At 38.1% G+C, this 72,089-nt stretch overlaps 1 protein-coding gene across 5 annotated transcripts; it reads left to right on the top strand.

The window, feature by feature from the left end:
* The first annotated feature begins 37,669 nt into the window (after positions 1 to 37,669).
* Positions 37,670 to 47,668, top strand: LOC107812328 (WAT1-related protein At1g43650). 5 transcript variants are annotated; one of them, XM_075226437.1, is made up of 10 exons: positions 37,670 to 37,854; positions 38,151 to 38,685; positions 44,460 to 44,495; positions 45,526 to 45,643; positions 45,764 to 45,826; positions 45,913 to 46,026; positions 46,152 to 46,401; positions 46,496 to 46,654; positions 47,133 to 47,296; positions 47,408 to 47,668. In XM_075226437.1, exons 2-10 carry the CDS (start codon positions 38,211 to 38,213, stop codon positions 47,562 to 47,564), a joined length of 1,536 nt encoding a protein of 511 aa, XP_075082538.1. In that variant the 5' UTR covers positions 37,670 to 37,854; positions 38,151 to 38,210; the 3' UTR covers positions 47,565 to 47,668. The 5 variants fall into 5 exon arrangements, with proteins under 5 accessions (XP_075082538.1, XP_075082540.1, XP_075082537.1 ...); XM_075226436.1 differs by lacking the exon at positions 37,670 to 37,854 and having other exon boundaries at positions 37,884 to 38,685; XM_016637384.2 differs by lacking the exon at positions 37,670 to 37,854 and having other exon boundaries at positions 37,886 to 38,685; positions 47,145 to 47,296.
* Positions 47,669 to 72,089: the final 24,421 nt, after the last annotated feature.

Here is a 72,089-nt window from a genome sequence, read left to right as displayed (position 1 = left end):
ATAAGTCAAATTACCATCCAACTGCACTGTATTGAAATCCAAAACATGAGACGGATCTACGACATATTTCCGGAGCATAGATACATGAAACACTAGATGAATACCAGATAGACTAGGCGGTAAAGCAAGTTCATAAACCACCTCTCCAATCTTCTTACGTATTTCAAAAGGCCCAATATACCTAGGACTCAACTTACCCTTCTTCCCAAATCTCATAACACCCTTCACAGGTGAAACTCAGAGCAGTACCTTCTCTCTTACTATGTAAGCAACATTGCGAACCTTCCGGTCGACATAACTCTTCTGTCTAGATTGTGCCGTGCGAAGTCGTTCCTAAATCAATTTAACCTTTTCCAAAGCATCCTAAACTAAATCAGTACCCAATAGCCTAGCCTCACCCGGCTCAAACCAACCCACTAGAGACCGACATCGTCTCCCATATAAAGCCTCATACGGAGCCATCTGAATGCTCGATTGGTAGCTGTTATTATATGCAAACTCTGCAAGCGGCAGAAACTGATCCCGAGAACCCCCAAAATCTATAACACAAGCGCGTAGCATATTTTCCAAAATTTGAATAGTGCGTTCGGACTGTCCATTTGTCTGTGGGTAAAATGTTGTACTCCACTGAACATGCGTGCCCAACTCTCACTGCACTGCTCTCCAAAACTATTATGTAAATTGCGCGCCCCGATCTTAAATGATGGACACTGGCACACGGTGAAGGCGAAAAATCTCACAGATATAAATCTCAGCCAACCGCTCCGAAGAATAAGTAGTACCACCTGGAATAAAATGTGCGGACTTGGTTAATCGATCCACAATCACCCAAACAGCATCAAACTTCCTCAAAGTCTGTGGGAGCCTAACTACGAAGTCCATGGTAATACGCTCCTATTTCCACTCTAGAATTTCAAGTCTCTAAAGCAATCTGCCCGGTCTCTGATGCTCGTACTTCACCTGTTGAAAATTTAAACACCGAGCTACAAACCCAACTATGTTTTTCTTCATTTTTCTCCACCAATAGTGCTGTCTCAAGTCCTAATACATCTTAGCGGCACCGGATGAATGGAATACCGTGAACTGTGGGGTTCTTCAAGAATCAATTCACGCAGTCCATCTACATTTGATACATAAATCCGACCCTGCATCATCAACATCCCATCATCTCCAATAGTAACATCTTTGGCATCATCGTGCTGAACTGTGTCCTTCAGGACAAGAAAATGGGGATCATCATACTGGAGCTCTCTGTTGCGGTCAAATAAGGAAGACCGAGAAACCACACAAGCTAGAACCCGACTGTGCTCCGAAATATCTAATCTCACGAACGGATTGTCCAAGGTCTGAACATCAACTGCAAGATGCCTTTCACCAACAGGAATGAATGCAAGGCTACCCATACTCACCGCCTTTCTACTCAATGCATCGACCACCACATTGGCCTTCCAGGGATGATACAGAATAGTAATATTATAGTCCTTTAGCAGCTTCAACCATCTCCGCTGCCTCAAATTTAGATCCTTTTGTTTTAATAAGTGTTGAAGACTCCGATGATTTTTAAATACCTCATAAGACACACCATAGAGATAGAGCCTCCAAATCTTTAATGCATGAACAATGGCTGCCAACTCTAAATTGTGAACATGGTAGTTCTTTTCATGTGGCTTCAAATGGCGCAAAGCATAAGCAATAACTCTACCCTCCTGCATTAAGACACACCCAATAGCAGCTCCAACCATCCTGGGATGATACAGAATAGTAATATCATAGTCCTTTAGCAGCTCCAACCATCTCCACTGCCTCAAATTTAGATCCTTTTGTTTGAATAAATATTGAAGACTCCGATGATTTGTAAATACCTCACAAACACACCGCAGAGATAGAGCCTCCAAATATTCAATGCATGAACAATGGTTGCCAACTCTAAATCGTGAACATGGTAAATCTTTTCATGTAGCTTCAACTGGCGCGAAGCATAAGCAATAACTCTATCCTTCTGCATTAAGACACACCCAATACTGATCCGAGAAGCATCACAATACACTATATACGAGCCTGAAGCTGAAGGCAAAACTATAACTGGAGTTGTGGTCAAGGCAGTCTTGAGCTTCTGAAAGCTCTCTTCACACTCATCTGACCACCTGAATGGAGAACCTTTCTGGGTTAATTTAGTCAAGGGAAATGCAATTGACGAGAAACACTCCACAAAACGACGATAATAACCGGCCAAGCTAAGAAAACTCCAAATCTCTGTAGCTGAAGATGGCCTGGGCCAACTCTGAACTGTCTCTATCTTCTTCGGATCTACCTTAATTCCTTCACTGGACACTATGTGTCCCAAGAATGCCACCGAACTACCATAACTCACACTTAGAGAATTTGGCATAAAGTTTCTCCTCCCTCAGCCTTTGTAATACAATACTCAAGTGTTGTGCATGCTCCTTCTGGATACTTGAGTACACTGGGATATCATCAATAAATACTACGACAAATGAATCAAGATATGGCTGGAATATATTGTTCATCAAGTGCATAAACGCTGCTGGGCTGTTGGTCAGCCCAAAAGACATCACGAGAAATTCATAGTGACCATAGCAGGTCCTGCATGTCGTCTTTAGAATATCCAAATCCCGAATTTTCAACTGGTAATACCCAAATCTCAAATCAATCTTAAAGAATACACTCGCTCCTTGAAATTGGTATAAATCATCAATACGCGGCAAAGGATACTTGTTCTTGATTGTAACTTTGTTCAACTGCTTGTAGTCGATACACATCTGCATAGTGCCATCTTTTTTTTGCATAAATAAAACTGGCGCACCCCAAGGAGTCACACTAGGCCTAATAAACCCCTTATCAAGAAGTTCCTATAGTTGCTCTTTCAATTCCTTCAACTCAGCTGGTGCAATATGATACAAAGGAATAGAAATGGGCTGAGTGCGCGGCACCAAGTCAATACCGAAATCAATATCCCTGTTGGGTGGCATACCCGACAGGTCTGCAGGAAATACATCCAGAAGGTCTCGCACTACCGGTACAAAATCAATGATAGGAGTGTCTGCATCAACATCTCTCACAAAGTCTAAATATGACAAACACCCCTTCCCAACCATCCATTGGGCCTTCAAATAAGAAATTACCCTGCTGGGAACATAATCTAGAGAACCTATCCACTCGACCCTTGGCAACCCCGGTATCGCCAACGTCACAGCTTTTGCATGACAGTCGAAATAACATGACATGGAGATATCTAATCCATACCCAAGATTACATCGAAATCAACCATACTAAGCAATGAGAGATCAGCTCTAGTCTCCAGCTCCCTAATAGTTACCACACATGACCGATACACACGGTCCACAATAATGGTATCGCCCACCGACGTAGACACACGAACAGTTAAAACTAAGGACTCACGGGGTATATCCAGGTAACAGAAAAAATATGATGAAACATACGAATATGTTGAACCAGGGTCAAATAATATAGAAGCTTCCATGTGGCACACTGGAAAATACCTGTGATCATTGCATCTGAAGCGACAACATCTGGCCTTGCAGGAATAGCATAGAATCGGGCCTGACTGCCACCTGATCGGCCTCCCCCTCTTGGGTGACTCCTAGTTGACTGAGCCCCTCCCCGAGCTGGTTGGGTGGGTGGTGGAACTGATGGTGCCGGTACTATCGACTGAGAACTCTACTGTGGAGTCCTATTCAACAATCTAGGGCAATCTCTCTTAATATGACCCAAGTCCCCGCACTCAAAACAACCTATACTATGAAGGAGCTGCTGGTCCTGATAACCCAAGGCACTGCCTGTAGAAACCAGAGCAGACGAGGCATAGCGAGAACTCTGCGCTGGTAGTGCACTGAATGAGGACTGGCCTGTGTGAGCACTGTAAAAATCGTGGTTGTCTGATGCACCACGCTAGGCTGAACCAGCCATCTGAGCGGGCCTTAAGGATAACCCCTGTTGTTGTAGGGCTATCCCCCAAAATGAACACTACTGGGATTACCCGGACCATGAGACCTCTTGGCCTCCCTCTCCTTACGCTCCTGAATACAGACCATCTCTAGCCGCCGAGCACTATCAACCACCTTATCGAATTTAGCACCTGCTACATTCCCAGAGTCATAACAAAATGGAACTGCTGGTTGAGGCCATTAATGAACCTCCTGATCTTCTCCCTCTTAATGGGACCCAACCAAACTGCATAACGATCCAATTCTGAAAACTGCATCTCATACTGAGTCACGGACAGGTCCTCCTAACGTAAGTACTCAAACTGTCTGCGCAGTTCCTCTCTGCGGGTCTGTGGCACGAACTTCTCCAAAAATAATACGGAGAACTCATGCCATGAAAGTGGTGTTGCACCAACTGGTCTGCTCATCTCATAAGTCTCCCACCATCGGAAAGCTACTCCGGTCAGCTGAAAAGTAGTAAATGAGACCCCACTAGTCTGCAGAATACCCGCTGTACGAAGCATCCGCTGGCACCTGTCCAAGAATTCAGGAGCATCCTCTGACTCAGTTCCACTAAAAGTTGGAGGATGGAGTCTCCCAAACCTCTCTAATCTCTTCTGCTCCTCGTCATTCATAATAGGACCCACCTGGGTCTGAGGAGCTACAACTGACTAGACTGGTAGTGACCCCGGTATCTTAAGTCCCTGCACTACCTGCTCTGGAGTACGGGCGATAGGGGTATGAGTACTTCCCCCGGCCTGAGCAAAAACACCTGAGCAAGGCCAGTGCAAACAGTCAATATCTGTGCTAGAGCCTCCTGAAGGCCTGGAATCACAATAGGCACAGCTGGTGCCTGAGCTGGCCCCGCCGGCTCAACTATATCTGGAACCTGCTCTTGAGCTAGAGCAACTGGTGGTTCTACATGTTCTGCTCCAACTGCTGTACGAGCTACACCTCAACCTCTACTACGACCCTAGCCTCTCGCGGTCCTAACTGGTGGCACCGGTGGCTGACCGTTCGATCCGGTAGTACGCGTCCTCACCATTTGTGAGAGAATAGAATAACAGAAATTTAGTTTCCAGAATCAACAAATTCGCACGATAGAATACAAGAAAGTAAAATTTTCCTAAGGGTTCGACAGCCTCTCGAAGATAAGTACAGATATCTCCGTACCGATCCGCAAGACTCTACTAAACCTGCTCATGACTCGTGAGACCTATGTAACCTAGGATGTGATACCAATTGTCACGATCCAAAATTCGCATGTCGTGATGGTGCCTATCTCAATAGTAGGCAAGCCGACAACTTCAATAAACCACAATTTATTTTAAGTTTGAAAATATAATATTTAAATTTAATAGAAAATCCCACAACCTTATTGATTCAAATACACTCCCAAAATCCGGTGTCACTGAGTACATGAGCATCTAAATAATAACACAGTCTGACTAATAGAAATACTGTCTGAAATTATAGAACATCACAATAACTAAAGAGGGAGAGAGTCAAGGTCTGCGGATGCCAAGCAGCTACCTCGATAGTCTCCAACAGATAAATCCCTGAATCTAGCAACTATCGTATCCGGAAGAACCTGGATCTGTACACGAGTTGCAGGGTATAGTGTGAGTACAACTAACTCAATAAGTATCGCAAATAAATATGGCAAGGTAAGAGAAGCTTAATTTGTTGAATTCACCAGTTAATTCAGTACAACTATATCCTGCTCAACAATATTATGGCATGTAGGGGAAATAAAACCAGTAAATCAGATAATGATCGAGAAAATACAAGTTTCACACATTGCACAGATAACTCACATGCTAACAATAGAATCTACATAGACAACTCACGTGCTGCACGGACAACTCACGTGGTAAAGAATTAATATATGGATTCACACGGACAACTCACGTATTATACGGACAGCTCACGTGTTTCACGGACAACTCACGTGCTAAAGTATCAATATATGGATCCGCACGGATAACTCACGTGCTAAAGTATCAATATGTGAATCTGCACAGACAACTCACGTGCTTCACGGATAACTCACGTGCCAAAGTATCATGCAATAACAATAAAGCAAGGGTACAAGTATATAATGACTGAAATAAGATTCCCCTGTCCCTGGATTGGTATAAATGACATGTTAAAGTGTAGGCATTTGCAAAGTGTGCTATCGTAATAAATGCGAAAATTTTATCAGTGAAAAACATTTATCAAGTTTGTTCCAAGATTTTTACCTCTGAGTAACCACATCATATCAGATCACATAAATTGTTACCACATATTAGATATCGAAGCTCGAAGCTTAACAGTCATTCCTGGGCTTAGAGGAGTCCGAGCACAACCCAAACATAAATACACAACCCCGATGCTTGCACATGGGACTATCCCCCCATATGTGAGCACCCAAAAGCACGTGGCTATTACAACAATTTAGGCAACTAGTGCCTAAACCGAGTTTAAATACGATACTTACTTCAAACCGTGCAATTCTTTATTCCAATATGCCTTTGCCTTGTGAAACGGCCTCCGAACGCCTCGAATCTAGTCACAATTTATTTGATACAGTCAGCACAAATTATAGGAATTAATTCCATCTGAAAATACTAATTTTCTAACAAAATTCGAAATTACACTCAAAAATCGCCAATGGGGCCTACGACTCGGAATCTAAAAAAACTAACAAAATCCGATAACTCATTCGGTTACGAACCAACCATACTAGTTTCACTCAAATCCGACTTCGAATCGACATTCAAATCCCAAAAATTTATTTTATGAGATTTCTACAATTTTACCCAAATTTTTATCTCAAAATACTTATTAAATGATGAAAATAATGATATATTCATGTATATTAACCAAATCCGAGTTAGAATTACTTACCCCGAGGAATTTCTTGAAAATTCCACGAAAAATCGCCACAAACCGGGCTCCCAAAGTTCAAATATGAAATAATACTCTACCCCTCATTCGTATAGTACAAAATCTAATCTCCCATTGATTTTTCCGCAAAAGTTTTGTGCGGTCCGCACATTTAAGGTCTCTGCGGCCTCAACCCAAATTGTGCGGTCGCAGTTCAGCAGCATCTGTACTATCAGATTTTAGTAAATTGACCATAATTTTCTGTACAAATATCCAAATTATGAATGGTTTACCTTTCTGAAAACTAGACTTAAAGAGATACAACTTTCATTTTTAGATCATCTCTAAATTATTTATAGATGAAACGATATAAGCTTCCGAAGTTAGACCATCGAACCTGCAGATTCTCCGGCCGCAAGAGCATTTTTGCGGTCCGCAATTTTCCTCTGCGGTTCGCAATTTTGCTCTAAGGTCTGCACATGAGGCTTTGCCTCCGCACTCCAAAATGTGCCCCCATACTCCAACTGTTCCCAGAACACCATGAGAGTACCGAAATGCCCAAACTCGTTCAAAACTCGTCCCGAAACACACCCGAGGCTTTCGGGACCTCAACCAAATACACCAACAAGTCCTAAAATATCATACGAATTTAGTCGAAGTCTCAAATCACATTAAGCAATGCTAAAACACGAATCATACCCCAATTCAAGCCTAATAAAAATTAATAATTTTTAACTTCTACATTCAACGTTGAAACCTGTCAAATCAAGTCCGATTGACCTCAAATTTTATACACAAGTCATAAATGACGGTACAGACCTATTCCAATTTCCAGAATCGAATTTCAATCCCGATATCAAAGAGTCAACTCCCCGGTCAAACTTTCAAACTTAAATTTTTTATTTTCGTCATTTCAAGCCTAATTTAATTACGGACTTTCAAATAATTTTTCGTACTCTCTCTTAAATCCAAATACACCATACAGAGCTATTGGAATCATCAAAATTCTATTCCGAGGGTTTTACACATAAGTCAACATCCAGTCAATATTTTCAACTTAAGTTTTCACCTTTGAGACTAAGTGTCTTAATTCATTCCGAAACCTCACCGAACCCGAACCAATTACCCTGGCAAGTCACATAACAATTGTAAGGCATAAAATAAACAGTAAATGGGGGGATGGAGCGGTAATACACAAAATGACTGGACGGATCGTTACAGATAAGCTTTCCCAAAAATATCTATGGGAACGCTTTTGTAAGGGTGACCTTTAGTAATTGCTTTTGGCCACAGTTTTTAGGCAACACTAGTAAATATTGTCTTTAACTATAAAGAGCACACTTTTTAAGTGATGGCACATCATATATATTTGTCTATATCTTGAGAAAACTTAATATATATCTAACTCTTATATGGAATTTGAAATTGTTGTAGGGGGCGTAGTTGATAGTAAATATATAATCCACCAGGGCATTCAAAGTTTGGTGTGCCATCTTTAGAAAAGGTAATGTTCTGCACTATATCTATAGAAGCCATGTCGTTATTGTTATGGTCATAGTTTTCATAGTGATCTTATTAGAAGTTTATAAACTTCTAATAAAACAAACTACACTTTTTTGTTTATAAACTTCCTTTCTAATCATTATTGAAAGTTCATTGTGAAAAAAAGAATATTTTTTTTGTTTCACTAAAACAAGGGCCTGAGCTCGGAGACTCACTTCAAGTAGTGATATCAGGTACGCTTTTCCTGCTACTTTTATTTTGATATATGATGATTGTGGTTGATTAATTATCCTCCTTTAGCCTTAAAATTACGTAGGACTCTTACTGCAACATAGATTTTCTTGAAATGTTTGCCTTTGTAAACAGTGCCATGACTTCCTTCTCCTAAGTTTTCACTAAAATCCTTTATTTTCTTAATATTAGCCTAAGAATATCTAGTTGCTCTTATAACCTTGTAGTCTTCCAAAAACTTTCAAGTCTAACTTGACCCTCTCCTCTTTATTTTTACTTTTGTCAAATTGAACTGATAAACTGAGAGAATAATAGTGAAAACAAGAAAGTTACCTAAAGTTGCACCTACAAAATTGAATTAGAAAACGTCTTAAGTATGAAGGAAAATCAAATAGGAAATGAATAGAGTAAGAACTTCGAAGAAGTTGAGATATTGAGAAAACTGACCTGCAATCAAGGGCTGCTTAGTAATATCTTTTGTGCACAAATTTATAGTTTCTGTGAAGTGTTTTGTTATCCATTGCAATGATGGAAAAAGAAAAAAAATGTAAGATATATATAATAAGACAATTGCTTGATTCTATCCTTGAAACTACAATCCAATCTTTTGAACTCACATAGAAAGTCTGTCAAAGTGATCTCTATTTATATGCGGATTAAGATTAACTATATTGTATTTTAGTCTTTACCTTGGTAACACTTTTCTCCTTATACATCTAGATAGATATTATGTACTGCATTTTTTTGTCTTTGCTTTCTATGAAACATCTTCACAACAGGATATAACAGGGTGCGTCTAATCTAACCTACCTTATTCGATCAATGCGAGTAGTGTACGGGGTTATGTGAGGCCAAATTCTTCCACATTCCTCTGGTTCGACTTATATCTGATTCTTGAAAAGGTATTTTTCTATTATTTCAAGTTATTTTTTGGAGTTACAATGACATATTACATTCCTTTTAGGTCAATTTTAGATAGTACAATGCCAAACTTGATCCTTTTTCTTGTTTGCTTAAAGGGTTAGACACCAGTTGTTTAGAATTCTATAGAGAAAGTATCTATAGTATATCCTTATAAAAAAGGAGAGTCTATAATATACTTTAAAATGCTGAAAAAATGAGTAGCTAAGGAAAAATATGTTAAAAGAGCATAAAGTAGTATAACTATCAACTAACGTTGAGATGGTAAAGTGGTCAAGTTGAATTGGAAAAAATGAAGAGGTAACCCATCATGTAATGTATCAACCCCTAGGAGGATGCCACTCATAAACACTAATGTAATACTTATAAATTTAAACATTCTTTTAATAATATAAACTAGCAAAAAAACAAATATGCCCATGAATGCATATCTAAGTGTATCATATGGATCATGTACAAGTCCCCCAAAATATACAAAAAAAAATACATATGCCTAAGCAAGTGTGATATTTATCTAATCTTCCAAAGAGTCTACTTCAAATGATGTCCTCAAGCATCTCCCGGCACATCACCTACGATAGTAACAAACTATCGCTAAGCATAAAGCTTAGTGGCACATAAACTTAACTAACCTTTCATAATTAAAGAAAGATAAACTATAAAATGAATACAAGGAATAAGTTCTAGATATGAGCTTATTAAAATCAACATCAAGTACTTAATGAAGGTACAATCATCTCAAGAGGGCTAAATATTAAATTATAAAATAGTTCAAGATACCATTATTCAAAATCTCAAATGTCAAGAAGAGTTTCAACTATAATCCGAGAAAGTCCACCGATTAGTTGATTTGCCCAATACATGCATCATGCAATTATATCAAAGCATAATCAAGTAACAAGGAGGACCAGAGTCCTAGATCAAGTAGGGTCGTTATCCAATTATCAAGAGAATCAAGAGCCATATTGAAAGTGGCTTTCCCATCCATACTCAAAATGAACAAAGTTCATGATTAAGATGGAATGTGAATCCAAAGTCAAGATGGGTCAAGATCCAAACAAAAGTCATGCCAATATAAGTGACAAAGACACTATCACAAGAGGGACAAAATCTGAACAAGAATGCAATGATGCTCAAGCAATCCGTATATGTGGGCGAGTTAAATTATCTTTCAAAAATATTTTACATGACGCCCATATGATTTTTAACATATTCATTACTCAATTATAAAATTATACCCTCAATGATCATTGATATATCAAAATGTCTCAAGATATTCTTTCTCAAGCAACAAAGCAAGTAAACTAGTAAAGTAGCAACAAAGTCAATATGATAACAAATTTAAAGTAAGGTAAAATTTCACCAAACCTTAACCACTTACAATATCTCAACAAATTAAATTGAAAGAAACACTCAAGTTTATGTGCAAACCTTGGAGCTTTAGTGTTTCTAAAGCTCAAATGACATCAAGGGATTTAAGATCCTCTAAGCCAAGAAAAGAGCGACTTTCCTAAAGTGTGCTCCTTAGCTCGAATGAATGTCTCTTGTACCTTAAATACGTAATCAACACTCACTTAAGGTCTGAAATTTAAAGATGTTTAAACCAAATCATGATGAATATCAAAAGGGGGATTAAATGGGTCACAACAATTTGTCTTGTTGTTGGCAAATTGATAACAATCTGATTTATGTTACAATTGAGAGCATGTGACTGTTGCCAGGCGGATTATAAAATAAAACGTGGGCACGAGGTGCCGTGAGTAAATGATAATGATATTTGGCACGTGAATTGTCTGTGCAGTTGTGATATGAAATGAGGGCACGAGGTGCCGGAAAAATATGCTGATTAAATTATGGGCATGAAGTGCCGTGAAAATATGAAAAGGGCTGAGACCCATATTTTTATGATTATGAAATGAGGTGTCACATGGTGACTTTTAATTGAAAGAATTATATTGAAAATATTTATTTGAAAGTATTTTTATTCTAAAAGTAGTATTTGAAGGAATTGTATGTGAAAGATATTTATTGAGTAAATTATATTTGAAAAAGATTTATTGAAAGAATTATATTTGAAGGATATTTAATTGAAAGAATGATATTCAAAATATTTATTTGAAAGAATTATATGTGAAAAATATTTATTTGAAGAACTTGGTTTAATTGGGTGTACTTCTATTTATTACTTGTTGAGTAATATTAATAGTGTTCTTGTTACCATGCCGAGCATATCACTAGTTAATTTGTGTTGCACTTATTGTTATTTGTTTCCTATTATTTTGTATATTATATTGCACAGGTTATTAGACTAGTGAGTGTATTGACTGTACCTCATCTCTACTCCACTGAGGTTAGTCTTGATACTTACTGGGTACCGATCGTGGTGTACTCATACTACACTTTTACATATTTTTATGCAGAGTCAGGTATTGGAGTTATTGGACTCAGACAAAGTTAAAGTGTGATTGCAAGAGTTCAAGGTAGAGTTGTTTGGTCGTCGCAGTCACTTGAAGTCTTTTCATTTTATTGGACTGTTAATTATTAATCAAACAGTATTGAGTATTATATCCTCGAGATCATTTCATGTATTCAGTTAGAGTTCGTGACTCAGTATTACCAGTCTTGGGAGAGGCTACAGAACTGTTAGGAAATTTCCACTTCTTTCATTCTTGTCGTGCAGAATTTGTTAAATTTGGAATTTGAGCCTTTGCATCTCTATTCTCTCACAGATGGTGAGGACACGTGCTACCGGGTCAGCTGACCAGGTACCCGTGCATACTGCTTGGGCCGCAAGAGGCCGGGACCGGGGTAGAAGCCGAGGAAGGACACGTGTCACAGCTAGAACATCGGTTAGAGGAGTAGTTAAGGAGCCGCTATTAGCTCCAGCTGGGGGACAGGTACGCGAAGCACCTGTTGTTACCCTCGGGCTTCAGGAGACTTTAGCACAGTTCCTGAGTATGTTTGGTACATTAACTTAGGCGGGATTGATCTCTGTTGCACCAAATATTTCGCAGATTGGGGTAGTAGCTCAGACTCTTACCACAACTCCTGAGCAGTAGGTTCACGTTGGTCAGGTTCCGGGTGTGGTGCCGGTACAACCTGTTATTCCGGTTCGGCCTGAGGTCAGGCCAGAGGCATCAGAAGAAGAACAAAAGAGACTTGAGAGGTTTAAGAGGTATAGTCCACCTACTTTCAGTGGTACAGCTACATAGGATGCCCAAGAATTTATAGAAAATTATCACCGTATTCTCCGCACCATGGGTATTGTGGAAGTAAGCGGAGTTTTCTTTACTACATTTCAACTGTTAGGCGCAGCGTATCAGTGGTGGCAAATCTATGAGGAAAGTAGACCAGCCGATGAAACACCACCAACTTGGGCTCAATTTTCGGAAATGTTCTTGAAAGAGTTTATTCCCCAGACTTTCCGTGATGCGTGGCGCACAGAGTTTGAACGGTTGCGTCAAGGCACTATGACAGTGTCAGAATATGCTATCAGGTTCAGTAAGTTAGCCCGTCATACACCTATATTGGTTCCTACAGTTAGAAAGCAGGTCCGCAGATTCATTGAGGGGCTCGATTATGATATTAAAATATGCATGGCTCGAGAGTTGCAAATTGATACTCCATTTCAACAAGTAGTGGAGATTACGAGGAAGATTGAAGGTGTTCTAGGCGAGGAAAGGGAGTCTAAGGAGGCCAAAAGGTCTCGAAGCTCTGGAGGGTTTAGTGGATTTTACTCTTCAGCTAGGACCTATTATAGCGGAGGCTCGAGCATTCGGCCAGCTCAGTCCACATATCAGATTACTCGGAGTGCTCCAGTAAGTTCTTACAATGCACCACCGGCACGGGATTCCTATAATAGTTATTCCAGTTATCCGATACAGACTCAGTATGAGCAATCGCGACCTCAGAGGGGCTGTTATGAGTGTGGTGACACTAGGCACATTATGAGAGATTGTCCCAGACTTGGGAGGGGTGAATTTTATCAGAACACTCAGACTATGGACCCAGTACAGCTACTACCCCACGTGCACACCCAGTTAGGGGTGGAGGACAGACGGGTAAAGGGCTCCTAAGAGGTGGTAGCCTGACCCGTTGATATAATCGCTATGATTTGGCTGAGGCCGATACACCAGATGATGTCGTTACAGGTACGATCCCGATTTGTTATAAAAGAATATTTTTCCTTAATTTGATTCGGATCTGAATATTGAGGTGAGTCCTCCTATTATGCTCCGCTTATGGGTGAGCTTCGTAATTTTGTGACCCACTTATATGTTTATCCCTGTTGGGAGATTTGAAGATGTGAGCCTGTGTCTGTCATTTTTATTTTTGGGAACCATTGAGGGCTATAAGTCCAAAAGTAATTTTTATTATTCATTAGAGTGGGTTTGATGTGTTTCGGAATAATTGATTCCAATTTTATGAATTATATGCCCTACCGATATGAGGGTTCAATATATGTTATGAAAAATATTTACGAAATTTATTGAAAAGAAGAAAGAAAGGAAATTGAAATTTCAGTTGGCACAATGTGCAAAATACCTGTGATTCGGAGTTGAGAACGAGATCCTCGCATTTTTATATGATGTGAAATATTCAATCCAGGCTACAAGCCACAGTGGAAGTTATATAAGGACGAGGTCTTTGTGGTGAAATATTTATGAGTTTAAATTCTCCCTTTTGTAAAGTTTAATTTGTAATATAGTACTAATAGGTGACACATGCCTGATAGGCTTATGTGATAATTCTTTTATGTGTTTCTGTGCCATAATTGTGCTGTAATTATTGAGTTTTAGCCTATGAGGTGAGTGACCAGGTGGCGTTAAATGTGACTCGTTAAGTCGGGTAAATAGTTATGAGGTCTCCATGCCTCACATTTTGCTGTCAGTGTTGTAAAAATTCAAAACGAGGTTTTGGTTAATATGAAGTTAATTGGCGATATTGTAATCGATTATGAATAACTATTAAGACCAAAGATGTGATAATGGGCATATATATGATGTACTTTATGTCCTAATTTCATTATGATAATGTAGTTCTTGTAATGTTGAGATTAGTGTTATTGATGTAGACATTGTGGTGCTTTGTGGGGTTGTGGATGTATTGTTAGGAGTTGTTTTGGTATTGCTCTGGCAGGTGGATAGGCCCAATTACAGGGTAGACTCTACCGAAATTTCTGAAAAATTTGGGAGTTAGTAAAATTTGGGGGATTGAGACGTGCGAAAGAAGAGATAAGTTATGTTATGTGTTTGAGGGAGAACTCCACTTCTCATTCAAGGGCGAATGATCCTAAATGGGGGAGAATGTAACACCCCGGAAAAAATTTCGAAGTACTTCAACACTATCAAAAAAATTGATGTGTGTGTAGGCACGAGTTGTTATAGCCAATTGAGACTAATACTGTGCGTTGATGTGAAAATCAGGCATCTTGAAAATGTTTGGAGTGTAAGAAATTAGTTTTAAAGTTTATAAGTATGGATAAAAGAAATAATCTCAACTGAGATGGTGTTGTCGGACCCATGTTAAATTGCGGAACGTAGAATCACCCACGAGTATGTGTGTATGAAAACACTCAGTAATTTAATGTCCTCAGAAAGATTCTTGGCACGTTCGAGGACGAACGTATGTTTAAGAGGTGGAGAATGTAATGACCCGACTTATTTTTTTAAGAATTAACGCCCGGTTCTGTGACTTAAGGTCTCGAGCAGCTTCGTAATATGTATTATGACCCGTGGGTGTGGTCGGGTCTCGAGCAGCTTCGTAATATGTTCAGAAATAAATTAAAAGAACAATTCTTATTTAGAAACTTAAATGGAAAGAGTTGACCGGAGAGTTGACCTTTGAACAAACGACCCCGGAATGGAATTTTGATGATGTCAATAGTTTCATATGGTGATTTCAGACTTAGGCGTATGCCCAAATTTGGATTTGGAAGTCCGTAGGATAATTCGACGCAATTTGGCGAAAGTTGGAAAATAGACGATTTTCGGAAAGTACGATCGAAGGTTGAATTTTTGATAACAAGGCCGGAATCTGATTCTGGAAATTGAAATTATATCATTTATGACTTGTGTGCAAAATTTGAGGTCAATCGGACTTGATTCGATAGGTTTCGGCATCGAATGTAGAAGTTGAAAATTTCATAATAGATTAAAGTTTCAAGTGAGTTCGCATAACACCTAACTTCAAATGAGCATAACTCTCATGATACGAAGTGATATATAGTGTATTACCTATCAAATGAAATATCTTTGAGTCTAGTTTCTAACGTTTTAAACCGTTCATCATTTGGACATTTCTACAAGAAGTGATAACCAAATTACCAAAGGCTGAAAAAAAAAATATAATTTTGCGACCAATTTTGCGATCGCAGAATAGTTATGCGATCGCGAAACTGCTTCTACGACCGCAAACTGGTCGCAGAATGAACCAAAACAGCCCAGTTCTGGGCACCGAATTTTGCGATCATTGTGTGGCCCGCATACCCATTCTGGGATCCATTATGCGACCGCAGACCTGTTTTCGAAGGGTTAATCTTTCTATTTTCATAACCCGACCTCATTTTAATAAATAGCCTTTGGGACTTATTTTGGGGTATTTTTCTGAGGGTTTTAGAGAGAGGTAAGATCATTTTAGATAGAGAAGGAGGGAACCTAGCATTCTAATCATCCAATCTTCAAGAATCAAGGAAGCTAATCATAAGATCTTCATCTAAGAGGTAAGATTCAACCCCTAGTCTTCAAATTTCGAGTTTGGGGTAAAAGATTGATGATTGGGAGTATGATTCTTGGGTGTAAGAGTATTATATATATATTCTTGTACCAATAAGGTTTGTGGGAAGATTGTTGAGATCAAATAAGTAAAGATTGGATTGTGGAATAAAGAAAATCTTGTAGAAGAACCTTGTAACCAAATTTCTACAACTAGTGTTTGATAAAATACTCAAATGAGCTAAAACCATAAAAATCTTCCTGATTATCGTTCACTTTTGTTATGTTTCTAAATTGATTGAAGTTGCTAGGATTTTCGGAACCTCGTAGTAATGTAAGGAAGGCTCAAGAAAGATTGGAACCGTCCGGAGGTCAATTCACATGAGAAAGTTATTTTGGAATATCGGTCTAAATTCAAAAAGGTAAGTATCCTGCCTAACCTTGAGTGGGGGAATTACCCCTTAGGCATCGAGTCTTATGTACCATTTGTAAAATATAAAAATCCGTGTACGCGAGGTGACGAGTACGTACTTGGGCTTATATGTGAAAAATTTACTGAGTTAAAGTCTTGAGTATATTGTGTAGTAAATTGGATAATTATTGGCATTTATTTAATCATCTATTTGCCATACCTCAATTCACATTTATTGAATTTATTTTTATATGACGATTTGATGTGAATATTACTTGTATATTTATGTGAATGCCGTGAGTTTTATGGTTTGATATTTCTTGGAATTTAATTTTATTATGGATTTTTCCTCTGCAAATAATAAATTAAATGAGTTTAAGAAGAGGTGTTTATATAATTATTGAGAATTTGGATTAATGAAGGCGTTGCCTTATGATGAGTAATTTCTATCTCTGTTGATTGTTTTTGAGGTCTTATACATATTGTGTGGAATCTTCGGCTATTTGTTGTGAAATTAATTGATTTGTTATATCTTTGGAATTGATTGTGGCCATAGGGCAAATTGTGTTATGAATTGATTTTGTTATGTTGCCGTGATAATATTCTGTGTAAATTGTTGAGTTATTATTTTGAGGATATAAGAGTGGCATTTCACTGTTGATATTATGTGGGTATAAGGGTGGCATTTCACTGTTGTTATGTGTGTTAGGATATTGTCTGGGCGGAGCGATAAGGGTGGCTATAGGAGAGATAAGGGTGGCTATAGGAGCGATAATGGTGGCTATCGATATTGTCAGGGCGGAGGGATAAGGGAGGCTATTATAGGAGTAATAAGGGTGGCTATAGGAGAGATAAGGGTGGCTATAGATAGGGTATGGAGAATTTCCAAACAAAAAGCCGAAACAGAGAAGTATTAGCACTTAGGTTGTTTCTTAACTAACCTAACATGAATGTATAAAAATTCTAACTCTTTAAACTATTGTTCAACTCTAAAAGATAAGTATTAGCACTTAAATTATTATTTATATAAACAAGAATTAAATAATTGAAGAAAATACCCAAATTATTATAAATTTTTCTTGATTTACTATTGTATACATACAAGTATACTAGCTAGTTTCACAAGAACATCTAACTAAAATTATCCATACTATATCTAATTTATATATACTAAATCGCTAAAAGTATAAGAAAATATTTTTAGTGTATCTAATTTATACATACTAAAAACAACTAGAAATTGCTAAAATATTAAAAAGCAATTAAGAACAAGAAAGTTTTCACACTAAATTTGAAATCCTTGAACCGTATGAAACCCAAGAAAGAAGATGCCAATTACAAGCAAAAAAAAATAACCTTGTACCAAAGCCCGCCGGATTTACTTCACCGGAGAAATTGCTGGACCACCATCGGAGAATAGAAGAGCCGTCGGATTTACTGCACAAAAAAAGAGTTAAACAAATTGGGACAAAAACAAATTATGGGGAAGGGGAGGGCGATGGACGGGGGAGAGGGGGCTGGGAGAGGGAGAAGAGAGTGAGAGAGAGGGAATTACTTACCTTGTATTGAGAGAAGAAGGAAAATAGATCGGGTGGGAGAAGAAGAGGAGAGGGGAGAAGAGGAATAAAAAATAGAGAAGAAAGAATGAAGAAGGAAAAACGGTTTTTTTTTGGGGGGAGGGGGGGGGGTTGTATAAAAGGATTGCGACTGATTCGGTCGTAATTAGAAATTTTAAAATTTAAAATTGCAACCGAATCGGTCGCAAACTCCTTGACCAGTCAAACCCAATTTGTTTTAGCATTTCCGACCAAATCGGTCAGAACATTTATTTTAATTTTTTAATTTTTGCGATTAACTTAGTCGGAATTTCAAAATTATATTTTCGCGGTATTTTTCGCGTAATTGATCGACGGTCGCAAATTTTCAGTCAAAAATTTGCTTTTTTTTTAGTAGTGATATGAATACATACTATATATTATTTTTAATTTTAATTGTATTTTGACTGTGTAGAAAAATGCGGGTGATGTAATTTGATATGGTGGCCATGAGTCAATTTGATCTGTGACTATTGAATATTTTTGAACACTTGTGATCTTTGAATATATTCCACTTTGTACAGTTTATTGCCGGTGCACATTTTGGAATATTGCTTTATTAGTAGGTGTAATGCAAGAAATATGTTGGTTTTTCAAAGTTTATTGCAAATAAATTCATATGAATTATTATTTTTAGTGTTTTATTAGCTAATTTAGTGCTTGAGATAATCAAAATGAGATAATATTGTCTATGCTTGAAATAAATATGATCGTAGTATGTAAAAAATGTAACTAATAAATCACAAATTGTACCTTTTATAAATATTAAAAAAAATTATTACAGCCAAACAAAATTGCCACACTTAAAAAGCATAGCCTATAACATAACAAAGGCTACACTTCAAACACGTAGCTTTAGAAAAAGAAAATCGTTGCCAATAAGGTAACAAACGCGTGGCCTTGATATCATATAGGCCACACTTTTGAAGCGTAGTTTTTAAAATAATACTTGAAAAACGTGCCCTTAAGAAAAATGTTACGCTAGTTTAGGCCACTCCAGAAAAGCGTTGCCTAAAATCGAAAAGTGTGGCCTTTGATCAAATGCCATACTTTTTGATAGTTTAACCTATATTTTTCGAAAGTAGGTAAAGGCCTAAAATGTTGTAGTGCTAACGTGAGGAATGACGTTTTATAATCTTACAGAAAAAATATAAACTTTCGTTCTGGTCATATTTTATTTTTGACCGCTACAACAGATAAAGTTTGATGATCATATGTAAAATTTGCTGGATTAAGCTAGTCTTAAAATACTTTTAACATGGTGTGTGTTGTCGGATTTGAGCCAAAACTTACAGATTTTGAAAAAAGGCCTCACATTATATGTAGCTTTAATTTCTTATCAACTTTTGGACGTGAGACTTTGTTTTCGCAACTAACAAAATTCCCGTAATCTATATATATGTGTCTTTCAGAGAGAATCGGCCTTCACTTTTCTCCCCACTGAATTCGGTAGTGGGAAGCAATAATATTACAGTTCAGTTAGTGGATGTGTCCTGAATCTGATCATCATTCCCTAGTGGGAGTGTAACAGTGAGTTTTCACTACTTTCCATTTCGGGCACAGGAAGAAATCAAAAAACTTGGCTCACTAATACAAAGCCAATTTTCCCGAAAGAACAGTACAGGCCTGAGTACATGGCAGAAAGCAGTGACAAGAAGTTGATATGACAGAGTTGTCTAAAGCTTAAAAATAGGAAAGAATGATAGGTATTATAATGAATTCATGAGTCATGAAATCCTAGCTAGCATTGACAGCAGTTATCATTTTTCAACCTTCAATGGGACACAAAATAATGGCATTGTGGGGATGCTAATGGCCATAAAACAGTGCCTAGCAATATACCTAAAAAGACCTATACTAGGATGCACAATAAACACATGCTAAAATTTCTGAAATGGGTGCATGCCAGGACCTGAAAATAACTGAAACTTTGCAAGGAGAGTGATAGCTACCATTCCCCATAGGCCATCTCTTGAGAGTTGAGTGGAGAAGGCGGTTATCATTGTCGTCATTACTGAAAATATGCTCTGGGTCGATATTGGATTAATTATTAGTCATTGTAATTTGTAGCAATTAGTTATCTGTTGCTTAAATAAACTTGATTCATCGCAAGTACATCAAGTTTCCTAGTTCATGTGGTATTCGAAAATTGTTGTAAGGACGCATTAGTTCGTGTACTATGGAAATCGGACAAACATGCATGCTCAAGAAAATATTTGCAAACAATAGAATATTATCGGATTCATTACTTAATTGGGAGACTGAGATAAGTAATTTAATTAATTACCTAATATGCGGGTCTATTAGGTTTGTGGAACGAGATAGAATTTAGAAGGAGGAAGCAATCGCATCTAAGAACAGAGAAAAGAAAGCTAATAAGGAAGAAAATGAATCTTCATTTCTGTTATTGACAGTTGTACAGTAACGTGTCCTCTTTATACAAGTCGAACTACTATAACAAACTAGTAACTATGGTTAGCTAACTATAGTCTTCCAAACTATGGTTAAGTTATGTTACACTACTAACCACATCATTTATACTACTACACTCAACACCCACCCTCAAGCACCCTCCCCCAACCTAGAGAAGGTGAAGATATTCTCCATCCCTAGCTTGGATAATAAGCAGCCATGTTGAAACTTGCTCAAGCCTTTAGTGAGAAGATCAGTTTGCTGATCAGCAGTGTTAACATAGACAGTGTGAATCAACCCCGACTGAATCTTTTCACGCACAAAATGGCAATCGATGTATGTGTGTTTGGTCCGTTTGTGAAAGACAGGATTGACAACAATCTGAATTGCTGACTTGCTATCATTGTATATAGGAACTGGAGCTTGTTGATCAACGCCTAACTCTTTAAACAGACTAAGAAGCCAAATAATCTCAGCTACCGTCAAAGCAAGACTCCTGTGCTCTACCTCAGCAGAACTTCTGGAAATTGTTGATTGTTTCTTGGATTTTCATGAAATGAGGGAGTCAGCAAACTTCACTAAGTATCCTGTTATATATCTTCTACTGTTGGGACATGCTGCCCAATCAGCATCACAGAAGGATGATAGAGATCCAGAACATTCAGCCTTCATTAACACCCCCAGATCAGGATAGTGTTTAACATACCTCACAACTCTCAGGACAACTTCCATGTGAGATGATTTGAGACTGTGCATAAACTGACTTAAGATTTGTACTGCAAATGAGATGTCAGGTCTAGTGATTGTCAAATACAACAATCTACCAAGTAACCTTTGATATGGACCAGGATCCTCTAGTAGAGTATCATCAGTTGTAGAACCTGTGTGTGTATCAAACTCCAATGTGGTCAACTTGGCATTCAACTCCAAGGGTGAAGTAACAGGTTTGCAGCCTGCTAGACCCAAATCAGCTATTAACTCCAAGCTATACTTCCTCTTATGCATCAAAATACTATCTCTACTTCTGAAAAATTCAATTCTTAGATAATATTTTAGCTCTCCCAAATCTATGATCTTGAAGCTATCTTGCAATTGTGATTTGGTTTCTTGTATTAGCTGTAGATTGTCTCCAGTAATAATGAGGTCATCTATATATACTAGGACCACTACCAACTTCCCTGAAGTTCTTTAAGTGAACAAAGAGTAATCTTGGTGGCTCTATTGGAATCATGAGGCAAGGAGTGATGTAGTGACTTTGATATTCCATTGTCGAGATGCTTGCTTAAGCCCATAGAGGGACTTATGCAATTTACATACCAATGACTTGTTGTTAGAGCCTACAAATCCAGGTGGAATGCACATAAACACTTCTTCAGTTAAATCACCTTGTAGAAAAGCATTGTAAACATTCATTTGGTGGATTGTCCAATGCTTGGCAGCAGCTGAAGCAATTACACTTCTAGTAGTTATGATCTTCACTATTGGTGAGAATGTTTCTTGGTAATCCAATCCTTCCTTCTGGTTGTACCCTTTTGCCACAAATCGTGCCTTGAACATATCAACCTCTCCTGTTGCATTGTACTCAATCTTATACTCCCATTTGCATCCTATGGCTCTCTTCCCTGGGGCAAGGACACTATCTCCCAAGTTTAGTTATCCTCCAATGCTTTTATTTCTGCTTGCATAGCCTTAATCCATCTTTTATCCTTTGCAGACTCATAGTAACTATTGGGTTCTTGTTCATATGAAATATGAGATAAGTAGCTTTGGTATTTGGGAGACAGGTGATCATAGCCTATGACAGCAGCTATGAGATATCTACAATTATTGGTTTGTTCAACTTTGTCAACTCTAACATAATCCTTAAGCTAGATGGGAGGTCTAGAAATCCTACTTGATCTTCTAACATCATCAACAAGTCGTTCATTTGGCTCAGGAGCTGCAACTGATGCAGGAGTTCCAAGAAGGGACTCTGGATACCCCTGGTCTGAGTTAAGCATAGATGCATTCTCTGAAGAAGAGGCACCGAATAAGTCTGAGAATGAGTCTGCAACAGGAGCTAATGCAGGAGGAAGAGAAGCCTCATGATCTATACCATTATGATTAGGAAATGATCTCATATCTAGATCATCTAGAAAAGACTAATCAGTCCCCGCTTCAGGATTCTGAAAAGGGAACGCTTTTTCAAAGAATGTTACATCTCTGCTGATAAAAAATACATTGTGCTCAAGATCAAGTAGCTTGTATCCTTTCTGAAGTGTTGCATATCCCAACAACACACACTTCACAGCTAGAGGCCCAAACTTATCAATTGTAGGCAGTAAAGAAGCAAAACACAAGCATCATATGATCTTTATATGAGATAAGGAAGGTTGTTTGTGATACAATAGCTCAAATAGTGATTTATTGCCAAGAATAGTAGAGGGCACTCTATTGATAAGATATACAGATGTCTCAATACAATCTCCCCAAAATCTAGATGGTACATGGCTTTGGAATCTGATAGCCCTTGTAATTTCTAAAATATATGTGTCTTCTCTCTACTACCACATTCTGTTGGGGTGTGTAAGGACATAAACTTTGATGTAGGATCTCATGCAACTGAAACAGTTCTCTACAATGAGTATTGAAAAATTCACTTATATTATCTGATCTGAACATCTTGACAGACTTGCCAAATTGAGTTTTAATCATTGCAAGGAAGTTTTTAAGTATGAAAACTACATCATATTTCAATCTCAATAGAAATTTTCAAGTCCATCTAGTGTAATCATCCATTAATGTAAGAAAGAGATTTTTTCCAATATAGGTAGCAACCTTATAGGGTTCCCAAACATCCATGTGAATTAGAAAAGGTTCAACACTTCTAGTAGTGGTTAGTGAAAATGGCATTCTAGTTTGCCTTGCCAAATGGCAGATCTCACACCTATGAGCATTATTAAAGTCTATACTATTTCTGAAACATTGTAATTTTCTAAGAACTGGCAGAGATACATGTCCCATTCTCTTGTGCCATATATCTGGATCTCCTTGTTTGACAACTGCAAAAGCTCTGCAAGAATGCAGTTTATTTTGTAACTCCACTGAGGTCATGGTGTACGGCCCATCTACCTCCCTACCAATCTCCTTCACTCTTCCAGACAAGAGGTCCTGAAATACAAAAAATATAGAGAAGAAAGAAGCAAAACAGTTCAGATCTTTTATAACCTTGGAGACATATAACATCCTTAATAGTGTCACCTCCATACAATTGACAATCCCCTATGTGAGTAATTTTAGCAGAATCCCTTGTTGGTAGGTAAACTTGTCATGCATTTTCTGTTTGTGTTCCATGGTGCAACAATTCTTTATTTCCTATCATATGGTTTGTAGCTCCTGTGACTACAATCTACTTAGGAATGCTAATATTATTATAAAGAAATGTAACTTCCATTGCTGCCACAGTGCCACTTGATTCACCAATCGAGCTTTTGTTCAATATCTATAGGGTCTAAGAATATTATTCATTTGTGACCATGTGTGTTGGAACTCTTTTATTTGCTTCCTGTGGGACATTGCTTTCTATCTGTGCTGCATTACCTCTTCTCTTAGGCTTAAAGACAGATGGATAGCCCACTATTTTATAGCAATTATCCTTTGAATGACCTGGTTTGTTACAGAATTCACAGTTCACCAACTTGTAACAGCCTGCCTTTGTATGCCCCTTCTGGTGACAGTACTCACATTTTATGCTGAAGTTCTTCCTTGGCTTGTTCCCTGACTGTGTGGTGAATATAGCAGTAGGCTCAACCTGTCATGTATGTGTGTTGAAATGGTTGCCTGAGATTATCCTCCTGCTTTCATCTTGAACTATCATAGCATAAGCTTGGTAAATGGAAGGAACATTAGGCATCATCAAAATTTGACTTCTAGCTTGCTCAAAACTATCGTTCAACCCCATTAGGAATTGCAATAACCTCTGAAATTCCAGTTGTTCAACATAATCCTTAACAGGAAATGGGGGTGATATAGCATCATATTCAGCCCAAATGTCAGTTAATTTTGTAAAATAAACAGAAACAGACGATATCCCATATGTAGAAGTAAAAATTTCCTTGTGTAAGTAATAGAGCCTCAAAGCATTTACTTAGTCAAATCGTTCCTTAAATTGTGCCCAAACAGTTTGAGCATTCTCTGAGAATAGAACATCAGTAAGGAGGTGTGAATTAACATTACTCATCAACCACGAAGTAACAATGGCATTACAACGATCCCACCGATGAGCTAATTCTGGTCCAAAATCACTTTTCGAGGTAGTACCGCGTACCAAACAAAGTTTATTCTTTCCTGAAAGAGCTACTTTAGTAACTCGACTCCACAATGTATAATTCTCCATCCAGTTAATAACAAACCAATCGACAATGAACCTAGTATATCAGATGGATGTAAGTAGAGTGGGTGATTATGATCTAGAATGAAATTCCCGCTATTCACATGTCCGGTCGATGCTACTGTTGCGGTGGTGCTATTGCCGTAATCGTCAGCAATCGCCATGGAAAATTACAGAAATCTACTCGCAATTACACAACTGAAGTAAAATTAGGGTTCCGACCACAGATCGTCGTTCCCGATTTGAAATAAATTGAAGAAATTGAGGAAAAATTGAAGTTGATTCTCTCGATTTACTTTGACTTTGCAAAAAAATCCCTAGAATCGCTTAGTAATTTGCTCTGATTCCATGTTAAGTTTGTGGAACGAGATAGAATTTAGAAGGAGGAAGCAATTGCATCTAAGAACAGAGAAGAGAAAGCTGAGGAAGAAAATTAATCTGCATTTCTGTTATTGACAGCGGTACAGTAACATGTCCTCTTTATACAAGTCTAACTACTATAACTAACTACTAACTATGGCTAGCTAACTATAGTCTTCTAAACTATGGTTAAGTTATGTTACACCACTAACTACATCACTTATACTACTACACTCAACATGGTCACATTGTCAGTCTCTTAAAGAGACAGTAGATTTTTAGTCTTGTTCCATCATGGACTAAGGAAGAGGCCGCGGGGGAGATAAATTAGATTAGATATATCATATGAGTACCAATTAACTAGGTAATTAAATGTTAGCAAAGTCCAGTAATTATATCATGAATTAATTGAAAGCGGCACCAGAATCTATATATGAAAATTAAGGGATTCAACATCAAATACTTAATAGTGTCTTGCATGGCAGATCCAAGCCACTATTAAGGAAGCTTAAATTTTGATGCCAGATTAAACATTGCTACAGAGAAGCGATTCAAGTTGCAGATGCTTTAGCAAAATGGAGTGTCGGAAGACCAAATCAGATTATTTTTTTTCCTAATTCACTACCTGACCAAGCTAAATTAGGACCATACAGGTTGGATCTCATTCAGATGGGAGAGGAAGAATCTATTTTTGTGAATTCTGATAGATATAGATGCTTCTTCTCTTCTGTATTGTTGGTTCTATTTTGTATTGGGGAGATGCATCTGTCTAGTAAATTTTCTTGTATAGAAAGGCATGTTTTGGAGTTAAGGATGTTTAATATCCTCCTCCTTACTGGCTGTAACTTTTGTGCACTTGTGGAAGGGACACGCCGCCGTACTGCTAAAGTGCAGTTAATTAAGAAAATTATAAGCGGCATTGTATAGTTGAGAAATGGATTGCTAATTTGACTAATTCTTGGAATAGTACTATACTTGTAATGGGAATGAGTGGGATAATGCGTACGTCTTTCTGGATCAGCTGCAGCAAAATCTCATAGTAAGCCTAGATGTATAGTTACTTTACTAACTGGTGATTTTTGGGAGCTTTCTTTCGTGCATTATGGCTTACTGTTCTATATCGGACATAAATCTTATATATGTTCACTTTATGAAAGGCAAGTTAAAGAAGACAAATGATGCTAGAGAAAAAAAAGAAAGAAAGAAGAAGATAAAAGCTTGCATTTTAGATGTTCTGCGCCTAAAGATTGTAAAGTCACGTGGAAAATACATTCTCAAAGTTTCTTCTTATCCTAAAGTTATGAACATATGTTCTTACTTCAGACGAGTGAAATGATTTCATCTTGGAAAGTGCCAATATAATGCAAAGGTTCCACTGCTGTTTCATTGGATATATATTGATAATGCTTCCTTAAAACTGTCCTTTATTTAGTACGTTTTATTTAATGGTTGTCCTTGTCACATTCGCTTTTTATGTACTTGATGGACTAGTTACATGATGTTTGGCATATTTCGATATGTGTTAATGTTACTTTACCCATGTTTTAACCACTTCTTGATGTTATTTAATCTTTAAAACACCCAACATGGTGTAATTATTGGTTTGATGACTAATTAAGTTATGTGTGACGATTTAAGGTGTTCGGAGTGCAAAATATGAAGAAAAGATGGTTTAGCTAGAGGAAGAAGGGTTGGATGCGTCGCATCCAACCTAGGAAAACATCATCATGCATGCAACCTTAGCAGTGAAGTTGGGCCATCGCGTCTGCCATCGCGTGCGAAACTGGGAAGTAGAAGTGAAGCTGGATGCGTCGCGTCCACCATCGCATGCAAGCTGAGAAATAGAGGACAAGGTGGATGCGTCGCATCCACCTTCGCAGGCAAAAATTGAAATGGAGGACAAGGTGGATGCGTCGCATCCACCTTAGCATCAATCCCTGAAGCCGAATTGGACTAGGAATAGGAGAGCTTTGGCCCACGACTTTTGTACGCAATATATAAGCTAAAAACGCCTCTTTTAGGTTATCGAACATATTGGAAAAGAAAAAAAGCCACGACAAAGTTGTGGAGGCCGGAATTCATCAAGTTTCATCTTTCTCCCACCAAACTTAGTAATTTTTATGTTTCTTTGTATGATTTGTTGTTTGGCTACCATGTCTATGTGGAGCTAAACTTCACGTTCTAGGGTTGTGGTTCTTTCATGACTATTGTTATTCGGATATTGATTTTGACTTCTTGATTTATCATATTAGTTTATTTATTCAATCTTGCACTTAATTATTTAATTGCTTGATCACCAATTGAATATTATCTACGAATCTAGAATTGAACTCGAAAGTGGGAATTCTATATTGCATATAGGATTGAGTAGGGCAAGTTCTTGAACTCGGGCATCGGGGAACGGATTCGTGATTAGGATAGACATATACCTAATTACCTTGCTTGGTTGATTTACAGGAATTATAAATGCGTTCTTGTTGATTCTAACTCCATAGACATATAGGCGTTAGGTTAGCTTGAATAGGCGAGTAAGAACTCGACAGATTCTTATGAGCAATATTAACCCTGTCAACCAATAAGCTAGATAAATTAGTCGGTCAATTCAATTGAAGAATACAATAGGATTATTAGATAGCCCATAACCCTAGATCGTTTTCATTACATTGATATCATTAAAATCTGCTCTTTCTCTGTTCAAAGTTTATTATTTATATTTTTCTTATTTAATTAGTTAGAATAAAATATTTTTAGATTTAATTCTTGTTTAGATAATTAAGATAGGCTAATTTAGTTAATAGCTAATCATAAGTCCTCGTGGGTTCGACATCCGACTTTGAGTCACTTTATTACTTGACGACCGCGTATACTTGCGTGAGTGTGTTTGGTCGCAACAAGTTTTTGGCGCCGTTGCCGGGGACTTAGAAATTAGCTACGTGACTAAGTTAAGCTTTTATTAGATATTTGTTTTCAAGTTTTAATTTTCAGTTTGCCTGGTTTGTGTCAACGCAGGGTTTACTCTCGAATGCAGAGGAGTAGAAGTGCAAACAACCTCATTCCTCTTGATCCAGAAATCGAACGAACATTACATAGAGTGAGAAGGGAACACGAAGCTAGAACGAGAATAGAAAGAGATTTGGACATCGCAATCCAACCACAGCCAATAGATATGGCAGGCAATGAAGAGCGTCCGATAATCGAAGCCGCAAGGCCCAATCTTGCGAATATGACTCAGGCTATTGTGAAGCCTGATATCACTGGGCATTTTGAACTCAAACAGTACATGGTACAGCTGATTCAGTCCACAGGACAATATGTGGGTCTATCTCATGAGGACCCGCAGAGGCATATTCAGAACTTCTTGGAAATCACGGACACTTACAATTATCCGAACGTCTCCAAGGACTATGTCAGCCTGACACTATTCCCTTTTTCACTGTTGGGGGAAGCTAAAGAATGGTTGCAAAAGGAGCCCGCGAACTCTATCCACACTTGGGATGATCTAGCAAGGAAATTCCTGATCAAGTTTTTCCCAACTAAGAAGACAAAGTCGTTGAGGAGCCAAATTCTTGGGTTCCAACAACGGGATGGCGAGACACTTCGTCAAGCTTGGGAAAGATACAAGAAACTACTCAGAGACTGCCCGCATCATTGTCAAACTGATGAGGTATTGGGTCACACTTTTGTTGATGGGTTAGATGAAGCATCAAAGATGAATCTTGACTCAGCTTGTGGGGGTAGTTGCATGGCAAGACCGTATAGTGAAATACAACTCCTGCTAAATAATTTCACTGCTAATGACCATAATTGGCAAGGAGAGGGGGATTCACGAAGGGTAATTAAACAGAAGGCCGCCGGTTTGATTGAGCTTGATGACTTTTCCGCCATGAGAGCCGATATAGCAAAATTGGCAAATCAGATGAATAGAATGACAACACAACAAATGCAACATGTACAGCAGATGTCTATTTGTTGCGAACTATGCGGAGACAGTCATATGATTGACATGTGCCCCACGAATCCTGAATCTATATACTATGTGGGACAACAAAACAGAGGTCCTATGAATCAACATGCGCAATATGGGAACACTTACAACCCAAACTGGAGGAATCATCCTAACTTCTCATGGGGCGGGAGTCAACAGAATCAGTATAGGCCTCAAGGGAATTTTACTCAACCTCAGAAGCCACCCCAACAAATGGAAGAAAGTACGAATGACTTGCTGAAAAAGTTGTTACTAGACAATCAACAGCTCAGGACCGATTTCAGAAATCTTGAGAGGCAAATGGGGCAGTTAGCAGCAAACCAAAATACTAGACCTACAGGCTCACTTCCCAGTGATACAGAGAAGAACCCTCAAATTAATGCAGTTACACTTAGAAATGGGAGGGAACTAGAGGAAGCGCCAAGGAAGATAAAAGAAAAACCTATACCTGGGGGGAGTTGACACCTAAGGCAACACAAGAGTCAAAGGAAGATGATGCAAGTTCAGAGCGAATGGAGGTTACAAGGCCACCACCACCTTTCCCCCAAAGATTGCAGAAAAGGAATGACGATCGCATGTTCAACAAATTTCTCTCCATGTTGAGTCAGGTTCAATTAAATATTCCATTAGTGGATGTACTTCGTGAAATTCCAAAGTACGCTAAGTACATAAAAGACATGGTGGCTCATAAGAGGAAATTGACTGAGTTCGAGACGGTTGCACTTACTGAGGAATGCACATCAAGGGTCCAAAACAAGCTTCCCCAAAAGCTTAAGGACCCTGGCAGCTTCACTATTCCAGTACAAATCGGTAATATTAACGTGGGACGTGCTCTGTGTGATTTGGGTGCAAGCATAAATCTGATGCCGTTATCCTTGTTTAAGCAATTAGGTCTGGGAGCTCCGAGACCAACCACCGTGATGTTGCAATTAGCTGATAGGTCCATAGCCTACCCCGAAGGAGTGATTGAAGATGTGCTGCTGCAAATTGGAAAATTCATCTTCCCAGCTGACTTCATTATTCTAGACTTCGAAGCTGATGAACAAGTTCCAATCATATTGGGACGACCTCTCTTGGCTACTGGCGATGCAATAATTAAAGTGAGAGAAGGGAAAATGATTATGAGAGTGGACAACGAGGAGGCAGTCTTCAATGTCTACAAAGCAATCCAACTCCCCCGCCACTATGAGGAGCTCTCTATGATATCTGTGGTGGAGGTGGATGAGAAACTTCTTAACACGAGTGTATATCTAGGCGACTGTTTAGAAAAAGCAATCATGCTGTTTGATAGCTTGGAGATGGATGATGAGGTTGAGGAGATGAAGGGAATCCTAGATACATCATGTGGTTACATGCAAGGAATAATCCCGTTTGAGCCCCTGAATAGGCCAAGTGGCCCCCCACCAAAGCCGTCAATTGAAAAAGCTCCAAATTTGGAACTTAAACCCATACCCCCTCACCTTCAATATGCTTATTTGGGAAGTTCTGACACTTTACCTGTTATTAATTCTGCTCACTTGTCTAAATTACAGGAAGAAAAGCTATTAAGGGTGCTACGTGAGCACAAGCGAGCAATTGGGTGGACAATGTCTGACATTAAAGGCATTAGTCCAGCTTTCTGCATGCACAAAATCCTCATGGAGGACGGACACAAGCCGAGTGTAGAACACCAATGCCGACTAAATCCAATAATGAAAGAAGTGGTAAGGAAAGAAGTGATTAAGTGGATTGATGCAGGTATTGTATTTCCAATCTCTGATAGTAAATGGGTAAGCCCCGTTCAATGTGTGCCGAAGAAAGGGGGGATAACCGTAGTAGTTAATGAAAATAATGACTTAATTCCCACAAGAACTGTAACTGGATGGAGAATTTGCATAGATTACAGAAAACTAAACAATGCCACCCGGAAAGACCACTTTCCCCTGCCTTTTATTGATCAAATGCTTGATAGATTAGCTGGCCAGGAATACTACTGTTTCCTGGACGGTTATTCGGGGTATAATCAGATTGCTATAGCCCCAGAAGACCAAGAGAAAACTACATTTACATGTCCTTATAGCACGTATGCGTTCAAGAGAATGCCCTTCGGTCTTTGTAATGCACCTGCGACTTTTCAAAGGTGTATGATGGCTATTTTCACTGACATGGTTGAAAGATATGTAGAAGTATTCATGGACGATTTTTCTGTGTTTGGATGTTCTTTTGATAGTTGTTTGATGAACCTTGATAAAGTGCTAGCTAGGTGTGAAGAGACGAACTTGGTGCTAAACTGGGAAAAGTGCCATTTCATGGTACGTGAAGGTATAGTTTTGGGGCACAAGGTTTCAAAAGATGGTCTACAGGTGGATAAAGCAAAGGTGGAGACGATCGAAAAATTGCCCCCGCCGACATCCATCAAAGGCATTCGCAGTTTCTTGGGTCATGCAGGTTTTTATCGTCGTTTCATTAAAGATTTTTCGAAAATTTCTTCCCCTTTGTGCAGGCTTCTAGAGAAAGACGTTACCTTCAAGTTTGATAATGCATGTCTGAAAGCATTTGAGGAGCTGAAGGGAAGATTGGTGACTGCACCAATTATCATTGGCCCCGATTGGGCACAACCATTTGAGTTGATGTGCGATGCAAGTGACATAGCAATTGGAGCGGTGTTGGGGCAAAGGAGGGATAAAATCTTTCACTCCATTTATTATGCAAGCAAAACTATGAATCCAGCTCAGATGAATTATACAGTGACTGAAAAGGAGTTGCTTGCAGTGGTGTGGGCGTTTGACAAGTTCAGATCCTATCTAGTGGGAACCAAAGTCATCGTCTACACAGATCATTCAGCTATCAGATACCTATTTGAAAAGAAAGACGCCAAGCCGAGGCTGATTCGTTGGGTCCTCCTCTTGCAAGAATTTGACTTAGAGATCCGAGATCGAAAAGGGACAGAAAATCAAGTGGCCGATCATTTGTCCAGATTAGAGAGCCGGAACCATGTAGCTGAAGGAGGGTCAATTAAAGAAACATTTCCGGATGAGCAAATATTGGCAATCACCTCAGGTGAAGCCCCATGGTATGCAGATTATGTGAATTTTATCGCAAGTGGGGTAACGCCACTAGAATGGACAGCTGACAATAGAAGAAGATTCCTACATGATGTAAGGTTCTACGTGTGGGATGAGCCATTCCTATATAGGCAGTGTGCAGATCAGTTGGTGAGAAGGTGTGTTCCTGAGGAAGAGATGAAGGTTATACTACATGACTGCCATGCGTCACCATATGGAGGTCATCACGGCGGGGATAGAACCGCCCAAAAAGTGCTACAATCAGGTTTTTATTGGCCAAAATTGTTTAAGGATGCACATGCCTTCGTTAAAAATTGTGATAGATGCCAAAGAACTGGAACTATCACGAGGAAGCACGAGATGCCCTTGCAAAATATACTGGCGGTAGAACTTTTTGATGTTTGGGGGATTGATTTTATGGGACCATTCCCATATTCTAACGGACACAGATACATCTTGGTGGCGGTCGACTATGTTTCTAAGTGGGTAGAGGCCATAGCTCTTCCTACTAACGACGCAAAAGTTGTGGTAGGCTTTGTAAAGAAGCACATCTTCACACGTTTCGGGACCCCAAGAGTGTTGATAAGCGACGGGGGAACTCACTTTTGTAACAAACTGCTGAATAATATTCTTGCAAAATACGGAGTCAAGCACAAAGTTTCCACTGCCTATCATCCCCAAACGAGTGGTCAAGTAGAAGTTTCCAACAGAGAGGTCAAGCAGATTTTGGAAAAGACAGTAAGTATGAATAGAAAGGACTGGGCCGGGAAGCTGGATGACGCATTATGGGCATATCGCACTGCGTACAAGACCCCAATAGGCACTTCTCCGTACAGGTTGGTTTATGGGAAGGCCTGCCATCTGCCCGTCGAGCTTGAACACAAAGCATATTGGGCGATTAAAAAGCTAAATATGGAGATGGACTTGGCCGGTGAAAAGAGATTGCTACAACTCAACGAGCTTGATGAGTTTCGATTGCATGCGTATGAAAATGCCAAATTGTATAAAGAGAAGACCAAAAGATGGCATGATAAGCATATCCAACATCATGAGTTTGAACCAGGTCAACAAATTCTACTGTTTAATTCAAGGCTAAAGCTTTTTCCAGGAAAGCTTAAATCTCGATGGTCGGGTCCGTTTGAAGTGGTTAGTGTGAAACCTCATGGTGCGATAGAATTGTGTGATAAGGGGTCCAATACGACATTCTTGGTAAATGGCCAAAGAGTAAAACACTATTGGGGTGGTGACATTGCACGTCACAAGACCACAATGGATTTAGTGGAGGCATGAAGAACATGTTGCGTCGTGCCGCGACGTTAAATCAGGCGCTTCTTGGGAGGCCACCCAAGTTAGTTAGTTTTTTATTTTTTTTTTTATTTTTTTTTTCTCCTTTCTTTTCGTAGGACATAGATTTTATTCAAGAAAACGAGGCGGATGCGTCGCGTCCCTCTCAGCAAAAAAAAATTGACGGGCCAATTGCTCAAGGCAGTGAAGTCTGCCTATCGCGCCCGTATCGCGTCCGAAAATTTTTTGAAGGAAGACAAGGGGATGCGTCGCGTCAAAGCTCGCACGCACAGGTAAGTAATATATATTTTAACACATCTTAAGATAACCTATTCGAACAAAAAACGTTTCTTGCGACGCATCCACTCGTCTCGTTTTGGCGACGCCTACGAACGCAGAACAGAATTCTCTCATCGAAATTGTAACGCAATAAGCTCAAACGCGACAGGTACGCATCATCCTCTTCGTTCTTCCGTTGGCTTCTCTCCTAATTCGTCTCTCCTCCCTCCTTCAATGGTAGCAACAAGTAGGTTTTGCAATTTCAAGATTTTTAGGCTGTCGTTCTTGGTAGTTGTAATGGTTGAGAGATGATAAACTATAATTCCCTTCATCTCGTCCAACTTTGGGAGGGTAGTTGCACTGCTCAACTGATAGAATGAACTAGGCACAATCCTAAGTGTGGGGTGGGGGTGATTTATGTTTGATGTATGGATGAATGTACTAATATATTCACTGGATTAATGGCATAAAATAGCAGTAAATTCATCTATATGGAGTAACTATCAGTTTATCTATTAGTTTATTTATTTAAAAAAAAAAAAGTATCTTTGTAGATAGTAATAATCCCCTGTGGTTTTTCTTTGTGCCTCGGTTCTTTTCCATGGGATGTAGTTTGAACCGGGTAATTTTGTTTTCTTTTTAGAGTAGAGTAGGAATGTAGGGAATAAAAGGAGGAAGAATGATGAACCTAGGTGACCTTGACTTGGTTGATACTGGCATATTTAAGCTTTTACATATGTAATATCTTCCCTTCTCACTCTGAAATTATTGATGATGCCTTGTTAAAACGGATAGCATGTTTTGTTGCAGCCTATTTCTCATTTTCTTGACTTGTGTTCACTTTGCGCTTAATGCTTAATATCTCGTTGCTCCGTGAATACTTGCATTGTTTGAGAGTCGGAATGTAACCGTCCTTAATGAGTCATGTGCCATGTGTGGTGAGGTTTTTGTGTAGTCCATGTAGTGTACTTGTGTCTAGAACTTGCCCGGTATGTGAATTGAAGCGAAATTTTAGGTGATGCTCGGTTTGAAAAATGATTTTAGGCTTTCTTTGATCTTTTTGAGCTTATTGCTTATCACAAATAAAATCTATCCCTAGTTAAACCTTTTGAGCCTGTAGACCTTTTATTTGGTACCCACATTACAAGCCTATACCCTTTTTTATTCTTAATTGACATTGTTTTGATCCTTTTACCTCTTAAAGCACTTTAAGTGTTAGATGAGCGCTAAAAGAAGTAAGAAGGGACTAAGTGTGGGGTGACTTTTGAGTGGAACCAATGAAAGAAAGAAGGGTGCACTTATTTTGTAAAATAATACGCCACTAGCGAAAAAAAAAAAAAAAGAAAGAAAAATATAGAGGAATAAATTGTTGTCTTATTCTTGCTAGTGGGTATGAATTAAAGTAGTGCTTAAAGAAAGAGGAAATATTGTTGGGGTGATATTATTTGTGAAATTGAAGTGGTGTTGAAGAATTTGCGCTTAAGTTATTTGATGATGTGTTAAAGTGCTTAGGAAGTTGAGTCACTATTCCTAAAATATATCCTACCCGTCCCTTAGCCCACATTACAACCATGAAAAAGTCCTAATTGATTTTAGATCGAGCGAGCTTACATTAGTAGAGATTTACATTAAGGGCAAGCCTATGGTACCAACTGCATGCATGCGACTTCTTTTGTGAGAGTGAGCGATTTTCTTTGTGAGCATGAATGTGTGGATTGATTTTACTCTCTCTGCTTTTGTTGTGAGGGCACATGGTTTCACGAGGGATAGGTAACGTTATTAGACTTCTCTATGATGTTGGTTGTTCAAGCCATGAGTGCATTGTGACATTGAGTCGGTTTTTGAGGTTAGGATTGTTGTGAGCATGTTGTCTTTGTTCGAATATGTTTAAAGAAGGGCATAAGAAAAGGGAAGTGTGTTGATGCATAGTCTAGAGCCTAATTGTAGCAAATAACCACGGTCATAGGTGCAGTGTGCTTTGAACGATAAGAGTTTAATTTTGTTTCGTCTACTATATGATGGTTTGTTCGAGGACGAACAAAGGTTTAAGTGTGGGGTAGTGATGTTTGGCATATTTCGATATGTGTTAATATTACTTTACCCATGTTTTAACCACTTCTTGATGTTATTTAATCTTTAAAACACCCAACATGGTGTAATTATTGGTTTGATGACTAATTAAGTTATGTGTGACGATTTAAGGTGTTCGGAGTGCAAAATATGAAGAAAAGGTGGTTTAGCTAGAGGAAGAAGGGTTGGATGCGTCGCATCCAACCTAGGAAAACATCATCATGCATGCAACCTTAGCAGTGAAGTTGGGCCATCGCGTCTGCCATCGCGTGCGAAACTGGGAAGTAGAAGTGAAGCTGGATGCGTCGCGTCCACCATCGCATGCAAGCTGAGAAATAGAGGACAAGGTGGATGCGTCGCATCCACCTTAGCATCAATCCCTGAAGCCGAATTGGACTAGGAATAGGAGAGCTTTGGCCCACGACTTTTGTACGCAATATATAAGCTAAAAACGCCTCTTTTAGGTTATCTAACATATTGGGAAAAGAAAAAAAGCCACGACAAAGTTGTGGAGGCCGGAATTCATCAAGTTTCATCTTTCTCCCACCAAACTTAGTAATTTTTATGTTTCTTTGTATGATTTGTTGTTTGGCTACCATGTCTATGTGGAGCTAAACTTCACGTTCTAGGGTTGTGGTTCTTTCATGACTATTGTTATTCGGATATTGATTTTGACTTCTTGATTTATCATATTAGTTTATTTATTCAATCTTGCACTTAATTATTTAATTGCTTGATCACCAATTGAATATTATCTACGAATCTAGAATTGAACTCGAAAGTGGGAATTCTATATTGCATATAGGATTGAGTAGGGTAAGTTCTTGAACTCGGGCATCGGGGAACAGATTCGTGGTTAGGATAGACATATACCTAATTACCTTGCTTGGTTGATTTACAGAAATTATAAATGCGTTCTTGTTGATTCTAACTCCATAGACATATAGGCGTTAGGTTAGCTTGAATAGGCGAGTAAGAACTCGACAGATTCTTATGAGCAATATTAACCCTGTCAACCAATAAGCTAGATAAATTAGTCGGTCAATTCAATTGAAGAATACAATAGGATTGTTAGATAGCCCATAACCCTAGATCGTTTTCATTACATTGATATCATTAAAATCTGCTCTTTCTCTGTTCAAAGTTTATTATTTATATTTTTCTTATTTAATTAGTTAGAATAAAATATTTTTAGATTTAATTCTTGTTTAGATAATGAAGATAAGAGTTTTTAGGGGCCAAATATCTTCTATCAGCTTGGATTTCCAGTCTCAATCCCGGATAAAAAAAAAAAGAACGGTTATTGCAGTAGATTGATAACCAACATAAAATGAGTCAATTTAAATAAAAATCTCAAATATGACAACACTATTAGTCTTCAATATATGTGTCATTGACATAAAGATAAAGTGTTGGTCTACATATACACGATTGTCAAGCTGATGCTTTCAAGGTGATTAAACGCATGAAAATGGAGCACATCGAACAGTGCTGAATTTTCAGAAAAAAATGAACCAAATCAGACATGCATCAACCAAATCAAACAGTACTATGTATGTCGTGTTGGTAATATGTAATGTGATATGACTATTATGTTGGAAACTGTTTCCGCAATATAAGATGGTACAAAACATTTGAGCACGTGTTGCGACTCGAACTAAAAAAAGAAATGGCATGCATGCTTATTCTGCAGGCTCTCAAGGTGGATCAAATGGTTTTGAGCCACAGAATGTGCATAACCCTGGCATAAGCTTCATCATTAACGGTGGCGGAGCTAGAGGAGCGGAAGGGGCTCGTCCGTATCCTATTCGTTGAAAAACCATAATGTATATTATACAAGGTCATTTTTCTTTTTATCTTTATATAGTAGATGATGAAATCTCTTGGTGAAAAATCTGCATTCGCCACTGATGACAGATACTCACACCCTCACTAATCTGATAAAAAAAATGCTCAAATCTTATTTTGGCTTATATGATATTACACTCGGACCCCCTCAACATGACTGCAAATGAGAGAAATCCCATTAAGTAATGACTAACAAAAGTTAATTTCCCTTTCCCTCTTGTGTACCTTGCTCCAATAGGACTAACCTAGAATTCAAACAAAATTATTTGCTCCTTGTGATTTGTGCAGTTTTGAAAATTAAAGAGGAATATCAAATGAAGAAGTTAAATAGCAGGTTATGCCATTATCATGAGAAAGATGAATGAGAAAATCATCACTCTGTTTTCAAAAGGCGTTTTCTGCGATGTGTTTTTTCTCTCAGCGCATGTTAGCTTAATGTGCGCATCCATGGGGAAGAGGGCACGAATTCCATCTCAAAAAGCACTAGTGGCGCAAGCGTCGTCATCATTGGTAACTACAAATCAAGGAAGAAAAGGAAATCAAAACAAATTTGATGTGGTAGTGAACCAGTCGCCGAGGGGTAAGGAAAACACACAATTGGAGGAACAATTGACGGAAGAAGAGACCGAATCACATGTAAAAATGCAAGAAGAATGGGTTAAAATGGTTCAATCGCCAACGAGCAGTCGCAAATTGTCTTGGGCAGAGGTAGTGGAGGCAGCAGAAGAGACAGTGGCGAAAAGGCCAATTTGGGATAACTTCGATATCGGGAAAATCTCGAATGCCGGTTTCAAATTGGGATACATCGCTCCTGAAACTCATGGTAAGTCTTTTGTTTGTGCAATTAACGTTGAAGATATAAGTTCAGAGTTAGATTACTAGAAGTCGGCAGTAGTTTGCTATGTCATTGGGGCACACATCCCCCCCCCCCTTTGCTGTGCTAAGTGGATACATACCAGAGGTTATGGGCAAAGCATGGAATCAACAAGATTTCTATGCTGAAGAATGGAATTGTATTAATTTGATTTGATTCAAAGGAGGGAAAAAATGAAGCGATACAAGAGGGAATTTATCATTTCGACAACAAACCATTTATAGTTAAATATGGAATCCGGATATGGAATTTACAAGAAGAGAACTACTTACAGTTCCTATATGGATCAAGCTACCCAGCCTCGAATTCAAATATTGGAGTCCTAAAGGCTTAAGAAAAATAGGCAGTCTAATTGGGAAACCACTTTTTGTGGATCATAATACTGAGAAAAAAAATGGGGCTCAATTTTGCTAGGTTTTTTATAGAGGTAGAAATGGATGCTAAGCTTCCTAATGTGATAATATTTAGGAATGAGAAGGGAGTACTATTAGAACAAAAGATCCAATATGATTGAAAACCCACATTATGCAATTTCTGTCGTAGGTATGGGAACTCCAAAGAGGAATGTAGGAAAAAGAAGGTTACCAAACCTGGATCGCCCAAAACAAGGAGAGCAGGTGAGGAAGGAGAAACAAAAGGTGGATATTGAAGAAGCAGGGAATCGGGAGAAGATACAATATGTTAAAGTAGTAGCCATGACTAAGAGAGGAATGACACATGCTGAATCATCTACCAACTTAGTGAAGACTCAAATGTACAGAGTAGGCGACCAGTTGATCGGAACACAGGGTGGATTACTCCAGTGAATGTAAGAAAGCAGCGGTTCAGACAAAACCAACAAATGATCAATCAAAAATCCTTCCAAGTTCTTGACAAAGAAAGGAATAATACTCTGATTCAATCAACTCAGTTGGAAATGAGGAAGGACATATTATTCCTCTCTCGGGAAATGGTTAATCTTTTAAGTTGGAATATAAGGGGCCTCAATAGCCCTAATAAGCAGAAGGAGATCAGACTCCTTTGCAATGAACAAGAAGCAAGACTGGTTGGTTTATTAGAAACGAAGGTCAAAGTTAATAAGATTGAGGGTCTAGCAAATAAATTGTTTGGATGTTGGCAATATGTCACAAACCTAGAACATCATTACAATAGTAGAATTTGGATTACTTGGAGGCAAGACTCTTAGCATGTAACTCTTGTTACTAGTTCAGCACAAGAAATTACTTGCAAAGTGAGGTATACTCCTATGCAGATGACATTTATGCTGACCTTTGTGTATTTTTTAACCAAAGGGCAGAAAGGAGGGAATTGTGGAGCTATTTGGAGAATCAGAGTATATGGTGTAATATCCCTTGATTGGTCCTAGGTGATTTCAACTCAGTGTTGCACCAGGAGGATAAAATTGGAGGGAATCCTACAACTTTAGCTGAGCTGCTGGACTTTCACACTTGTGTGAAATTACGTGGATTGCTAGAACTGCCAACTCATGGTAGTCGATATTCATGAAATGACAAATAAGGAGATCAAATGGTGTTTTCAAAATAGACTAGGCTTTTGTTAATAATGAGTGGCTATTTAACATACCTGTTTATGTAGCCACATTTCTTCCTGAAAGTATAAGTGACCACTGCTCAATTAAGGTTGCTATGTTGAATATTCCTCCTAGAGTAAAGAAACCATTTCAATTTTATAATGTTTGGTCGAAGCATCCTCAATTTGCTGATAAAGTAAAAAAGGTGTGGCAAGTCTAAGTAGATGGATGTAAAATGCTGCAGATGGTAAAAAAACTTAAGTTACTAATAAAGAAGCTGAAAGAACTGAATGGTCAACATTTCAGAAACATTCTAATAGAGGCAAGTGAAGGTAGGGAATTTCTAGTTCTCGCTCAAAGATCTTTGCAAGCCAACCCTTTGGATCCAGTGCTTCAGCAAGATGAAAAAGTGAAGTATCAGAAGTACAGGCAATCATCTTATCTGGATAAGTTGTTCCTACAACAAAGAAGTAAGGCAACATGGATCAAACTAGGTGATGACAATACAAAATATTTTTTCTCAGTTATAAAATATAGGAAGATGCAACAAGCTATTACTCAACTACAATTTAAGAATAATAGGTTGCAAACAGAACCTAATGCTATAGCTGGAATACTGGTGGAGTACTATGAAAAACTATTGGGGAGGAAGGAAACATCAAGAACAAAAGCTTATGCAGGATTGCTGAAGAATTATCCAACACTGAGCATAGAACAACATTGAGTTAGTGTAGCATTTCACAGAGAGGGATGTTTAGGAATCTATGTTTGGAATAGATAGTAATAAGAGTCCTGGTAAGGATGGATATGAAAGTGGATTTTATAAAGCTGCATGGGCAATAATAGGTAAAGACATAACTGAAAAGTGTTAGAGTTTTATAACAATGGGAAATTGTTGAATCAAGTAAATTCCACCATGGTTTCCTTGATTCCAAAAGTCAAAGTTACAGAAAATGCTAGCCAGTATAGACCCATTTGTTGTTGCAGTGTATTGTACAAATATATTTCCAAGATGCTTTGTACTAGATTAGAGAAGGCAATCACTCATATAGTATTTGATAACCAATCAGGATTTATTGCAGAGAAGCCATTGGTTCACAATGTACTTATTTTTCATAATTTGTTAAGGCATTAGAATAGGAATACATCTATGTATGTATGATGAATATTTATTTGAGAAAGGCATATGACATGGATAGTTGGGACTTTATTGAAGAGGCATTAGAAGGGTATGGATTCCCAGCAAGTTTTACTCAAAGAGTTATAACATGTATCACATCCACTAGATTCTATCTGAAGGTAAATGGAATAGGATATGTGTACTTTGCTAGGAAGAGGGGTCTAAGGCAAGGAGATCCAATTTCCCCTTTATTGTTTGTCCTTGTTATGGAGTACCTATCAAGAGTATTAAGAAAAATATGTGAGTTTCCAATTTTCAAACTGCATCCCATGTGTAAAGCACTGAAACTTACACATCTTATATTTGCAGATGATTTAATGATATTTTGTAAAGGTAGCAATATTGCTTCAGTAACTAGAGTAATGGAAGCTTTAAATCATTTTAGCAAGGTGACTGGTTTTGTGGCAAATTTTGACAAATCAAGCATCTTCCTAGTAGGAGTGCATGAATCTGTAGGGGAGGAACTGTTAGGCATGACAGGTTTTACTGTATGTACCTTTCCCATTAGATACTTGGGACTACCATTATCCTCAAATAAGTGGAGCAGGGTGGAATGTCATCAACTAGTGGATAAAATAAATAGCATAATCACTAAAATTTATGCAAGGTAATTTTTCTATGCTGGAAGGTTACAAATAATTAATGATGTTTTGTTTTCAATCTACGACTTCTGGGGAGCTGTCTTCATTTTGCCACAGAGCATCTTGAAAGAGGTGGATAAAAAGTGCAGATAGTATCTTTGGGGTGGGTCTGAGGAAAAAAAAAGATTGCTTTGGTCGCTTGGGAATATGTGTGTGTTCCAAAGAAATTTGGAGGTTTAAACATCAAAGATAGTAAAACCTAGAACGTTGCCTCAGTGGGGAAATTAATCTGGAAACTGGCTACTAAGAAGGACTTGTTATGAGTTAAATGGATACATGGATTTTATATGAAAACAAATTACTTACATATGGACTCATATACTACCAGTGGACTGTATTTGATACTAGAAGAAACTTAATGAAATCAAGAACAAGATAGTCGATTGATATTTGAATGGCATTTATAGGCTGAATTCAACAAGCAAATATTCAGTGAGCAAGAGTTACCTAGCCATGAAGAATAACATGCCTAAGGTTCCAGAAGCTGACTTGATCTGGAGTTCAGTGCTGCAACCTAAACACAGAGTCATTGTTTGGTTGGCAGCTCAAGATAAACTACTTATAAGAGAAAGATTGGTAAGGCTGCATATACCAATGGAGGACACTAGTTGCTGCCTATGTGAAGATGTACATATGGAGACACAACAACACATATTCTCTAAATGTAGCTGGATAGAAGTGATCAGGGAAAGCTTAGCAAACTGGATTGGAGTAACTATCAGGAAGCTAGGAGTCATGCGTAGTCTGTAATGGATCAAAACCAGACACTGGAAACACTTCAAAAAGGAAGTGATCACTGCAATTTGGAGAGCTGCAATCTATCATACATGGACTGCTAGAAACTAAAAGCTCTTTGGAGTAACAAATGTAAATAAGAATTTTGTAATTGCATAGATAAAAAGAGGGATCACAGAGAGAGAGTAGATTTTCTAAGAGGATCAAAGAGAGCCCATAGATGTAGTTTACTGATAAGGAGATTATGTAATCGTTTTGTTAGGGGCTTAGCAACCAAATTGGTTTCTTAGGTGCTCTATAGGTGTATTGTTTTGTATTTATTAATGGTAATTTTTACAGTTATTACCAAAAAGAAATATCTTCACTCTCCTCCGTCTCAGAGATGTTCGACAAGGTTGCTAATTAGGCAAGCCACCTCCAAGATGTTCTTTGTATGAAGCATAAGAGTGAGTTGCTCTAGTGGTAAGCAGCCTCCACTTCCAATCAAGATATTGTGAATTCGAGTCACTACAAGATCAAGGTGGGGAGTTCTTGGAGGGAGGGAATCGAGGGTCTATCGGAAACAGCCTTTCTACCTCTAGGTAGGAGTAAGGTCTGCGTACACACTACCCTCCCCAGACCCCACTAGTAGGATTATACTGGGTTGTTGTTATTATTGTTGTTGTTGTTGTTGTATGAAGCCTAAGAAAAGATAAGGGGGAGATACGATGAAGAGTTGAGGGATGATCGAGTCATCACAAAAATTTCTATAATTGATCAAGAGTCGAGATTTAATTATGTTATTTTTGCTATTTAAGAGTCTAAAGACACAAAAAATATCAAGAGCTTATATATGAGGTAGATTTAACTTGCCAATATTGTAGATGGGGTGACCCTGAAATCTTAGGGCATTGAAGTGAAAAAACAAAACCATTATTGCAATATTAATTCTTGTAAAAATAAACTTTATGTAATTGATAGTGCATAACTGCATATATATTATTATTCTGGACCAAGACTATTTAATTGATCTTTCTGCAAATTGGAAGAAAGAAACTTGGAATGACTATTAAGGTCTGCGTACACACTACCCTCCCCAGGCCCCTTTAATAGGATTATACTGGGTTGTTGTTGTTATTGTATAAAACCTACGAAAAGATAAGGGGGGGGGGGGGAATGAGATACGATGAAGAGTTGAGGGATGATCGGGTCATCACAAAAAATTTTGTAATTGATCAAGAGTCGAGATTTAATTATGTTATTTTTGCTATTTAAGAGTCTAAAGACACAAAAAATATCAAGAGCTTATAGATGAGGTATATTTAACTTGTCAATATTGTAGATGGAGTGACCCTGAAATCTTACGGCATTGAAGTGAAAAAACAAAACCATTATTACAATATTAATTCTTGTAAAAACAAACTTTATATAATTGATAGTGCATAACTGCATATATATTATTATTCTGGACCAAGACTATTTAATTGATCTTTCTGCAAATTGGAAGAAACAAACTTGGAATGACTATTTTAGTTGTTAACTATACCTTTCTTTGAGATTTACATAAAAAAGCATTCTTTAATTTTCTCGTGAAATGTTTATTATTTGTTGATAAATCTAAAGCTTGTGCCTTTGTTTTTTTCGGATTGGATCTCAGTGCTCCACCAACGAGTTGTACCTCTCCAACCTTATAGTAAGTATCACAGCCCAAGCCCATATTACGTATTTTTCGCTTTGGCCCAATAGACCTCATTGATTTGTCCCTTGGGCTACACTATCGAGCCAAAAAGCGTGCGTGTCATGTAAACTTGTGTTATGCGTTATAAAGCTCTTTACTTTCATCTCCCATTTCGATGTAGGATTCGCCTAGCCCTTCTTCCAGAAATTTGCCAGCCTAGAAGCTTGTCAGTCATTCTCTTTGATCCGTCGTCATCGGCTCACCCTCCGTTATGGGTGTCACAGTAAGAGTGCCTATTACCAGTTAAGTACTAGCAAAATAGAGAAGAATATCTAGTCTTTGAGATAACAATTCGAAGGAGCACTCTCAAAGTGATTTGGATAGTCAAGCTCGTAATTCTTGCTTATAGGACTAAACCTTTCAAACCATAGGATATTGGCTAAATTTAATTTTTCAATAGAGTGTTCTGCTTTATGAGACCAATGCGGGGAGACATTTCTGCTAGTACAAATCCATTCAACTTACTTTCCATGCCTAAATATGTCAATAATGTAACAAAAACTTAAGTGTCAAACGTGGCTCTTGCAACACTTTAACGACAATCTAAAATATGGTAACTTCATCCTTCTGGCTACTGTATAACACAGAATGATAGAAAAAGATTTTCTCAACTGAAAAAAAAATTACAGCTAACAAGTTTAGCAGAACAATCAATCACAGAACTTATCATTAAAAGCTGGTTTTAGTCTGCATATATACAAAGTTAACATATCTCAATTGACTTACTCAGAGACATTAGCTTTTTGAATAGTCAGTTAGTCATCAGAAGGGCTAAAATGAACCTTGACCCCACTTAACTGATCAACAGCACAACATAAATGAACGTTTTGGTTACAAGTTTCTCTATAAATTGAAGAGTCTGCAATGCATTGATGTCCAAGAAACCAAATAGACCTGAAAATGAAGCATTTACTAGGTTGTGCTATTTCAATAGAAAAGCATAAAGCTAATATAGCCATGCTCCTCACACAAATGATTTTCGCAGGCATGGCTTTGTTTTCTAAAGCTGCAATATCTGAAGGGATGAATCCTTATGTATTTGTTACTTATCGTCAAGCATTTGCTGTCCTCGCGTTGGCGCCACTCGCTGCCTTCTTCGAGAGGTTAATTTGTCCCACAATTTGTTTTAATTTATCTATCTCTTACTAGGTCCATTTCATATTTGAGAACTTAATTATTGAGTTATAAAACCTATTATATGTTCATCTTTTTCAATTAAATAGAAAGACTGCGGTTCCTTTATCCTACAACATCCTGTTCAAGATCTTACTGATGTCATTTCTTAGGTAAGTTCACTGTTAAATATTCAATTTCTTGAACTATTGTTTGTAAATTTCTTAGCCTCACTGGATTAATTTTGTGACATTTTCAGCACTCTAAGTTTGAATCTCTACTACTTCTCCATACACTATACAACAGCAACCTTTGCTGCAGCCACCACTAACATAATTCCATCCATAACTTTTGTTATGGCAATTATCCTAAGGTAGGCACACTTCAAAACTACCTAAGCAGCCTTAATTATATCGAGGATAAAAGGAACCATATGTAGCTAATATTCTCTGTTTTTGTCTTCGATCTTTTTCTCTTTGTTTTGAATCAAACATATAGGGTGGAGACTCTATCAATAAAGCAGTCACATGGAATGGCAAAAGTATTGGGTTCTTCAATTTGTGTTTCAGGAGCTTTGGTGTTTGCCTTAGTTAAAGGACCACATTTAAACTTCATGAATTGGTCTATGGGGAACACAAAGGGAACTCATAGCTCAAATTTTCATTATACTTTGAAGGAAGAATGGATAAAAGGTTCACTAGTCATGCTTTTAGCTAACATAACATGGTCTCTGTGGCTCATTTTACATGTAATTCTTCAGCCACATCCTTGTGTTTAAATTGAAAAATTTGGAAAAAAGAATTACAATATGTTGATTAATTGACACATATTGCTTCTCTTAGGTCCCTATTATAAAACAATATTCGGCAAAGCTACGTCTTGCCACCCTATACTGCTTGTTTAGCTGCATACAATCATCAGTTTGGGCAATGGCAATGGAAAGGAACATATCAGCATGGAAGCTCAAGTGGGACATCAATCTTTTTTCTGTGGCTTACTGTGTATGTTTTCTAATATACATACAACCTCCTGTTAGGATTGAGACTGTTTTTATGAGTTATTTCTATAAAACAACGATTAGAACAACGATTTTTACACTATCAAGTCATCTAAAGATAAATACATGTAACCGTTCAAACATGAAAAATAAGGAAAGCAATATGCTCCAACGAGTTAAAACCGTCTTACTAGTGCAAAAATTTCTTACTTTGTTTGTATACAAGTTAAATCACTTTTTTATTGGTATCCGCAAAAAGAAATTAGTAATTTTTTTTTAATTATACAGAGGGGGAAATGGGGGAGGGGAATTAGAAGGTGGAGAATCATATCCTCACCAACAATGTGAAAGTTCAGGTAACCAACCAACTAAGCTACTAAGAGTACTCTCATCCACAAACAATTGAAATCCTTGTTTATGGTTTTTATTTTATATTGTTTAAGTTTAGTTTTTTGCTTTGTAGTTAATAATTCATTCAGCAGAAAACATTGCAGGGTGTGATTGTTACAGGGATAACATACTGGTTACAGCTTTGGGCAGTAGAGAAGAAAGGACCAGTATTCACAGCCATGTTCACTCCATTATCACTTATCATAACTGCTATAGTGTCAGCATTTTTGTGGAAGGAAACACTTTATATGGGAAGGTCCATAATCATATATTATCCTTCTAATTTCAACTTAAATTAATCAACCCTTTAATTTCCTCAGTATAATTAAACTTCAAAAGCTCAATTTTCTGTACTTTGTTTTGGCAGTGTTTGTGGAGGAATATTGCTAGTTGGTGGACTCTACTTGGTCCTATGGGGAAAGAATAGAGAAGCAGAGAGGAAAGTAAATAAGGATCAAATACTGGAAACCAAGGAAGGAACCACAGTGGAATGCATTACATTGCATTCTACATCAGTAATTTGATAGGACAGTATTAGGTTTTTACACTTATTTTCCTAAAAGCATGTCAGCTAACAAGCATGGACTGTCCAATATTACCTAGCAAATAGATTTGGTTCTTATACAAAGTTTCAGTGATCTCCAATCTCCAGTCTCATCATGATCAACTTAAAAGAAAAATCATAAAACTGAAGTCTTACAAATCTTACTTCGATCATAGACGCCACTTCGCCGTCTATAAATTCTAGTAGAATTTAACTTATATAGACACTGACAGCGTCAATGGATCATTCATATACTATTAGGTCAATAAAAAGGAACTAGTATAAGTTGTAAGTAATTGTCTATTGAAATTGTTGGGCTCCACTTTGTTGGGAAATAATAAGCACAAGCAATGTGCACGACGAGATAGAAGCGGAATAATATTCTAAGTCAAACTTTTCCAATTTATTTGAACCAAGAGAATACAAACAAATTCAAACACAAACATATATGGGCAGCAATTATATCAACCACCACAAATATGGAAGGTAAATAATCAAACACACGAGGCACCAAGGTTTACGTGGAAAACCTATAAAATCCACGGGGTCACAAAGATACAAAAAACCTCTACTATAACAATAAGAGGGTTACAAAAGTTCTCTAAATTGGCTACACAACAAGTGTAAAATACGGAGCAACAATAACAACAAGAGCAACAACAAATCAATTGAAGAAAGAGGAGAATTCACAAAACGGGCATGTTGTTCGGGGGTCGAAACTGGATCCTACAGGCCTCCAAATCCGATCTCCACCGTTCAAATAAAAGATCAAGATATTAAGAACACTCAGTCAAAATTTCAGTATGATCCAACTATTAACGAGCCGGAACGAGCTAATTGGAGTAGATCACAAGGCTTTAAAATCGACTGCCCCTTATGTTTTTTCTCTTGTTATGTTTCTGACTTAAAATAAGTCATATTTATATGTCTTGATATTAGTGGGCTATAAGGCAAAGTGGGTTAAGTTCAGAACGGACAATATCATATCATGTTAAGAGTATTTTTGGGTCATTTTAGCCAAACAACTGGTATTAGAGCCAATGATTTGGCGAGACTATAAAGATGGTGGAGTGTGGCGTGGGTCCCGGGCTTAGTGCCTTTGCCCGTCTACGGGGTTTACGACCTTTACTCGTAACTCTCAAGACGCATACACAGTCTTTGAGCTTCGGTGATCGTAAATACTCAAAATCATATGGGTGACACATAGTTAAATCTCTAAATTAGTCCATGAATGGTGATGGGTCATGAACTTAGTTCAAGGGGAAAATTGTTGGGTGTGTGCGAACAAAGTCCCACCTCAAATGTAAAAAAGAAAAAAAAAACTACTTATAAGGAGTTGGATACTATTAATGGTGTGAGGCATTTTGGGAAAAATCGTGCGATGTTGGCTCAAAGCGGACAATATCACACCATATTAAAAGTATATTTGGAACATTAGAAATGTGTTTCAGAGAAATAAAAAATCTAAAGTACCATAAATTTTACTAATCCAACTTATTGGTATTCCATGACTGCATTTTAGAAGTATTTTCTTTTTGAAATAAACATTCAGGTAACTTATAATTGAGGTAATTTCACGAATGGCCATTTAACTTTTATTAAAAATCATTAAACTATTTTTTGTAACAAAAAAATCAATTAAATTTGCCTAAATATTACAGAAAGTCACTAGTTTAATTATTTTTGGAACAAAAAATCACTCAATTTTGCCTAAGTATCATAGAAAGTCATTAGCCAATATCTTTTTAAAAGGTTATTCAACCATACCTAAGTATCATATAAATCCTTTTTTGTTTTCTCATAATAACTTTTTGTAATACTTTACAAAGTTGATTGACTTTTTCGTTATAAAAAATAATTTATTAATTTTGTGATATTTAAATACAAATGAGTAATTTTCATTACAACAAGTAGATTAATGACTTTCCTACAGTAATATTAAGTGGTGACTATCATGTTAACCCCTTAAAATAAAAGCAAAAAGAGAAAAGGATGAAAAGTATGCTGCATTATCTCTGCCAATATAATCTCCTTGCCTGTCCAGAAATCACTCCATTATTATTATGACTAGTGTCATGGCCACCACATTATCATGCAACAAATGGGCCACTTGGCATATATTTTTGTCATATAGAAAGTTTACATATGAAATAGACAAGCACATGTGGAAAGGTTCTAGAGAAATATGAAGATTTCTCATGAAAGACCTTAGAACCCTATAGAATTGTTAGGAAAGTACTTAGAAAATTCTAGTTATGTAGAAAATTCTAAAGAAGGGACTTACTTGTAAATAATAAGGGTATTGCGTAATAATTATTATTTACTCACTAGCCCATAGGAGACTAGTATATAAAAGGGACTATTCATTTGTAACTCACCAAGCAAAAACAAATCAAGTTATCTACAATAAAAACTTCATTTGGAAAATTTCTCCTATCTTTCTTATCTAACATTCCCTTAGCGATTTTGAGTATAGTATTTTTGGCTGACTTGGTATAACAAGATCGTAAGCGAGTTGTACAAGAACGTGAGCAAATTGTTAAGTGTCGCATGTGCACTTAGTTTAAGTCTAAGGATGTGACAACGTGGTATCAGAGCAAAGGTTGCAACTAAGGGAATGGAGAACGGCGGAGAAATTAATGCTGCCAACACCCAAGCCAACGTCATCCAGTGGCAAGAAGGGCTGTAACAAAAAGAGAAATTTCACCAACAAGATCCAGGAGGTGTCGCCCGAGATTGCGTCAAACGAATGGCTTACATACCAAGAACCATATGTCATTGAGGCGAGTGAGGATGCAGTGGTGGTCCTATCGGAGGACGTCTCGCTATGTAAAGAGTGGGTGATAGAGGTAAATGCGGGAATGGATACCATGGAGATATTTGGCCAACGCTTAGGGAAGGTGGAAAGCACCCTTAGTGTTCTTGAGGGACACACTCTTGAGGAGATTGAGAGTATCTGAAATGACTTGGAGGGACGTACACAGACTGAGATGGAGCTAAGGCAAATCATCACTATATTGGAATGCAGACTCATGGAGGCCTTGAGTACTATCGATGCAATGAAGGCAAAGATAGAGTCAATCGATGAGCATATTGATACTGGAATGACTGAGGCAAACGACAATGTTGTTATGACGAGGGAGGCCAAGATCGAAGCTCCCAAGCCACCGGTATTCAAAATTGTTTGTGATTCACAAGAAGTGGAAAACTTTCTTTGGCACATGGAGAACTACTTCAAGCACGGAAAGGTGAGGGACGAAGAGGCTAAGATCAATACCATTGTATTGTACCTCTCAGAGATTGCCGCATTATGGTGGCGTCAAACGTGTACTGACATAGAGAGGGGGCTAAACAAGATTGAGACATGGGAGCAGTTGAAGAAGGAGTTAAAGAAGAAATTCTACCCCATGAATGTGGTGTACGATACTAGGCGGAAGCTAAGGGAACTCCGACAGACGGCCACAATTCGAGAGTATGTCCGCGAGTTCAGTACCTTAATGTTGCAAATCCCGTCATTATCTGAGGAAGATTCCCTCTTCTACTTTATGTATGGGTTACAAAATTGGGCAAAACAGGAGTTAAGAAGACATCAAGTAGCCAATGTGGATGAGGCCATAGCGGTAGCCGAGTCGTTTGTTGACTTCAAGATGGAGCCTGCCAAGTCCAAAAAAAACAACACCGAGAGGGGTGAGGGAGATCATGACAAGGACAACGAGAAAGGCATAGCCGAGGTATATAAGGGCAATGACAAGAGGTCCTCCCATAACGGATAGAAGCCCAAGAGAAATGGTAAGGGGCGAAAAATGGTAGCGAGTACATGCCTAAAAGAGGGTGCTACTTCTGTAAATGATCACATTGGAAAAGTGAATGCCCAGAGTTGGGGAAGCTTGCAGCAATGATCAGGAACTTTGCTTAGGCATACAAGGGTGACACAGGAGGGACCGCCTGCATTGGAAGGATGTGCTTGGAATCTAAGCCGAAAGTTAGGGATTCCAAAGCCTATATTGGCACCCTGCAAATGGAGCATGGTGGCAGCAAGAAAAGTTGGGCGGACATAGTTGAAGAGGATGGCGAATTACAAAGTAATGGCACGCTATCAGACTTAGACGATGCACCAAGCAGAGAGGTCAAGTTTGCTAGCAGGGCTGGGACCACAAAGGACAGCCAAATATGGAGTGGAAGCATGGACCCGATGCTTGAGAAGCTGCTAGACTTGGTTGAGTCATGGGGAGATTCAAGCCAAGAGCAAGGAGAGGCATCTGATGGGCGGAGGATCGAGGCCATTGCTAGTCATCCAAAGTACAAATAGGGCAAGAAGAAATATGACCAGTACTTTGTGATATGGGAAGACGAACCGCTCCACAGGGCATCATGGCTAATGGACAAAGTTGTACGTATCGATGCTTTGTGCCAAGGGCGACACAAAATTGGGTGGGGGAGAGTGTCATGGACCGCCACATCATCATGCCACATAGGTGCCACTTGGCATATATTTCGGTTATATGGAAAGCTTACATATGAAATAGACTAGCACACACGGGAAGGTTCTAGAGAAATATAGAGATTTCTCATGGAAGACCTTAGAACCCTATGGAATTGCTAGGAAAGTACTTAGAAGATTCTAGCTATGTAAAAAATTCTAGAGAAGGGACTTACTTGTAAATAATAAGAGTCTTGCGTAATAATTATTATTTACTCACTAGCCCCTAGGAGACTAGTATATAAAGGGGGCTATTTATTTGTAACTCACCAAGCAAAAACAAATCAAGTTTTCTATAATAAAAAGTTTCATTTGGCAAATTTCTCTTGTCTTTCTTATCTAACATTCCTTTAGCGATCTTGAGTGCAGTATTTTCAGCTGACTTGGCATAGCAAGATCGTGAGCGAGTTGTGCAAAAACATAAGCAAGTGTCGCATGTGCGCTTAGTTTAAGTCTAAGGACGTGACACTAGGCTAGAAACTTATTTGAAAGCAGTTTCTGATCACTACGTCTACTAACGCATCAGTAGTCAAGGTTGGACATCATATTATTCTAATTAAAAAAAATCGAGCAAACAACTTGTAACACTGAAACCAAAGAGTTAATTAATCTTTCATATCTGTTTTTATTAGCTATAACAAATTGTTGCTTATAATACTTATAATGTAATATTCCTATATGTTAATTTTATTCCAAGAAAGTTAAGAAAATGGATGTACCCTCATTACGAACGAAACTCCACCATTGACGGAAGAACTGCTTTATCAATGATAGGCTCAATTTTATCATGATTGTCTTTTCTTTCTTAATTAGTTTTTGAGCACTCTATATAATATTCTTTCCATACATTAGCAAATCTAATTGATTGTAGGTACCATTGCTCACTCTAACAACCCGGCCGATCGTTTTGAGTATTTTAGACTTGATCCCTTATTTATTGTCTCCTCTATGTTGTATCATTATTATGTGACTTGCCGGGGTGTTTGTGTTACATCTCGCGTTTTCGTACGTTAAAGTTTCTCCTTCAGTTAATCGACGTAGACCCGGGGATGAGATTATCTTGAGGTTAACGTATTTATGCTATTTATAACAAGCGATAAGTAAGTGCCATGAAGGGTAAATGATACACGAATTAAAGAAAATGAGTTTCGTTGAAAGTTGTCGATTTGGAGTAAAATACGGTCCGAGCTATAATACCCGATATTTATGGACTAGTACCATACAAGATACCATATGACCATGATAGTATGATATATAAAGTATATTAAAAATGAGTAGTATTTTAAGTAATTTGAGATAATTCTTAATTATGTGGGTAATTGGTTAATTATTGGGTAACAAGACATTACCTTATTAACTAATAAGTTGGATAAAGATTTAAAATTTTCACCCCACCCCCACGTGGCAGCAAGCCACATATTAGACAAATGACTCTTGGTCATTTATGATTAGGTGGCAACCTAATGCATTAATTTCAAGACACATTTCATTCTAGGATATTAATTTCAACCTAATATATTCATTTCTAGGATTTTGAATACAAAGACTTCATGTCAGAATGTTAGCAACACATCATATTTGGAATACAACACTTCAATCAGATTCTAAACACCACATTAGCAACGTGATTCTTCAACCATTTCCTACACACAAAAAAATAAAAATCCAACGAGAATTATTAGAACTTTAGCAACGTAAAATTTTGTGGTTCTAAAGGAGTATGGTGCAACCCTTTTCAAGAATATCATACGAATTTTTTCCTACTCCAGGTATGTTAAGGCTATCCCTTTTTTTTTGGCATGATCCAAATTATACAGAAGAAACGAGCAAACGCACAGTTTTTATAAGCGACTCTATTCATAGAAATACTAGGGGTCTCTGTGTTCTTAATTCCCCATGTGATATATTATTATATCTTTTGTTCATGGGTCTCAGAATAATACGCAGTTAATAAAGTTTATCCGAAAGGAATATTGAGATTATTAACATATTTTCATGCATTTCATTCATTTATACATATACATTGACCCATGATCAGATGTCGTTATATATATGTAAATATATGTATATGGAATATGGAAAAAGGTTACGGCGTTATATACGCACTACCACCTGATCAGTTGGTATATGTTGATGATGTTGCCCACAGTGGCCGAGACGATATGACGGGATGCCCTCAGAGACTTGATGATGTTATGTACACCTATACCTATGCATGATACGACATTTATACGCACGTGCATTACATTATAAATGTTTCAGGATTCACAAACTTATTTAGACTTCAAGTGGAATTCTTTACTCCATGTTTCATCTATGTCTTTATGTATTGATTTTCATGCCTTACATACTCAGTACATTATTCGTACTGACACCTTATTCCCGGGACCTGGGTTTCATGCCCGCAGGTGCAGGTAGGCAAGTCGACGGTCCCCCTTCTTAGGATTCCCGATCAGCGAGAGTTGACATACTCCACTTGATCCGGAACTGCTTTTGATTTTGGTATGATATGCTTGTATACATATGTGGGTATGACGTGGCCCAGTACCGTCCTTGTACAGTTGTATTTTATATTAGAGGTCTGTAGACAGTTATGTATAGTTTGATAGTATGTGGCCTTGTCGGCTTTCAGTTTTGGGTATATATAGTTGTCTATAGCAGCCTTGCCGGCTCGCCCCACTGTATTTCGTATGTCTATCTATATATGTCTTTTGGGCAGGTTTCCCTCACATACACTATTTATTTTTATATCTTAGACGTATGCTTAAGGATGTTCGACTGGTAGGATTCGGGTATCCGTCGTGGCCCATCGGTTTGGGTCGTGACAAAAGTGGTATCAGAGCAGTTCTGTCCTAGGGTTGTCTACAGACTGTGTCTAGTAGAGTCTTGTTTATGGGTGTGTTGTGCACCACACTTATAAACGGGAGGCTACAGGACATATATGACGTTATCCTCTTTTCTTATCTTAGATCGTGCGATATAAGAATTCATGTTCCTAACGATATATTATATTTTCAGCGATGCCTCCAAAGACTACAACCGCCCAGAAGGGAAAGTCTATGGCTGGTGAGATTATTAGTCGAGCGTCACGAGTGACTAGGGCTTGGGGAGAGTCTCATAGTGAGATTCCAACTCAGACTTCACATACCCCGCCCCCTCCAGGAGAGCTCCGAGAGGCACCAGCTTTAGCGCCCGTCCCTGTACGTTCATCCCCTCAACCGGATGCATTGGGTCAGGAGATGAGAGATGTTATTCAGCTATTAACCCGATTAGTAATTGCGCAGGCTCGGTGTTAGGAAGTAGGTATTGGTCATACAGATAGGTACGTCAACGCGAGGGTTCGTGATTTCATTAATTTGGACCCTCCGGTATTCACTGGGGCAGATCCAAATGAAGACCCTCAGGTATTTATTGATAGAATGCAGAGGACGTTGAGGGTAATGAAGGCCACTGCGACTGAGTCAATTAATCTAGCTTCCTATAGACTCCAAGATGTTGCAATTAATTGGTACGAGTCTTGGGAATTGTCCAGAGGTGAGGATGCCCCTCCAGCAGTATGGCAGGAGTTTACAGAAGCTTTTCTTCATCATTATCTGCCACCAGAGCTTAGACGGGCCAGAGTTGATAGGTTCTTGACCCTTCGGCAGGGTAACATGAGTGTTCGAGAATACAGTCTTTAGTTTGATTTGTTGGCTAGGTATGCTCCCACTATTGTATTTAAGATGGAGGATAGGGTTCACCGGTTCGTGATGGGATTAGAGCCACACTTTCTTAACGATTGTATGTTAGTCTCACTTTAGCCAGACATGGATATTTCTCGTATTCAGGCATACGCTCAGGGTGTAGAGGAGTGTAAGCAGAAGCAGAGAGTCGATCGTGAGCATGATAGGGCCCATAATAAGAGAGCGAGGTCTTCGGGTCCTTCTGGTGAGTTTCGAGGTGGTCAAAGACCACAATACCCGAGGTATCCAGCCCAGCCATCGGCTAGCATGCCCCCTCAGTTTGGCGGTAAGAGATTTGATCGTTCCACATATTCAGGGCTTGGTCAGAATTTCAGGGCCTCAGGTTCTTAGTATAGGGGTGAGTCAAGTCAGATGAGGCCGCCCTTGCCACGATGCGTTCCACATATTCAGGGCCTGGTCAGAATTTCAGGGCCTCAGGTTCTCAGTATAGGGGTGAGTCAAGTCAAATGAGGCCGCCCTTGCTACGATGTGCTCAGTGTGGTAAGCAGCATGCCGGGCAGTGTCGTATGGGTTAAGTGTTTGTTATACTTGTGGTTATCTGGGCCACGTTATGAGGGATTGTCCGACAAGAGGTGATGCAAGCATAGCTCAGCCAACGGGATTTGTAGCTGGTTTGTCATCATCAGTACGCCCCCTGGGCAAGGTTCACAAGCACCAATTAGTCGTGGTAGAGGCGGAGCTCGAGCGGTCCTCAGAACCACATTTATGCGTTGGCAGGACGACATGATCAGGAGTCATCGCCTGATGTTGTTATAGGTAGGACTCGAGCATCTGTCGCGGCCCATCGATTTGGGTCGTGACAGTTTGGTTTTGGTTCGGGTGAGTTCTGGAGTGAAATGGGACACATAATCCCTAAGTTGGAGGCTTAAGTTGCTAGAGTTGATTGTAGTTTGACTTTTATGTAGATGACTCCAGAATAGAGTTATGTCGGTTCCAATAGCTCTGTATGATGATTTTAGACTTAGGAGTGTGTCCGGGTATTGATTTGGAGGTTCGTAGATCATCTCGGTATGAATTGGCGAAAGTTGGAAAGTTAAAGGTTTGGAAGGTTGGAAAGTTTGACCGGGAGTTGACTTTATTGATATCGGGGTCAAATTTCGATTCCGAATATTGAAATAGGTCTGTCATGTCATTTATGACTTATGTGCAAAATTTGAAGTCAATCGAAGTTGTTTTGGTACGAATCAACATTAGTTTTGAAATTCGGAAGTTCATAAGTTCATTACGCTTGAATCGATGCACGATTCGTGGTTCTAATATTGTTTGATGTGATTTGATACTTCGAGCATGTTCGTATGATATTTTAGGACTTGTTGGTATGTTTGGTTGAGGTCCCAGGGGGCCTCGGGTGTAATTCAGACCATGTTCGGCGCATTTTGGAACATTAAGGATTGCTGAAGCTACTAGTTTTTCTACAGGTCTGGTTTCCTTCTACGCATTCGCGAAGGCTTTTCTGCGTTCGCGTAGAGTCTTCAGGGGTTGGTGGAAATTTACCCTTCACGTTCGCAAAGGTTCAGAGTGTTTGTACAATGTGATCACGGACAGGGAGCCGCGTTCACGAAGAGGAGAGGAAGACTGGGGGGGGGGGGGGGACCTCACACATTTGGTCTACGCGTTCGAGAGTGAGGCTTAGCGTTCGCGAAGCTTGGGATCTTTGGTCATCGCGTTAGCAAGTGGGTTCTCGCGTTCGCGTAAAAGGAATTTGGGCAGCAGCATTTTTGTGCTTCGCGAACGCGAGGCACCTTCCGTGTTCGCGAAGAAGAAATCACTGGGCAACAGATTATAATTTCAAAAAAGAGAGTTCATCTCATTTTTCATATTTTGGACCTAGAGAGCTCGGTGTGAGGCAATTTTTCGAGGGTTCTTCAAGAAGATTGTTAGGGTAAGTGATTCTAGTCCGGATTGGACTATATTTTATGAGTCTATTACTATTTTCATCATCTAATTAGGGATTTGAGTTGGAAATTTGGGGGAAAATAGTTTTTAAAAAAAACTTCCTAGACTAAAGTTTTGAGTTTTGAAAGGCAATTTGAGGTCGAATTTGAGTAGTTCTTGTACGGTTGGACACGATAACGAATGGGTGTTTGGATTTTGTAATTTTGGTCAGGTTTCGAGGCGCGGGCCCAGGTTGAATTTTTGAGTTGACGTTTTATTTCGTTGCAAAGATCGTAATTTTATTGTTTAAATTAGTTTTCTATAGTTTATATTTATGGTATGAAATTGTTTTGGCTAGATTCGAGTCGTTCAGAGATGGAAAATCGAGGAAAAGACCTATTAGTGGATTCTGTTTGCGTGATTTGAGGTAAGTGACTTGCCTAACCTTGTGTGGGGGAATTACCCCCTTAGAATTTGTGTTGGTTGTGATAATTTTGCTATGTGAAAGTCGTGTATGCAATGTGACGAGTGTGTACATGGGCTAAATATAGAAATTACCTGTTTTAGCTATGTAGATTCCTTTCATGCCTTAATTGAGTTACCTTAACATGTTATAGTCATCATTTCTAGTATATGTTCATATGTCTACGTGTCTTATCTCTTACTTGCTAATTGCTTTACATGTTTAGTTGAAGTTCTTGTTTCCTTTATTCCTATTCATTATTTAGTCGTTGAACTCTTTACTTGAAGTTGTTATTATTGGAATATCTTGTTGTTGAAGTTGGTATTGAGTTATAAAGGTCGTGATTTGCATTGAGGCAAAGTGTTAAGTTGTGAAATACTATTCTTCTTGAGTTATTCACTACTAGTCATTGTTGTTGAGACTCTTGTGTAAATTGTGGTTAATCCATGGGCTCTCTATTATGAAAACACTATTATTGTTGGTTTACGTGGCAAGTTGTGATATTGGGCACTTGAGGTGAGATTTGTGATACGTTGTGATATTGATACGCATGCGGTGATATAAGGTTTTTGGGGTTGAAACGCATGTGATGCGATAAGGTGGGCTTGATACGCGTGGCTAGTAGGGGAACTACTAGAAGCCATGCGGTGTGATAAGGTGAGTTAAAACGTACAATGCTATTTCGGAAAAATAATTTTTAAACTAAATGCAAAGGTTCTCGCGGTGATATAAGAAAAGATTTTGAATTATTCTTATGATTTGAGACGACGGGGCGGTACCTCGGTAGTGACTCTTTTTGGTATCTCTCTATTGTTGCACTTGTCTTTGATTGTTTGTTTTCTTAGCATATTATTTCTTGTCTTCTCCGTATTGCACTATTTGCTTTAGTTCCGTGTAGTTGATCTTGATATGCTTTTTGTTGTTTCAATTTTATTACTACACTGCCATATACTTGTACATTCTTCTTATAATTTATTCCAATAGGACCTTGACCTGACCTCGTCACTACTCTACCGAGATTAGGCTTGACACTTACTGGGTACCGTTGTGGTGTACTCATACTATATTTCTGCACATCTTTTGTGCAGATCCAGGTACCTCTTACCAGCCTAGGCATTAGCGAGAGTTTAGGTGTTGTGACTTCAAGGTGTACATGCTAGCATCCGTAGGCCTCAGAGTCCCCCTCTACCTTGACTATTCTGTTTTCCTTATTCTTTTATAGATATTGATGTATAGGATTATGCAGTACTTCTAATTAGAGCTTGTGACTTGTATATTCCGGGTTTTGGGAGTTGTATATGCTGAGTTGCAGATTTCATATTATATAGTTGCTGAGTTTTGAGACTTTATTTTTTTATTTCAGTTATTTCTGTATGAATGTTAATCTTACCTAATCTTAGAGACTAGGTGCTATTGCGACATCATACGGAGAAAAATTGAGGTCGTGACACACACTTTTTCAGCTTAAATCATATGCTTTTAAGTGTGTGCGTGTGTGTGAAAAAATTATATAATAAATTACGTACGTCCATTTTAAACCATTAAGCCTAAATCATGACCTTTATGTCTAAATCTTTCATTCCATTGGTCTTGGAGAGTACAGGGGCTGCTAACTAATCCCAATGCGTAAAAATAAAAGAGCAACTATATTTGGCCGATCGATCAAATATAATTATATCTGCTAGCTAATATATAAAAAATATACATTGATTATACATAAAATATGTATATTTCTTGTATATTATACATTGATATATAAAAATATATATTTTATCGGCTATTATTTTTTAGAGTGATTATGCTATATAGTTTTTCCTAAATAAAAACGATTTGATATGGGCCTAATGTGCTGAGAGATGTAGGCCACTAGGTGGATCAAAGTTGGGCCTGGTCTTCTGATATTTAACACACGGATAAAATATAAAAATTTCATGGGGCGCCCTATTTGGTCGCCCCTTTTTTACTTATACCCATTTTATTTTTTTGATTTTTTTATTAAAAGCGTTTTAAAAAGACGATTTTGTCCTTTTTTAATAAAAGACTATTGATAAAATATTAGACTGCGGGACAAAATTTCAGCATGTTTTGGTATGAAATTTTAGCAAATGAACTAAAAAATTTCAGCTTGTTTAGACTAAAATTTTGGATAAAACTCATGACAAAACTGTAGACCACAGGAAAAAATTTCAGCATATTTTGGTATGAAGTTTTAGCAAATGAACTAAATAACTTCAGCATGCATTAGTAAAAACTCATTAGAAAATTACATACTGCAAGACAAAAACTTAAGCATGTTTAGTTTGAAGTTTTAGCACATAAACTAAAAAATTTAAGCATGTTTAGTCTAAAATTTTAGCAAATGAACTAAAAACTTAAGCATGTTTAGTTTGAAGTTTTAGCAAATGAACTAAAACACTTAAGCATGTTTAGTCTGAAGTTTTAGCAAATGAACTAAATAACTTAAGCATATTTAGTCTGAAATTTTAGCAAATGAACTAAATAACTTCAGCATGTTTAGACTGAAGTTTCGGATAAAACTCATGACAAAACTATAGACTGCAAGATAAATAATTTCAGCATGCATTAGCATGAAGTTTTAACTTCAACATCAAACAACTTCATGCTACATTAGCATGAAGTTTTAGCTTCAAGGTGAAACAACTTCATACAAGTGTGATTCTGAAGATGAATCTGAAAAAATTTCTATTTTTTATAAAGTTGCTGAGAGGAGAAGATGAGATCTTTTTTCACGAATGAGGTTGCAGATCACGCGAGTAGAAGTTTCTGGTTTTATATCTTTTGTCAGGGGTGTAATTGTCATATTATTACGGATTTTTTGTCAGCTGGCTACCAAATTAATAATTTTTAAAAATAAGGTATATGTTAAAAGGTGACACAAATATAGGGTACGGCTGTAAATCCCCGGATAAAATTCACAAATAGACACTTTTTAGTCCATGTCTGTGAAATAAACTATCATGAAGTTTCAAATTCTACAAATATAATTCCAAGACATTATTATAGAGTTTTAATTTACGTGTGGAAATTGAGACTCCATGATAGTAATTACGTTCAATTAAAGAGCTGAATAGTGGCTAACCTGCGCTATTACCACCCAACAACCACCAACCCCACAAGTTGAAATTAAAGTGGGAAAGATGAACACATTGCAAGTTAGTTAGAAAATGTTGGTGCGCTACTGGACAGACGGAACAAAACATAAGGAATCAATCCTTCGAAGAGTTCTTTTTTACTAGCAAAGTGGAAATCCAATTTAGTAGGCTCATTTTAGAAAAGATTCTTGGCAATATCAAACTGTCACATGATTATCACCAAGATAGGATTCCAGCAAAAAATAGACAAATCATGGAAAAGTCTATAACCAACTTAATTCAACTACCCATTGAACGCATAACTTTAGCCATTAAAGTGAAAGAGCTGTTTCTCTGACTTCCAACATAGAGGGACAAGGCCCCCAACATAATAAAGAAGCACTGACTAATTCTAAGGATTTGGATGGGCATGGGTAGCCTAATCTGAATCACAAAAAGCCTGCAAAGGAAAGGAGAATCACAAAACATTAGGAGATGTAATTAAGGTTATTTTATCTTTTAAAATGTTGCTTCTGAAAGAGGGGGGAATAAAAAGCTTCATCACAGTGATAATTTAATTTAAGTCCTAACCTAATGTGAAATTCCTATTTCCCATATATTGTTGCGTAACGTTGGTAAATTAACCCAAGTGGCAAATACAATTAATGTGAGCAAAAGGATAGATTTTCATTTCTTGGACACCAGAATACAAAATTTAGGATATCTGTGTTGGGTTTTTTTTGGACTTTTCTATGACCAACTTAGGTCTTATTTCATGAATACAAGAGTTATTTTACAGTAGACATATAGAGAGAAAAAGTGAGAGAAGTGATTTTCGCACTAGTGAAAATCAGTTACAACAGTCCGCTTCAAACTGCGTTTTTAATTCGTTTACCGTTGGATCGTGCTCAAATTTGAACTGAGAGTTCATAATATCTTGTTCTTGAATTTCAATGGTGTAGATTGGATTTTATGGTCCGTAGTTCCAGTTTTCGAGCACGAGTAGTAACTCATTTTTTTGGGTGATTTCTCTCCTTTCTTCACTAGTTTTGGTGCTATCTTTTGTGTATTGTTGTTCCGTATTTGACAGTGATGTTGTAGCCATTTGGAGAACATTATTGTGACTCTTGTTGATTATTAGTGGAGCTTTAGTGGGCCGGAGGTCCCATGGTTGTTTCCTCTCCGCCTTGAAGGAGGTTTTTCACGTAAGGTGTCTTTTGCATTTGATTTATTTTGCTTGCTTTGATATTTTGTTGTGGTATAGTTGATGCATGTATCACCGTTTGTGTTAATTTATTGTCTACTCTTGGTTCAAGTAGATTGGGAAGAATTGCCTTTATTATCTCAAAATATTCAGATTTACTGGATTCAAACCGTTACATTGTTATAATTATTTAATTTATTATTTATAATATTTTCATGATTATGAATTCAGAATTTAAAATAAAATAATTTAGTGTGAAAAAATTAAAGGTTAAACTTTTGACTATTGATATAATAGAAAACAATGGACATAAATAGATTTAGACTTAGGCTTGTTTTCACTATTTGCCTAATCTTACAATTTGGTATTGCTTGTTTCTTTCCAACAATCTGTTGTATTAGAAATATCCTCAAAATCTTTAAGAGGAAAAACGAATTGCTTCTCCAGAACTTTCTTTAAAAGAAAAAATAATATTCCAGATTTTCTGGAGGCTAGTTCCTCTCTCTCCATCTTGCGCCCTTCTTTGGTTACTTTTGGTTTATGATGGTCAATTTCATGAATTTTTGGAGTATAATCTAGTACTGTTATATACTTAGTTCACTTAAATAAATACTCTCTACTTTTTTTCCTTCTCCTTTCATGAAGAGCTAATGCGGATATTTTGGTTTGTAGATAATAAAATCTACTATTCCACTATTGTTATTTATGTGGTGTTAAAAGTTAAAAGAGAACTTTGTTTTTGCTTAAAAGTTGTGACACATGTCGTGAGATTTCTGTAGCGATAAAATTATAGCATCGTCACAAGTATAAAATGAGAAGTTATTTTAAAAGGTGTCATTCTTATTTAAAGGAACTAACTAATGCGATGGAGAGTCAGTGTAAAAATAACTAATATTCATGAGACCAACCTCCACATTGCACACTCAACTTAGAGCGAGTGTGTGTACAAAGAGTACATAGGACTTTTGAAGTATCATTAAACTAGTACGAGTACCCAATATTAGCTACACATTAGAATTCGATATCATAAGAAGTAGATAACAGAATGAAAATGATTAGCTGCAGGAAGTTGCAATTACTTTGCCCTCAGCAGAAGGAGGAAGAAGCTGAACAACATGATCAGAATGATAATGATACCTATAAACACATGCTTGTTTTGGTCCCTCACAAGTAGAAGACTCTCTTCCTTTTCTTCCTTTTGAAAGGGAAAATCCCAAAACTTTGCCTAGCTTTACAAGGTGATCTACTTGAGGTGCCATCTATAATAATATAATAATAATGGTCTTAATTAAGATATGCTCTCTAGATCTCTCTGTATATTATATTGTTAGAATAATGGACTTGAAAGGTCTTTATATAGGCATAGTTGACAAGATAAAACATCTGAAAAGAAAATGAAAAATTAAATTATGAGAATCTTGATGGCATTTAATTTACACTCTCTAGCTAAAATGTGATTCCTCTAAGACATGTACTATATTCGGATATGGTGAGAGAAAAGACGTGCATCAGATATTATTTACACATGAGATTTTCTAGTTAGATTAGATCCTTAAGGTAGAACTTAATAATTTAGTGTTTGAACATCTGTTCTGACTTGTGAGTATGAGACGATAATTAAGTCAATCAAATAGAACTCAACAATTGGTTAATTAAAGAAAAAATATGTCTCTACTGAGTGCAGTGAAGCTTTAATTGTTGGGTTTAAGCTTGGTTAGCTTAAAATAAAGAGTCGATGAGAAATAGAGGGAAACTGAAATATTTGAATTTCCCTCCTTGACAAAGGGATATTGTCCTGTATTGGAGGAAGAAAAGACTTTTATTGGGTATATATACAATTGCTCTTCTTCTAGCTCATAAAGAGTTAGAAGAAGGCAAGTCTCACGCTGTCGTCGCTCGCTCGGCTCCGGCTCTAGTCAAAGATTGATTAATTAATCTTTTTGGACAAAATTTCTTTAATTATTTAATAAAATATTAATTAAATTAGCCAAATATCCAATCGGAACCATGCGCAATCCGATTCAGTTTCTTCCCGGATTTTTATTTAAATTTCCCTCCCGCTTTTAAGTGACTGTTCTGAAAGGTTGTAAACTTTCAGAAACAGTACTTCCATTGGCTATAAATTCGTTTGATTCCTCCGATTTTTCTTTACGAATTTTCTGAACTTCAAGACTTCTTCTTCTTCTGCACAAATCTATTCCAGTGTGATTTACTACCATTGAGTGGTTCGCTGACACCGTGGGTTTTGGTACCAATACATCGGTGAGTTAAATCGTTCTATCCTGGGAGGATAATATTTCAGCATCTGGGGTATTGAAAGGAATAATTTCCTTAAGGACATACTGTGCATTCAGTGACTCGATTTATTCCAAAATTATTTTTTTCAGATATTATTTCGACATTCTGTTGCTACTAACTTTCTGTTTCTGTTTTCCGTTTCAGAAAGATTATTGTTTCGTTATTTATTATAGTAAATCAAATTAACTAACATTAATTATATACAAACTATATACACGAGTTGATAAATTCTCCATGCCAATAGGGTTACCTGAACCAACATACATTTTCCTAGCTATTGTAGAGAGTATTTTAATTATTTTGTTACTTGGTGTTGATAACCTAAGCTCTTGCTTCTTCTTTTTAATTTATTTTCTAATCTTTGATAGGGAAATTTTGTTACATGGGAAGAAAACTAAATAATTAAATTTCTTAGTAATATTTTTCATAAGCTACATGGCTTAATTCAGGAGGAGAACAAATCCATTTCCTTGTCAGTAAAAAATTTCACGTTTATGGCCTTTGTTCACCGAAAATCTGCATATTTAATTTGGTTTGTCTCCTTCCATATGGATGTAACAGTTGTTTTATTCACTTTCAGAAAATATTTGTAATTCTCAATAAGAGGATGACAGTATATTTTATCCCCTCCATCTTGATAAGCTTGATAGCCAAGTAGGCAATCTGTTAAACCGTTGTAGCCCCTCCTACTGATACACACAAATATTTCCTCAGCCGTTTTAGATTTCCTTTAAGATATCTCAAATGTTGATCTCAATAACCCATAAAATTTAAAACCTAAAATAAGTCTATGGCACCAACTAGTGATCTTGATTCATTGTACACCAGAATAGTAAACAGCATGGTACTGTGTAGAGGTCAAAATATTCACCAGCTTCAAGAAAACGCTAATTGATTGCTCAATCATAACAAAAGAATTGTGCGAAGAATTGGTCGGTAAAAGTGGAATTCCCAAATTCCCAAACAACCAATGCTTTGGTTCCACATACACGACAAATATTCTAAGACCAGGCTTCATGCTTAAGTTTGAAAAAATATATAGGATAAACTTTGACAGGAATGAAGTGATAATATAATTTGGGAGTATCAAATTAAAGATAAAATTTTACACGCATGATATGTTTTTGCACATAGATCGAATCGACTTCTTGTACGATATACGTTTTACTCTTACACAGAAAATACATGATATGTATTTGCTTATAAACTTTTCTTATTTAATTATGATTAATATATATATATATATATATTGTCACTTTATTAAATTATTCAATCCTGATAAATTGATATAATTTGATGCACACATCCAATGCAAATAAATTTTTATTTTTGAACCTGTCCTTCGACGTCTTTGTTAAAATTCCGTTACGAGCCTTCCTTCTTTTTGTTCCTTTTTCCTATTGGCGAGCTCATTCCTATCTCAATCTCTTTCAAAGTAGTAATCGGGAGAGGCCAAAAGAGACCAATTTTAGAGCAAAAATATCATACTCAAGTCTGCAACATCGGCTTATAGGCCTTAAGGGTAGGAAAACGTTTGTTGCACTTCTGACTTTTTGGCCTTAAGTGCATCTGAAGTGTAATTTTTATTTCAGACTTATTGGTCTTAAGTACATGAAACCATTGGTTGCAATTCATACCTATTTGACCTCAAGTGCATCTAAAGTGTAATTTTTTCATTTCAGGCTAATTTTTTTTTAACTTCAGACCCGATAAGTCTGAAGATATCGTAAAATGGATAGGCTTGTAATTATTTTTACGAAATAGATATAGATTCAATTGTGAATCCAAAACTGAATATAAATGCAAAAGGCCATAACTTATCTTGTAGAAAGAAGAAAGAATAAAATAATCATAGCTCATATTTGGCCCAATCCTAATCCTGCAATGGACCTAAATCCCAGTCCAAGTTTATGGAGGAATTTACATAGAATACAACTCTTAAAAGACTTATTTATATTTTCTACAACTGCTTTAACAAAATTACTTTTAGTACAACTTATTTTAAAATTATACCTTTTTAATTAAATTATATAAAACTTTTAAATTCCTAAAATCTCTCCTTGATATTCTCTCTCACTTAAAAATATCTCTTTCTGATTCTCACATATCTATCACTATCAATTTTCCCCCAATTTCTCAAGTAAAAGATACTCCATGATTTCATAACCGCATATCCCCTTTCTGCGTCTATAATATATCTGTGTAGGGGCGATTTTCATAGAAAATATATTGCTCAAAAAATCATGGACGGTGGTAGTAAAGACATTGTTTGTATTGAAGAAATTTCAAAACCATCTTTTGAAAGAACCAAGTTGTTCTCAACCCGCCATCACCCTCATTCTAATTATCAACAAGTTGCATTTGAAAAAAAAAACGAAGATAAAAGGATTTCTGGAAAAAAATACGGCAGAGATGAATCTATGAAGAAGATTTGCAATAGTAAATCTTTAGTATTTGACGATGATGATAATTTCTGTTTGGATTCGATACAGAAAAGGAGTCAAGTTGTAGTTGTTAATAGCAGAGTAGATGCTTCCAAAGGTTCCTCAAAGGTATTTCGTAGTAATGCCTACAATATATAGTATTATAATGACCTAGCCGGTCGTTTCGAGAGTTATAGCCTCGTTTCCCCCATTTTTTTTCTTCTTTTTGTGTTCTTCAGCTATATTATAATATGCCGGGTTAGTTGATTCGGATCCGGAGTATTTTCGGAGTCAATTGAGACACTTAGTCTCTTTATTAGAAGCTTAAGTTGGAAAAGTCAACCGGATATTGACTTATGTATAAATAATCTCAGATTTAAATTTTGATGGTTCTGTTAGCTCCGTTAGGTGATTTTGGACTTAGGAGCACGTCCGAAATGTGATTTGGGTATTCGTAGTGGAATTAGGCTTGAATTGGCGAAAAATAAAAATTTAGCGATTTTGGTCGGCAGTGAAAAAATTGATATCGAGGTTGGAATGGATTTACGGAAGTTGGAGTAGGTTCGTGGTGTCATTTTTGATGTGTGTGTAAAATTTGAGGTCATTCGGAATTGGTTTGATAGGTTTTGGCGTTGTTTGCGGAATTTGGAAGTTTAGAAGTTCTTAGGCTTGAATCCGAGGGTAATTTGATGTTTTGATGTTGTTTTGAGTGATTCGAAGGTTTGACTAAGTTCGTATGATATTATGGGACGTGTTGGTATGTTTTGTCGAGGTCCCAAGAGCCTCGGGGTGATTCCAGGTGGTTAACGAAAGGTTTGGAACTTGGAAAATACAGCTGAAGCTGCTCGTTCTGGTGTCTTCCGCACCTGCGGAGTGGGAGCCGCAGGTGCGAGCCCGCAGGAGAGACTGAGGAGCCGTAGATGCAGCCATGGAGGACCTAGGCAGGAACCGCAGGTGTGAAGGTATTCCCTCACCTGCGAGAGTCACAGATGCGGGCAGACATGTGTAGGTGCGAGAGGAAATCCGCAGGGGCGAGGTAGTTTCCGCACCTGCGATGATCGCAGATGCGATCGAGAGTTGCAGAAGCGGTACAGGGGTTTTAAGTGACTTTCCGCAGAAGCGGAGCTTGGTCTGCAGATGCAGTGTCACATAAGCGACAAAAGGGACCGCATGTGCGATTTCACTGGGCAGAATGTATAAATAGAGCACTTTGAGATTTTTCCTCATTTCCACAATTTTGAACTCGGACTTTGGAGCTTTTGAGGTAATTTTTGAAGAAAATTCAAGGTTATTCACTGAGGAAGTTCCTTGGGCCTAATTATCCTTAGCTATGGTATTTTTCCGTTGATTTTTCACCTAATTAGTGGGGTTTTAGAGTGAAATTGGGGGTTAGGGTTTGAGAGTTGGAGAATGGAATTTTAGGGATTTGAGTGACCAAATGAGGTCGGATTTTGATAAATTTGGTATGGTTAGAATCGTGAGTGAATGGGCTTTCGGATTTTGTGACTTTTGTCAGATTTTAAGACGTGGGCCCGGGGGCCGGGTTTGAGTCGATTTCGGATTTTGGCTCTAATTTAGTACTCCCTCCATTTTAATTTAGATGAGGTAGTTTGACTCGGTACGGAGTTTAAGAAAAAAGAAGAAGACTTTTGAAACTTGTGGGCTTAAAAGCTTAAGGGGTAAAAATTTTATGGGGCCATGATATTTGTGTGGTTATAAAAGCTTCTCATTAAGGGTAAAATGGGTAAAATACAGAGTTTAAGGTTGAATTATTTCTAAATTGAGAAATGTGTCATTTATTTTGGAACATACTGAAAAGGAAAGTACCTCATCTAATTTGAAACGGAGGTAGTAGTTTTCTTGTGGAATTGATCCCTTTAACCTTTATTGATTGTGTTGTATTACTTGTGGCTAGATTCGGGACGTTTGGAGGCCGATTTGAGAGGCAAAGACATCGCGGAGTAGGATTTTGCTCGGATTGAAGTAAGTAACAGTCTTAAATCTGTTTTTGAGGGTATGAAACCCCGAGAATTTGTATGATGTGAATATTTGGAGGTGACGCACATGCTAGGTGACGGGCGTGTGGGCGTGCACCATGAGGGATTGTGACTTGGGCCGTCGCGTGAGACTGTAAAAGTCGAATAGCCATAGTTAGTACTTGTTTTTCCTTGTCTTGAGCAATTGACTGCCTTTTATGTTAGAAACCATGCTTAGGCCATATGATATCATTGTTGGGACGCGCAGCGATCGAATACTTGTTGAATTGACTGCTAATTGCTGTCTTGTACTTAGTCACAGTCTTACTTGTGTATTATATCTCCATTCCCTCTCATTTCTTATTGATACTTGTTGTATTCTCTGTTTGGCTAATTATTATGATATTCTATGAGCCCGAGGGGCTGGAGAGGTTAGTGACTGAGATAGGGCATGAGTGCCAGGTTGAGAGTTATATAAGGTATATTGGATCGGGCTGCACGCCGCAGCAATATATGGATCGGGCTGCACGCCGCAGCAGTAATGGGTCGTGCTGCACGCCGCAGCAATATTGGATCGGGTTGTATGCTGCAACAAGCCTTCGGGCCATATATCGGATTGGGTTGCACGCCGCAACAGTATTGGGTCAGGCTGCACGCTGCAGAAATATAGCGCATGGGCTGAAGGAGCACCTCCGGAGTCTGTACACCCCCAGTGAGCACAGGTACCTATTGAGAGTATGTATTGAGGGCTGAGAGCCGAGAGTGTGAGCTTATAAGATAAGTTGAGTGGCTGCCGCCTTGAGAGGCTGTACTTGCTTTTATTTATTGTTGCACTTGGTTGTTGTCCGATGTTGCTGTGAAATTCTGGAAGATTCATATCTATTTTACTTGGGCTCGAACTGATTTGACTTATACCACTAGATTTGAAAGCATGTTCACTCTTTAATGAAAACTTTTGATATGAACTGTAGTTTTATAGCTCGTCACTGCTTCTCAGTTCCTTATTTAATTCTGTTACTTGCTGAGTTGGTTGTTCTCATGCTACACCCTGCACTTCATGTGCACATCCAAGTATGTACGGTTCTTGCGGTCGCTGAGTTCGTGCGTGAGCTGATTATCGGAGACTTACGAGGTAGCTGTCAGCGTCCGCAGTCCTTGTTTCGCCTTTCTTATTATCTTTTCTCTCTTATTTTACTGTAGTAGACTCCATTTTCTAGATTGGTTGTTAGATGCTTGTGACTTAGTGATACCTCGATATCGGGCTATTTTTCCGCACTTATATTTTATTTGGGTTTTATCCCCGTATTTATGAGAAACTCCGGTTATTTTAAATGTCTTAATTCTTTTTTGTTAAATTTTGAAAGTGTTTTAGAAAGGTCAGCTTGCCTAATACCATGATAGGCGCCATCACGACGGGTTAGGTTTTGGGTCGTGACAAATTGGTATCAGAGCCTAGGTTACATAGGTCTCACGAGTCATGAGCAGGTTTAGTAGAGTCTTTCGGATCGGTACGGATATGTCTGTACTCATCTTCGAGAGGCTGCAGAACCCTTAGAAAACTTCACATTCTTAAATTCATGTCGTGCGAATCTGTTGATTCTAGTAACTAAATATATGTTGTTTCATTCTCTCACAGATGGTGAGGAGTCGTACTACCGGGCAGGATGGACAGCCACTAGTACTACCGAGGGCACGGTAGGGGCAGAGGTGTAGCCCGTACAGTAGCTGGGGCTGTACCTGCAGATCCACCAGTTGCCCCAGATCAGGACCAGATTCCAGTTGTTGATGCACCAGCTCAGGCACCACCTATGCCTATTGTGATTCCAGGCTTTCAAGAGGCCTTAGCTCAAATTCTGACCATGTGTTCCAGTCTTTCTTAGGCAGTCTTTGTTCCGGCCGCAGCAGCCACTTCTCAGGCCGGGGGAGGTGCTCAGACTCCCACTGCCCGCACACTAGAGCAGGTGGTACAGAGATTCCAGACACCGGGGGCACCACCAGCCCAGTCGGTTGCAGCTGCTCAGGACTATGTGGTTCCTGCTATGCCTGAGGATGAGCAGCATAGATTGGAGAGGTTTGGGAGACTCCAGCCTCCATCTTTCAGTGGTGCATAGGGTGACGATGCACATGGTTTCTTGGACAGGTATTAGAGGATACTCCGTACAACAGGTATTCTGGAGACCAGTGAGGTCTCGTTCACTACCTTTCAGTTCTCTAGGGCTGCATTCAGTTGGTGGGAGGCATACGAGAGGCGTAGGCCGGTCGGCGCAGCACCCCTTACTTGGTAGCAGTTCTCTGTTATCTTTCTGGAGAAGTTCGTGCCTCAGTCCCGCAGAGATGAGTTGTGCAGATAGTTTGTGCAGCTTCGTTAGGGTGATATGTTTGTGATGCAGTATGAGATGCGATTCTCGGAGTTGTCTCGTCATGTTATCTGGTTGGTTCCCACAGATAGGGAGAGGAACAAGAGGCTTATAGATGGCCTCACTTATTAGTTGCGATTGCTTATGACCAGAGAGAGAGTGTCTGGTGCTACTTTTGATGAGGTTGTCAACATTGCTCGGCAGATTGAGATGGTTCGCGATCAGGAGAGGGTTGAGAGGGAGGCCAAGAGGCCTCATAGATAGGGTGGATTTAGTGGTACTCCTTCTGGGGGTCAGTTCTAGTACGGTAGAGGTCGTCCATTCAGACATGCCCAGACGGCTCGTCCAGGTCACCATGGTGCATCATCTAGCCATGGTTCTCACAGTTATCAGCAGGGTCGTTCATCTCTTGGTGCCCTTCCAGCGCAGAGTTCTTCTCGTGCTCCATCGGGTCAGGGTTCGTCTATGCTGGGTCCTTCTTCTAGTTATCCCGGTGCTCGAGCTCCCTTCAGTCCCCAGCACCAGCACCGAGGTATTGCTATGAGTATGGGGAGTTTGGTCACATGAGGAGAGAGTGTCCCCGTCTAATGGGAG

Source organism: Nicotiana tabacum, chromosome 12 (genome assembly GCF_000715075.1).
Source record: "Nicotiana tabacum cultivar K326 chromosome 12, ASM71507v2, whole genome shotgun sequence".
Classification (NCBI taxonomy): Eukaryota; Viridiplantae; Streptophyta; class Magnoliopsida; order Solanales; family Solanaceae; genus Nicotiana; species Nicotiana tabacum.
Note: the sequence above shows the minus strand (reverse complement) of the source record. Positions and strands in the feature narration are given on the sequence as shown.

Excerpts from the sequence above, each read along its gene's own strand:
- LOC107812328 (XM_075226437.1), top strand. The coding sequence starts at position 38,211 with ATGAGAAAGATGAATGAGAAAATCATCACTCTGTTTTCAAAAGGCGTT. Across the intron at positions 46,027-46,151 it reads GTTATGGCAATTATCCTAAG|GGTGGAGACTCTATCAATAA; the intron begins GTAGGCACACTT and ends TCAAACATATAG. Across the intron at positions 46,655-47,132 it reads TTTTTTCTGTGGCTTACTGT|AAAACATTGCAGGGTGTGAT; the intron begins GTATGTTTTCTA and ends TTCATTCAGCAG.